Source organism: Malania oleifera, chromosome 6 (genome assembly GCF_029873635.1).
Source record: "Malania oleifera isolate guangnan ecotype guangnan chromosome 6, ASM2987363v1, whole genome shotgun sequence".
NCBI classification, from domain to species: Eukaryota; Viridiplantae; Streptophyta; class Magnoliopsida; order Santalales; family Ximeniaceae; genus Malania; species Malania oleifera.
Genome location: NC_080422.1, coordinates 101301493 through 101373581, shown reverse-complemented (window position 1 = coordinate 101373581; position 72089 = coordinate 101301493). Strand labels below are relative to the sequence as shown.

The 72089-nt window shown below is 36.3% G+C and overlaps 2 protein-coding genes across 2 annotated transcripts in view; one reads left to right on the top strand and one right to left on the bottom strand.

Annotated features, from left to right (window-relative positions):
* The window catches only part of LOC131157825 (probable receptor-like protein kinase At5g20050), a 1977-nt gene extending 999 nt beyond the window's left edge, over positions 1–978 (bottom strand). Inside the window, exon 1 of the mRNA XM_058112225.1 lies at positions 1–978. This exon is cut by the window's left edge and continues 999 nt beyond it. Within this exon, the coding sequence (XP_057968208.1) occupies positions 1–545 (545 nt within the window). The 5' untranslated portion in view covers positions 546–978.
* A 41631-nt stretch (positions 979–42609) lies between these two features.
* Positions 42610–55969, top strand: LOC131157824 (protein arginine N-methyltransferase PRMT10). Its single transcript, XM_058112224.1, has 8 exons — positions 42610–42900; positions 43149–43341; positions 43454–43559; positions 51126–51315; positions 53606–53791; positions 53956–54039; positions 54930–55148; positions 55563–55969. Exons 1-7 carry the CDS (start codon positions 42697–42699, stop codon positions 55104–55106), a joined length of 1140 nt encoding a protein of 379 aa, XP_057968207.1. The 5' UTR covers positions 42610–42696; the 3' UTR covers positions 55107–55148; positions 55563–55969.
* Positions 55970–72089: the final 16120 nt, after the last annotated feature.

Sequence of the window (72089 nt, the reverse complement as noted above, 5' to 3'; positions counted from 1 at the left end):
GGGATAAACTCGTAAACAAGGAAGCGAGTCCCCCCGGTCGGGGGGCAACAATAGCCTAGAAGATGTACAAGGTTTACATGTTGGACACTAGCAATAGCTGCAACTTCTGATCTGAATTCCTTCTCTCCATGCTCCTCTCCCCCGATTCGTTTCACGGCGATATAAGTACCATCCTTTAGGACTCCTTTGAAAACCGAGCCTGATGATCCTTGGCCTAGCAGTAATTTGAAATTTTCCGTTGCTTCTTCAAGCTCCTTGTATTGAAATTTTGTTGGAACTCCGGCTACTTTCCTGAGGAAACTGTACTCTATTCGAAGTTCTCGGCCTTCCAAGATCCTTTGCCTCTCTAACAATTGCCTTCGCCTATCACCACGCCTTCGGATTATGACATATGCGAAAACAACAATAATTGCTGCAATATCGGCACCAACAATCAAGTAGAAAGTCCTGGAGGAGAGTCCAAGAGAGACACGGGCAACGATGAGCAAAATGATGAGGACTAGTATCGATAAAGCAGCTATTATGTTTGATTTCTTTTCCTCCATCGAACCTTCATTTCTAAATTCAATTAAGTAGGAAGAAGAAGAAGAAGAAGAAGAAGAAAAAGAAGAGGAGGAGGAAGAAGAATTTTCTTCTTGTGATTTCCATATTCCTTTTGTGAAAGAGGAGACTTTGTGATTCTTGTTTATGCCGCTGCAGTAGAGGTGGGTGTCACCGTGTCACATCCAATTGAAATATTTAGTTTCCATACAAACGCGGAAGACCCGTTAACTTGCATCTATGAATCTGCAAAATGCGGATTTTGGGTATAGCATTATGTTTCTTTATAAGAAGACTTCAAGCAAGAAGTTTCCAGGGTCTTCTTCTCGCATTTTCCTTTTCATAATATTTATTAGCTTTGAAATTTTGTCATGTTGGTGTGTATATTTAAAAACTTGTTTATATATATAGTCAATGATTTGGTTTGGGTTTTGCAGAATAAAACCAATCTTCAGATGAATGAGACATCTGAGCTAATACCCCCAAATTTTTTACTGCTGATTCTCGCGGCACCAATAGACATTGGTGAAATTTCTTAAGCTTTTATTCTTCGATCTAACTCTTAATGGTAGTACTGTAATAGAGTAATGAGGGAACAGACGAGAGAGAGAGAGAGAGAGAGAGAGAGAGAGAGAGAGAGAGAGAGAGAGAGAGAGAGAGAGAGCAGAAGAATCTTCTCATTAATCTGAATTTACAATCTGATATTCTCTGTATATATAACCAGAGAATGGAAGAAAAGAGAAGAACAGAAAAAATAGAAACCATGAACTGAACAACAGACTTAACTAAAAATAAAGAACAAACTAACTAAACTAATTATAAGCTATAATAGTCCCCCTCAAGATGAATAGTCATCAACATATAACAACAAGAGAACAAAAGAGGTACCTTCTTTCTTAGTAAACAATGAATAGTTAGCATTGGATTGTGAAAAACCCATGGCAAACAGCACAGAGATAAATTTCGAATTCCATTGTCTTAAAGCTTGCTTCAAGCCATATAAAGACCTTTGCAATTTACATATTCTTGTGTCCCCCTTACTAAGATAACCTGGAGAAGGTTTCATATAGACTTCTTCGTCCAATTCTCTATACAAGAAAGCATTGTTAACATCAAGATGAACAATATGCCAATTGTATATGGCAACAAGTGACAAGACACACCTCACAGTAACCATCTTTGCAACACGTGAAAAAGTCTCAAAAAAATCTAAGCCTTCCATTTGAGTATACCCTTTGGCAACAAGTCTTGCCTTGTGTCTCTCTATGGAACCATCAAAGTTGTATTTAATCTTATAGACCCACTTACAACCTATAGGAATTTTATGAGGTGGTAATGAAGTAAGGATCCAAGTATCATTCTTTTCTAATGCAGATAATTCTGCAGACATAACAGCTCTCCAATGAGCATGCTTGACAGCTTGATGATAAAAGGAAAGTTCTAAATCAGAAGAAATAGCAGCTGAGAAAGCTTTATGTGATTCAGATAATTTGGAATAAGAAAGAACATCAGATATGCTATATTTTGTACCTGAATTAAGAATAGGATCCCTATTAGATGATTGAGAAGCAGAAGCTGCTAAGTTGCAATGATAATGTTGCAGATAACCAGGCTTCTTATACCGTCGAGTTGATTTTCTCAAAGAAGGAAATTGATTGGTATCATGTAATGATAAATCTGAAGAAGGTTCAGTTTGTAATGGTACAAAATAGCTAACATTTTCAGTGGAATCTGAGACTGATTTAGGAAGAATTGCACTAGAATTTTCTGAAATGGAATTTTATTAAGATGAATTATCAGTCATAGAATATGAATTCAAAGAGAATGAGAAAGGAAATATGGATTCATGAAATGTGACATCTCTGAAGATAAAAAAAAAAAAAATTATGTTCCAAATCATAAAGCCTATAACCATTTATACCAAAAGGATATCCTACAAACATGCATTTTCTTGCTCTTGGGGAAAATTTGGATCTATTTTTGGCAAGAGTAGATGCATAACATAAACACCCAAAGACCTTTAAATGACGATATGTGGGGACTAAATTATACAAAACTTCATATGGAGATTTGTTACTAAAAATTAAAGATGGAATTCTATTGATAAGGTATGTTGTAGCAAGTATGCATTCTCCCCAAAAAATCAAAGGTATGTTGGATTGAAATCTTAAGGCTCATGCTACATTTAAAAGATGTTGGTGTTTTCTTTCAACTATAGAATTTTGTTGAGGTTTCTCTACGTACGACACTTAATGTAAAATTCCTTTTGAATGAAAAAAATTTGTCATTTTGAATTCTAAACCACTGTCAGATCTCAGGCATTTTATTTTTGCATGTGCCAAATTGTGTCTCAACCAAATTATAAAAGGTAATGAAAATATTTTTGACTTCAGACTTTGTTTTCATTAAGTCCAAGTAAATGATCATCCACCAATGTTAGAAAGTAGCTAGAACCATTATGAGTTGAAACAGAAAAAGGTCCCCATATATCAGTATAAATAAGACTGAAAGAAAAACAATTATTGTAAGAATGAGTCTCAAAAGGAAGCCTTTTTAATTTGGCAAGAGGACAAATTGTACAATGACTATCAGGTTTGTCTGAAAAATTTATATCTGGTACATTCTGTGAAAGAAAATATAATTGAGATATGGAAGGATGGCCTAATCTGCTATGCTAGATTTTGGAAGTTGTGATAGAATTCACAGTGGTTGATGTTGGTGGAGACTCAACAGCATAGGCACCTAATTGTTGCAAATGTATAGCCCAGCAGTCTTTCTAACAATCCCAATCATCCTCCATGGGGTAAATTCCTGAATAAAACAAACATTAGGTAAGAATATGAAAGTGCATTGCTGAGATGAAGTAAGTTTGCTAACTGAAAGCAAATTGTATGAAAAAGATGGTACACAAAGTACATCTTGAAAGCAAATTGTATGAAAAAGATGGTACACAAAGTACATCTTTAAGAATTAATCTTTCAGATAATTTTACTGTTCCAAGATGAGTAATTGGTACATTATTGCCATTGGGAAGCATAATAGAGGTGTTTAAGGATTTTGTTATGGAAGTAAAAAAAATCAATGGAATGAATTATATGGTCTGTAGCACCAGTATCTTTAATCCAATTATTCTGAGATATTGAAGATGATGAATGGCTCGAAGGAAAGCTGGAAAGAATTATACCTTGAGTATTTTGTGAAGGAATGCTAAAAACAATATTGGCTGCTTGGTGAGTGATGCCTTCATGTGGTGTTCACTTTTTAAGTCCTATCTTGTTTTTGATAATGACAAATACAATATATTTAATGTTTGATGAGTTTGTATGCAGGATCACATTCACAAAATCATATGGCAGCACATAGTGGCTTGAAGAAAAAGAAGACCCAAAGTGTCAAATTTCTTTGTAATTCATATTCAATTTATTGGGTCTGTATTAATTAATTATCGATTTGTAATAATCTGCACATTATGCATGTAAGAACCTATAAGTTCAAGACCATAGAGTGACCTTAGGGATCACCCTTCGGTCGACCAATGCCGGATTTTTGGGACTACCTCAAAAGACCTTAGAATGACCCTAGGTCTTTGCACTTACACATAAGATTGTCCCCAAAATCACATAATATTAGGGGAATCAATTGAATTAAAACATGACTTAAAGGGCTAAAAGAATACCGTTGAAAGGTCAAATAGTTGACCTAACTTCGGTCGACCGAACCAAAAAGGACTTCACCGTCCTCGGTCAACCGAACTCGTACGCTCACCTTTTCCACCAACTCGACAGCCCGAACTTCATGTTCGAAATACCCTCGGGTGACCAAATGTTCAAGTTCGGCATACTGAACTTGAGACTAGGTGACCGAACCTCGAGCATTTGGAAAATCGCCTTGGTTCAGCAAACCGACCCTTTCCTCGGGCACCTGAACGTGAAAAATAACTTTTTTACTTGTGTCTATTCGGGCGACCGAAACTCTCGGGTTGCTTAATTTTTACCGTGGGTAACTGAGATTAATTAAGGGTAAATTGATTTTAAAATTCATTAAACAAATTAAAGAATACCCTTTGTGTCTTAAAGGTCATGTTTTTGTTGAAGGCTATACATATACCTTCATTTGAAAAAATTAGAGAGTGATTAGAGATTAGGTTAAATTTGTTTTTCTCTTTAAAATTCCTCGAGTATACAAGCCTATATACTCCACCCTTTTTCATTCCTTTGAAAAATAAACCTTTGTGAGAGTATCTTGAGTTATTCCATATAGTTCCTACGTGCTTATACTCTCATATAAGTGTATTGATTTTTCATTTTAGTGAGAGTAAGCCTAGAGGTCTTCTCTAGTGATTTAATTCATAAACTCATTTGTGGGGAAACCTTCTTAAGCTTGTGAGTCTTTGCATTCTCATTGCAAGACTCAAAAGTTTGTCTTGTGTTGTGAAGAAAAATATTTTTGACAAGCTTGTTTCTACAAATATCTCTTATGCTTAATATTTTCAAAAAAAGATTTTGAAATATTTGATCATTCTATTGGAAATCTTTGAAACCATATTTGTGATTGAGATATATTTATATGTATATATTGTTTCAAAGATCGATTGATAATACACTCTTGCACTTGATTGCTTAGTGACATTAACTTGAGTGTTATTACACACGTACTTGCACTAAGCTTATAGTTCTTATATTATTGATGTACATTGATTATACTATGTTGAATTGTTGTACAAATCTACTTATATTAGAAGCACTTTTCATTGTACGAAAAAGTTTATCTGATTGTATTTCATGCATGGCCTAAGGGGGTTTGATCCAACCCGTAAGGATCAGGTTGGGGTCAGCCCTGTGAATTTGACTTAGGATCTTCTCCGCCCCGCAAGGAAAGTTTGTAAAGGTTGAGGTCAATCCTACTTTAATTTGACCTGATTATAATCAGTGCTCTCCACCCGTTAAGTGAGCTATAGTGATAATCCTCGGGCTTGCAAGCTGAGGTGGGGACGTAGGCACAGTTGGCCGAACCCCGATAACATATCGTGTGTGCCCTGTTTTATATTTTTGAAATTTATATTCCTGCACATGTATGATATTGTGTGAATGCTGCGCATAATTTAATTTCCACATCTTTCATTTATCTATGCATTTGGGTTTATGAGTATATAGATAGACCCTAGGTTGAGTATTACTACTGGATAGTTTAACTTAGGAGATAAATTTTTAAATACCTAATTCTCCCCCCTCTTGGGAATACACCAATTCCAACAGATTGTGAGTGGATTAAAGCTAACAACTTCTGACAATCCTCATGAAAGAAAGGTAATTGATTAATAGACTCAAAGGGTATATCAAGAGGTTGGCTTGTAACTAGATTTGCTGATGAAGACTTTCTTTTCTGTCGAGAGTTGTTAAACTTGAATCCTGGAGGATAGCCATGTATTTTATAGCATTTGTCAATCATATGATTATGATTATTTAATCCGCAATGACTACAAACCAATTATGTTTTCCTTTGTTGTTGATTTCTAGAAGTAAATTTTTGGCCTGAAGAATTTGAGTCTCGCATTTTACTCAAAAAATCCAGTGTCAATTGCTCCAGTTCTGCCAATTTCCCTATGCTTTTCTTCTTGAACAATTAAAGAAAATACTTTGTTGAACTCTGGTAAAGGTTCCATCATCATAATCTGACCTCTACCATGAGAAAAATATTTATTCAATCCCATCAAGAATTGAATAACATGTTGTTTATCTTAATATTTCAAGAACTGCCAAATGGCATCACATGTGCAAGTTCTTAAAATTCCACAAGAACATGTGGGAATCTGATTGTAATCAGCCAATTCATCCCACAAAGATTTGAATTTCGTATAGTAATCCCTTACCAACATATGCTCTTGAACCAGCATTGATAAATCTTTCTGAAGTTGAAAAATTCTAGGCCCATTTCCTTGTGTAAACCTGTTCTTAAGGTCTTGCCACATGTCTTTCGCAATGTGTGAGCAGATGATACTTGCTCCAATTTCTCTTGACACAAAACTAATAATCCAAGAACATACCATGCTGTTGCATCTTTCCCATAAAGCAATCAAAGGATCTGTTGAAGTTGGTTGAACAATTGATCCATCTACAAAACCAATTTTGTTTTTCGCCTTCAAGGCCATCATCATGGACCTGCTCCGTGTATAATAATTTTCACCGGTGAATACATTGGTCACCTATATTGCTCCTAGTGAATCACCATTCTGTAAATGGTATGTGTTGACCCTATGGGTCACACCCTTGTTTTGATCGTGACAAATACTCCTGTATTTAATGGTTGTCAAGTTTGTGTGTAGGTTCTTATTAGTAAGTTCATATAATGGCATGCGGCAACCTTAAGAGAAGTAAAGACCTAGCATATTTATTGTTGTATTTTTTATCATTGGGTTTGTAATAATATCAGTTTAAATGGGTTTGTAATAATCTCTGGATGTCATGCATATGGGAAGTAAGCTCAGCAAATGATCATACACAGACCATACAAAGACCTTAGGGATCGATCGACCGACGCTGGATTTTTGAACTTTGTTTAAAAACTCAAAAATGACTTTAGAAATACCCTAAGTCCGAGCACTCACACTAAGGAAAGTCCCCATTATCACTTGCACTATTAGGGGATTGAATTGAAATGAATTGGAATAAAATAGGCAAATATGTGAGAGGTTGGGCGACCGAACCCATTGTGTTCAAAACACTTTGGGTGCCCGAACGGCTAAGAAGTCAGCGGGTTGACTTGATTTCGGGCGACCAAACCAAATATGACCACACCGTCCACGGGCGATCGAACCGCTGAGGCGACCATTCTCACCAACTCAACCAACCGAACTTTACGTTCAAAATGACCTCGGGCGACCGAACACTTGAGTTTGGTTAACCGAATGAGAGACCAGGCGACCAAAATGCGAACAAAATGAAATTGCCTTTTTCAGCCACCCGAACATTCATTCGGGCTACCGAACAATGAAAACGTGTGTTTTTCATTGTGTCTGTTCGGGCGACCGAATCATAAGTTCGGTCGACCAAAACTCTCGGGTTGGTGAATTTTTACCCGAGAAAATTAAGGGAAATTGTGGAATTAATTTTTTAAGCCTGATTAGAACAATTTTAAAAAGACAAGCATGTCCTTCAACGTTTATTTTTTCCTTTCCTCTATATATATCCATTCATTTGGGAAAATTAAATATTGATTAGCAAATAGGATTAAGCTAAAATTCTCTCTATTTTTCAAAACCCTATTTTGCTCATACTACTCAAAATACTCTCATACATCCATTCCTTTGATTCATCCTAGTTTTGTGAGAGTTCTTAGTGTACTATTGCTATATTATTGATTGTTTAATACTCTCAACATTATGCTTGATTATTTGTTGATTTTTGGGAGTTAAGCAAAGAGTTATCCTATAGATTTTATTTGATAAATCTAGTGTTGGAAAAAACTCATTAGCTTAAGGATCTTTGCATTATCATTGCAAGATTCCTTTAACTATACTTTTGGTGTGCAAACATTTTAGAAGCTATATTATTTTTTAAACAACTCTTGAGCCTATTTCATTGAAGAAAATATTTTTTGAGTTGATTTGAATATTATTGAAGCATCTTTGAAACCCGATTTATTATTTAAATTTAAATATCTTGTTTCAAAGAAATAGCTTGTTTATACACTCTTGAGCATACTTGTGATTATATCTTGTTGAGTGTTGCTTACACAAAAATCACATCACAGAGCTTACAATTTCCTATATTATTGATGTGCATTGATTATATTGTGCGTAGTGGTACATTTCTGCTTATGTAAGAAGCATTTCCTTATACGTCAAATTTATATTGAATTTGTTGTATTCCAGACGTGGGCCTGAAGATGAAAACTAGCCCTGTTGAATAGTCCTAGATTGGCTTGGATCCAGTTAGGAAAGTTAGGCGCACTATCCTAATAAGGTGTAGGTTGAGGTCAGCCCCGTGAATTAACTTGGTTGTAATCGGTGTCACTCTATCCGTTAAGTGAGCATATAGTGTAATCCTTGTGCATGTGTGCCAAGGCGAGGACGTAGGGAGTTTACCGAACCTCGATAACATTTTTGGTGTCGTCTCCTTTTACAGCTTTATTGTGCATGCCTAGTTAAATCACTTGTATTGTTTAATTTCCGCTGAATATATATACTAATTTATTTTATACGCATCAGATTGACCTTAGACTTGTGTAATACTGTTGCCAGTGGATTGACCTAGGGGATAAATTTTTTAAATCTCCAATTTACCCCTACTCTTGGGATTATATCAAAGCCAACAATATAGACTACTCGTTTCTTTTTCTAATTCTTACTTTGAGCACATGATTTGCTTATCCGGTGCTTTAGATAATATTATTTGACCAAGTCATTAGTCCATATACAAACTGACCAATCACCATAAATTTTGATGTTCCGAATCATTCAATTCCCTCACTGATTTATTTAACTTTTTTGGGTAATCAAATTGGATTATTGTTCAATTAAAAAGGGGAGTTGGTGCTTCTAATTCTCGGCTTTGTTATTATATTAACTTAATTATCGACATAATTTCAACCATCGTTCAAAGACCATGAGTAAGATTCATTCGCACAAACCAAGACCAAGTCTACTGCATAGTGTTTTGACATTCAACAAAGATGAAGAAACTAATTTAGTTTTAATGTTCACATAAACAGGCGCTGTTCCAAGTATTTAAGCTCTGTATGGATCAAGACTTTGTTTGAGAAAAGAAAGACAAGAAAAATTCAGAGATGATTAGTATGCACTGTGGCTAATGATAACTTCTTCTTCTTTTTTGGAAGATCCAGAGAAGATGGTATACTGTTCTCAGCAATTCCATCCATCTCTGTCTGTCTATGACTATCTATTTCTCCTAACATATAAATACTTAGCCTCGGTTGGAATTTCAAACTTCAAAAAAGTGCCATGAATTGACAATCATTGATCCAAACTTTTTTAATGTGTTGAGAGGTCTGACTCATACAATTCACCTAGCTAAACTTGGCGCTACATATTTCAAAATACTATTTCACTGCATTTAGGGACATGAATTTTTGAACTTTTTATACTTAAATTTTAGTGAGTTTGTATAAATTTCAATACAATTTTATATTACATCTTATTCAAATTCAATACAAATCTAAATCTAAGTCTCTCTAAACATAAGTTTATGCTTTTGTTTGTTGCAGAAGCAAGGAAACACAGAGCAACCCAAGAAAACCAAACTTATGGAAGCTCAATGTTTTAAAAATTTTGCGCCCTCTGGCTTCCTATCAGCTGCCATATGAAATGATAACCTATTTTGTTTTTATTTTATGTTTGATTCCTTTCGTATAAGTTGGGTTCTTGACTTTGAATGCTAAATGTTAACAAATTTACAAGTCAATGATATGCAAAAAAGAAAAAAAAAACAAAGTTCCTTTTAAAAATTAAAACTAAGGTGATCAATAAAAATTATTAGGTTAAATTATCCAATCACGTCATATTTTAAACAATCAACGGCATCTTTATATTTGAAATGATATGAATATTTTGAGTGTTTTTAATTTGAGTAAATTTGGACGTATTTTAATATAATTTTATAATATATTTTATCTCAATCGAATCAAACATGAGAGGAGAAAAGATTGAATTTAAACAATAGTTTTTAACTCAGAATTATTCAAAATAGGAGAATATGTACGGCTAATTAATCTTTTCGTCCAACAAAATTGACCTAATTCACGTAAAATTTAATAGTGCAGCCCACAACTGGGCCTACTGGCCCATGTGGTAGGAAGGCCTAGCTTTCGGCTCCCACCACTATTTGTGTATTTTAAATGGGCCCCTACCGGCCACCCCACCCAGAGGACCACCGCCTTTTCCCTCAGGCTGTCAGGCACGACCGGTTGGCTTGGAGCTAACCCATTTATACTCATTGTTACCCACGGATTGCAACATAGATTTTGGCTCATTGATTTAAATTTGTTGAGTTTTGGTATAATTTTATATTATATTTGTAATTGAAATTTATAATTTAAAATTTAAATTTGTGTACATTAATGTAAAATATGATACAAAATTATATTAAATTTTATTAAAATTTACTTAAATTCAAGTTTAAGATAAGAAAATCCATAGTCGATAGCCTAATTTTTTCTTATTTAAATTTGTGCCAACTTGAATGGAAGTAGGTATAATTTTATATTATAATTTTAAAACAGAAAATTATAAAATTATGAAGTTTAAAATTTAATTCTAAATTCTTAAATACATAATTGAAGTGTTATTATTAATTAACAATGAAATTAGCTCTCAAATAAATTATAAAGTGAATTTCAAATTCCTGAATGCATGATTGAAGTGTTAACATTGTTCAATCAAACCTTCTGTTGTAGTGTAGTGATCCTGAAAAAAAAAAAAAGAATTGATTAATTAATTAATTAAAATAATATAATGTAATATATATATTGAAATTAGGAATAACTTCCCAAGAAGGGGGGTGAATTGGCTTTTAAAAATTTCTTTTAATTCCTTTGTAGAATTCTTAAACTAAGCTGTTTAATTTGTTAAGCACTCAAGAACTTAGTTTCTTTATTTAATTCTTAACCATACAAGCATCTAATCATTCAATCAAATCAATCAACTATGATTAGAAAGCAAACAATCAAACCAATACACAGCACTTATGTAATATAAAAACTCAAAATGATTGTTTGTTGATATTAGCCAAATTTGAACCAAGCCCTGTAGTGAATGAAAATTTATGCTTGCAGATGTAAAACCCTGTATAGATGAATCCAATCACTCTTTCCAAATTTTTAGAACTCAAATAAACTCTTGGTAAATTTATCTTTGGGATGTTAACCAAGTAACGTACTCCCGTATGGTTTCCGCAAGATATGGTGTAACCAACGTACTTCCTTTCGGTTTCCGCAACCCAAATCAAAATTAAACCTTAAGTTTGTTTGATTTCCAAATTTACGTAGTTTATATGATTTTCACATTTAAACCATCCACGCAATTTAAATATGCACTGAAAATAAAGAATAGTGAAAGACTGAGTGAGACGGGGATTTTTACGAGGTTCGACTTATAGCCAACTTACGTCTTCGTCTTTAGCAAACCACCAAAGGATTCACTAAATCTATTCTGTTGACGGGTGGAACAAAACCTTTACAAACGATACCCCACACTCAAACACTCCTTCACTAGGCTAGAGCCCGCCTCTCCAAACGATGTCCCCTCGTTTGGTCACTCCTTTAGGCTAGAGTCCGCCTCTCTAAGCAATATCCCCTTGCTTAGCCAACGATCCAAACAATCCTTGGAATATCAAAGAACTACAAGAAACACAAGATAAGATTTGCGTACAAGTATACTCTCTCAAAGAGCAAGTTAGTACAATTTCAGCATTATATACTTGAATGTAAAATATCAATATGAAATAGAATGAAGCTCAAGTGTAGAATTCACCAATATCCCTTTTAGATGAAGATTAGCAGTAGGAATTCAGAGGAAGAAGGATTAGCACTCATAATATCTAAACAAAAGAGATTTGCAATGAGTGAGCAAGAAAACTTTGGATGAACAAGAATGCTTTCAGCTTCTCAAAACAGATTTTTCAATTCTTGGTGTGTTTTAATTTGCAAAACCATGTTTTTATAGGCTTTCAAACTTGTTTCCAAGTTACAAAAGTTTCCTTAGAGAGTTTCTCAAGTTGTTAGAAATTTTGAAGCCCAAACGGCTATTTTTAAAATATTAGATTTAAAAAAAAATTGCCCGTTGAACAGTGTTCAAATGTCTAAAGAGAGGGTTCAGACGTCTGAAGTGTTGAGTTCAGATGTCTGAAGTGCCGGGTTCAGGCGTCTGAATAGCTACTGCCTGTTTCAGTTCTGTCCCAGAAAATATTCAGGCGTCTGAGCTTATTCTTCAGACGTCTAAGGTCGTTCTATGTGCTGTTCAGACAGCTGAAGTTCCTCCCGTGAACAGTGTTCAGATGGCTGATAGCTGTGACCCTGTTCAGATTTTTTGCCATAACTTTTTCTTTATAACTCCAAATTAGGTGTTATTGGTGTCAAAAGAAAGCTAAGAGAACATCCTACAACTTTTATGTTGAATATATTTTAAAATAAGGAATTTTTTATAGATAAAAATTCACCTCAATGCGGATGTATAAAAACTAACAGCATTTGGAAAAACTCTTTTTGGTGTTTTTCATTCCAAAAATGATTCTAACTTTTTTAAAATAATTTTTGACCTTATAAAAATATTTTCCAAGTATGTTAAAAGGTATCTAGGTTAAAGAAATTAACCTAAGAGTTTCACAATATTTTAAACATTAAAGCACTTACATGAGACTTCTAAGACATTAACATTCTAGGTTCTTGAGTCTTCATGCTTTGTCCTTTGATTGAGTCCATCTTTTCTTCAAGCTTCCATATTCTTTGAGCTTTCTCACTTTGCCTTTCTTTGGCTCTTTTGACTTTAATATTCCTTGGCTTTCAACAACTCATTCATGTCCTCATAATCTTCAAGGTTTAATATATCATCTTTAAATCCATGCTTTGACTTATTTAAGCTTCATTTTATCCTTGTGAACACTTTGACCTTGCTTTCTCATATATGAGCCTTGAAATATCATTACTCACACAAATACATTAAATTTCATTTGTTTGTTAACATCAAAATAAGATAACAAGATTTTAAGCCTTGTAAGGCCAACATATATATATATATATATATATATATATATATATATATATATAATATCAGATTGAATTGAAAATTCAATCTAATCTTTGATTACACACACACACACAAAGCCAGAGAAGTCTCTCCTTCATCTCTCTCTCCTCAACCCCTCTCTCCTCGATTTTTTTGGCTAAACGTATGCCGATCGAAAAACGGGAAATACCATTGGGTTTCATTCTCCGTCACCAACATTTTAACTGGAGTGGATTTGTCGTAAGAGCGTCGTAAGTATTACTCCTGGGATAAGGTAAACTCACACTCTCTCTCTCTCTTCAATTTCTCCACAATCTTTAGTCAAACTGTTTATCAAAAACTACCATGATGATCTAGGAGCATTTCTCTACAAGTCTAGCAGAGTAGATTTTTGAACTGGACTTTCTAGGTACCACTCCAATGTTAGGGTAAGAATTAGGAAATTAAGCAAATTTGATGTTTTTGGGAGTTTAATAATTTATTTGGAGTTTGTGAGCTTAGGAAATGTTAAAATAGTATTGGGGTTGAGTTGATTAAACTAGGATTCACGAATTCAAGGTTCGTGTGAGTGCCGCAGGCACAATTTTGGGAACCCTGCAGGCGTAACTTCAAGAAATCAAGTAAGGGGAATAGATTAAGCCAATTGTTTTGTAAATTCTACCGGTTAAAATGGAAATTATATGTGTATGTAAATGATTATCATGCAAGTTCTGAAAACCAGCCATTTAAACTAAGATTTTTTAGCCTAGGGTTGTGTTAATAGCTATTATTTTCGAAAATGAACCGATTAAAGTAAAAAAAAAAAAAAAGGTTACGGAATTTAAGTAATGGATTCTCTAGATAATTTGACTAGTTGAAATGATTGGTTGGAATTGTTTTACATTTTCTTAAAATTGGTCAAGGTGAGTAAGGTTAATTATCTCCATTTTTCTTATTAACGCTTATTTTGAGTATTAGATAAATTGTGAAGATAATTTAACCCATTTTTTCAGTAAAGTAGATAATGAACATGGATTGACTTATTATTTCAGTAGTTGTATAAATATGTGTATTATTCAAATCGTGTGGCATGAAGAAAAATACTATGTTGAGTTATGAAATATGTATAATATGTTGAAATATTGAAATGCATTAGGATTATATTGTATTTAGAATTGTTTAATCAAAGAAGAATATTAATGTTAAATTGTAATGTATGGTTTAAGAACTCCGGCAGACCATAGTACGCACGGTACCGTTGCAAGAGTTATAGAGAGCTTAGTGCAACCACGCGTCTTAGAGAGAGTGTTGGTATTGAATAGTAGATTGAGCTTTGAAGGGTAGAGTTCCCCCTAGAGTCTAGACTAGCATGGGAAAGCCAATCGAACTAGCAGATTGAAGAATTGGGAATTGATTTAACTTTGGTAGGCCAAATAGGGTTAAGTACAACCTACGGGCCGCACAACCTGTCATGGGGGGAAGCATGTCGGTTTTTATCCATCTAGCAATGAGTTCTAAATTCATATCTGTAGATTTAACCAAAGTAAAATAGAATAGTGCATGTAAATACATAACAGTGTTTGTGAATATATAATATATGAAGACAGAGGATGTGAGATGTGATAACAGAGTATGTGATAGGAGAACAAAGCATGTGAAAACAAAGATTATGAAGTGTTGGGTTTTACAGAGATAACAACATACAAAGTAAAGTAACAAAGTATTAAATGTATTAAATATAGTAGTATTATATGTATTTAAGATGAAGTAAACTCTCCACCCGAGAGTCTGCTGAGAAAGGCGAGTGCCCTGATAGGTATCAGTTGTAACCATACCAGGTTGCATAACGTATTAGAGCATAGGGGAGTTACATGTATGGGTGTGTAATCTCCACTGTCCTCAGGAACTTTCACTTATAAATAATTGTGTGTGCGAGTGGGTATGGTTTGAGAATGATTTTATAACTGTGGTTAATTAACAACTAATGATATTTTGTATACGCTAAACTCATGATAACCACACACTGACATTAATCTATTCCGTCTTCTGAGATGTGTCTCACTCGTTATACAATTCATTTTTTGAAAACCTCTGCGTGATCGAGCTTAGCGAGCTCAAGATTGGGTTTGTTGGCATAGCATTTTTGTGAGAGGGTACAAATCTTGGATGTATTTTTGAGTTTATGTTTTTAGTTTTTTGAGATGTATATATATATATATATATATGGATACTGGAAGTTGGGAAATTTTTGGGATGATTATATAGAACTTTGGTATATTATTGAGGATGTTTATTTATTTTTCCGCTGCGTGATTGAGGTTATGATATCATACACGGGTGATTGGATCACATCACACTCCAGGCTCCACTTGGCGGGTTTGAGGCGTGACATGTAGTATGTGACTCACATCAAGTGGAGCATGTGTACAGATGTGACGCCCGATTTTCATATCATTTTTCTTTATAAACAATAATCAATATGTCATCTGCCACGCCACAAGCACTGATACCATATCAACAAGACCCGACCCGTAGTGGGGTACCGGGTAATCAATTCATCATATATGAACACTCCTAACAATGGAAGTCAATATTTACATACCATTCTGAATACAAATACAAGGGTACTATATATCTATACATGCACATATACGTCTCCACAACTTCACAAAATACCCTAGTGGATTTCATAAAACATACTTCCCCAACTCAAAATACTTACCCTGTCTATCAGCGTACTAGCTCCTCTCTATCTCGGAGCTCTATCTATAGGTTTGTCACGATTCCCTGAAAAGTTCAGATATTTGGATGAGACACCTCTCAGTAAGACAGAATAAATTATTAACAGTGTGTGACATATGAGTTTAGTTATATCATAATACACTCATTTCGATGATTATATCTTTTGAGAAAATATACAGATATGTACTCATAATCATATAATTATAAAACATAATTTTATAAGCTTTGATACCATATCTCATACTCATACATATACAACCAATATTTATCAGCAAAAGTACCCAAGGATATGGGAGATTACATGCCCATACATGTAACGCACCTCTGCCCTGATATCGTTTGTAACCTTCCCCGATTAATTCGGATGCGGCTACAACTGATACTTCCTAGGGAACTCACCTTACTCAATAAGCCCTCGCGCGAAGAGTTTTACTTCGCCCTAATTATTTTTGCCAGTAAATTTACACTCTTTCATTTCTCATTTCATTTCATAATCTAACTCATGCGTGTCCACTAGTAACAAAAGCACATTCTATCTATAACTCATGGCTACCCTGAGGATATTCGCATCGTCATGCTTCCCCCCATGACCGAGTTGTGAGGCCTGAAGGCTAGACCTAACCGCGGTTGGCCTACCCGGTTAGATCAAAACAAGGAATCTGCCTGTCTGTAGTACGATTGACCTACCCACTTCTGATCCAGATGCTAGGTGGCAACACTACCCTTCTCACTGGATCAATCGACTGCCACGCCACACTCTCCACAAAACCGTGTGGTTGCACTATCATCTCATTAGCAACGATACCTTGCTTTCTATCCAACTCCAGTCCATCAGGGTCCCCATTTCATATTTCAGTATTCACATTTCAATATCCACATTTCAGTATTCTCATTTCAATATGTTGGTTCATCTCATCGCATCAGTAATATTCTCATCATTTTCTGTTTCATTTTCATCATGTCAGTACACATTCCATCTCATAATAGTACATATCTCATTTCACGTATTTCAACATTTCTCAATAAAACATATCGATATTTCTTATTTCCTCATTTATCATAGAAAACATTATATATATATATATATATATATCATATTCCATCACTTTCCAGTAAAATATACATTGGTATATCACAATTCATCGTTCTCAATAAAACAATTATGTATTCCACTTTTCATCATTTCCCATAGTTCAAATATCATATCATCATAATTCAATATACCCAAAATTATGCAAGGATATACACTCAGACAATCAATACTAGCATCATTATCTGTCAACCAGTCCATACCCAGAATTATATCAAATCATTGCATATCTAATATCACCAAATCAAGTAGCAATATCTTTCCCTAAATAGTTATTGGAAATCTTCTTAGTACCCTTCTACATCTCACCACTGACCTAGTCGGCGTGGCTACAGCCAACCCAATATCTTGCAACTTGGCCTCATACCCCGTTAACTTAGCATACACCGCAGAAACAAAAAAGTGGGTGGCACCTGTATCAAATAAAACAACAACTATAAATGAGAAAGCAGTAAGGGTACCTGTAACTATGTCTCTAGTTGCATTGGCGTCACCCGGCGTCAACGCGTACACTCTCGCTGGTGTCGTATTCCTTTTCTGTCCTCTACGGGGTGCCTGGTAACCACCCCGGTATTGTCTGGGAGCTGGTGCCTAAACTGGCAATCCATGACACTACCATGATCGATGCCCGGGCCTCCCACATCTGTAGTAGATGTCCTCACCCATCCTGTATTCACCTGGATGTCTGTGGCCACATCTAGGACAGGTAGGAGCAGCCCGTCCACCCTAAACACCACCACGGCCCGACATCCGTCCTTGACCACCTCCATATCAATCCCCTCTCCATGGCCCTCGGCTAGAGCTCGCCTGTAAATCCTGAGGTGCAGACCTCTTTCTTTGACCCTAAGCTGCAGCACCTCTCTATATGCTCAATGATAGCATCTCTATCTCAGCAAACGTCTGAGCTCGAAAGCCAATAACTTGCTCAAATAAATTTTGTCTCAGGCCTTCTTTGAACTTTCTGGCTTTCTTTTCCTCATCTGGTGCTAAATGTGGGGCGAAATGTGATAACTCAATAAATCTGGCAGCATACTGGGATATTGTCGTCTGCCCCCGAGCCAAATGCAGGAACTCGGTTGCCTTCGCGCTCCGAATGATAGTAAGGAAATATCACTCGAAGAATAACTCTTTCAACCGACTCCAAGATACTAGCACTAGATCTAGCCTATGTTCCTCAATCAATCACGCTGACCTCCACCAGCACTTTGCCTCTCTTGTTAACTTAAATGACGCAAAGGCCACTTTCTGCTCATCTGTACATGCCAATACTGCTAAAATCTCCTTGACATCCTGAACCCAATTCTCAGCCACAATCGGGTCAGGTCCTCTAGCAAAAGAAGGAGGCATCATCCGCGTAAACTGCTCGATTGTGCAGCCACGCTCTCCTTCACCCCTAGCCATCTCAGCCATCACCTGCTGGGTGACGCTGCGCAAAATGGCCTCTGTATCCCCACCTCTCATACTGGAAGGTCCTGATCTGTCACCCCCTGCATCTGTACCACTACTCCCTGGGTTCATCCTGAAAATACACAGAACATTGTTTCAGCATCCTATCTCTCGTACAAATCTAATCTACTCACACAACACCCCAATTCTTACCCCAAAATCCAATCCTGCAACCCAAACACACGACTCGTCGATAGTTTACTATGGTTTTCCTAAAATCGTCACCCTATGAAAAACATAGAACTCATAACGAAAATCTTGTATTCAGACCACAGAACACAACCTTAAATTCTTTTCCTATATTTTGGTATTGTTCTTGTTGCATTCTAAAGTCTACAGAACCTAACAACCTAGGCTCTAATACCAAACTGTAACGATCTGCTATTTATTTAAATCTTTTTTTTTCCTAAGTATAATAAATGTCATTTTTCTGAAGTACTGAAAATAACATCCCAGGCCCAAGTAGCACTGAGGAAATTTTGTCTATCATACATATTTAAGCAGCGGTACATAAAACTGGGAACTGCTAAATACAATACAAAATACCAAAAAACTATAGAACTCTGAAGTATATTTACAATACAAAATATCCAGGGGCATCACTATAATCTGAAAACTATCCCACAACACTGTTATCTCAAAAATACCTACCTTTCCCACAAAGGCAGCCCAAGTCAACCTCTACCCGCGAGCCTGATATGCTTGCCTAGCTAGATCTCCTGAAAAATGATAAGTCACTGGGATGAGACAACGCTCAGTAAGTGGAAATATGCTATTACTAGTGTGTGGCGGCTGAGTTACATATTTAAAATACCGAAATAATACTAAAATATGAGAAAACTGATAAACTGTACATAATATATCTATCTATCATGTAATCTTTAAAATATGACTGTGTATCTGAGTTTGCTATCTGAAGGTACTGCTAGTATAATAATAATATAAATTGCTGCTATGTGATATATCCGTACATAAGAACTTCTGCTATACCCTGGGATCTATATATTATGATATATCCCCTCATGATAGGGTTGTGCGGCCCGTAGGCTAGATTTACTCTGGTTGGCCTACCAGGCCAGTCAATCTATATTTGTATATCCGCCAATCTGTAATGATTAATGAAGATCCTAGCCCACTGCAATCTCTCCGGGCTGTATCAAACCTCTGTCATTGTCTAACCGGCTACCTCAACCCAGAGTACTGGGGAGACTGTAATCTCTCCTAGCATGGTTAGACGGAATCCACATGCTATCTGAGTTATGTGGTTGCACGTGTCTGAAACTAGCAACGGTACCGTGCTCTACTGTAAATATATCTGTCTGCAATTTCCACAGGGATCTGATATCGTGTAATACTGTATACATATATAAATATATACTCATCTTGCTACTTTTTACATGATTTCAAAAACAACCATAACACTATAATTCTGAACTGTATTATCTAAGATATTTGACTAAAATATATATATATATATATTATTTGTCTGTAACATCTGTGTTTTCTGTCTATACTATCTATAATATATGTATACCCTGTATATAATATCTATGTGCTCTGTATATAATATCTGTATGCTCTGTATATCTGCTGTAGCATCTTGATGCTATCACTGTATAATCTGTCCGAATAAACTGTCTGAGTGTTATGGTTTAGAAATCATGTTTTTCATTGGAAATATGGTAAGTTTCATTCATTTCTAATATTATGAAATATTTGAATATTTGTATATCTGTAACACTGTAAAATCTATATATATGGTACTATAATAAACTCATGCCACGTATTTGAATAAACGTAATCTCATGCTCAATTTATGTAATTCTGCTATAAAAATAATATTCATAATTCTCTGGAAAATAATCTGATATACATGCTTGTAAATACACTTTCATAATCTTCTATATACATATTAAAAATTGCTAACATAACATATTTCCCTTACCTTAACTCTGAAAAGTCCCTACTAAATTCTGGCCCTATACTCACAGGGTTCCTAATTCAATATCTTGGAAACAATATCCTCCAGAACAAAACATCAGTATTTTATTACCCACAACATTTCTTATAACTATAAGGAAGGCATAATCTGAATAAAATACCTTACCCTGGATTTTGGATGAATTTCAATTCAACTTTCTCCACGATCTGCTTCGGTAAACTTGCAGAGAACTTCGCCAGGAGCGTCGTGGTGACCTCAGATCTTCAATCCGATGAAAAATGGGGCCAAGATCGAAGAAAGAAGGGGAAGGGGTCGTAGGAGAGAGAGAGAGAGAGAGAGAGAGAGAGAGGGTTTTGCCCTTAAGATTTGATTAAAAATCTGAGTTTCAGCTATTTATAGGACTAGATTCGTCGACGAGACATGTCACCTCGTTGACGATTCCTGTAGAAAGTTCGTCAAAGAACCTGCACCCTCATCGATGAGTTTCAGTTTGTGTTAAACCCTCTCTCAGTATCTTCTCGTCGACGGGATTGGTCTTCGTCAACGAGATCCTGAAGAGCCCTCATTGACGAAACCCCTGTGTTCATCGACGAGTCTTGTAGGAATTTCTTAGATTATTACAATTTATGTATAGCTCTAGCCCAGTTGAGGGTATTTTGGAAAACAGTCATATATGTATATTTTGGGGAACATTTTAGCACTCAGGTATTGTGTATTTTCTTGATTGCGTTTATATGAATTCTGCTTCTCGCTGCTTAGGTTGATGGTTTGGTTTAATCTAGTAGGTATTAGAGCATTATAAATTTTACAATATATATAAAAAAAAAAGAATTGGAAAATGAATATCAGGTTGTTACATCACAGATATAGTCCGACTGCCCCATCTGGTCCATTATTTCACCAGTGGCCCCATACACTCCTACAAGTCGACTATCTCGATACCCTCACTGATTCACATGTGTGGTTGCACTATAACTCAGTCAGCAATGGAATCACGCCTCTAGCTATTTAAAGCCTCAGATAACCTGGAGTATCTTTCAACTCCTTTAGCAACAAGTTGTGGTCCCAATTAGTCATATATATAATTTACGATAAAACATAACAACCTGTGCAGTTATAGTATTTTCACAACCGTAATCATGCAATCTTTCATGCATTTTTATTTTTTGTCAGTCAGTGGTATTAATTGACACAAATGCTCTCGATTCAACCCTTTATACATTTTAAAGCTCGGTGATTAATCAATACCTGCTTTCCACATTTTCAGATTACAGAATGGAGTTTTAGTTTTCATGGTTCATTCACAAATATAATAATTCAATATGTTCCAGTTCATATAGCATGTCACGTTCGTTTCGTCAAAAACAACTTTAATCAGTGTATAATTCAAAAAATATCATTTCGACCGCAAACATGGGTATCAAGCAGTTCCTACTTTAGTTTTAAAGCAATTAAAGTAGTTTTGGAAAATTTGGAGTTCATATGCCAAAACCCTGATTTTTGTCAAAAATCGTAAAATCGTAAGAAATAACACTTATACCCGGTAAAATTTTGTAGATAAGCAATCAAAATGTGCATAAAGGCATAAGCCAACTTTCTGGCGGTTTAGTTTTCTAAAAATATTGATGTAAACAATCCCTTTACCTTAATCCTGAAAACAGAAATATGAACAAATTGGTCCAAAACAATAACCTGAGATCCTCGAAACCTAAAAATTGAAGAACATTACTTCACTATAATCACGACTACTACATATATGCCGAATCAGAAACGGAATCAGATCCTTACCTCAACTTTAGGGAGAAACCCGAAAATTCTCATATCGAAAATATGATCCGCTATAATTGTAAAGATTCTCCTCCTAATCCACGTAGTGATGTCGGATTGTTGATTCTGGCAACAGACGACACAGAATCCTAAAGGGAGAGAGTGTTGGTTCGTGTTCTAGAGAGAGAGAGAGAGTGGGATAACTTAGCATGGAAATAATGAACATTTCATTTATAATAAGGTTGACTCGGCCAGCCTCGTCGACGAGTTGGAGTTCTCGTCGATGAGCTGAAAAAGGTCGCTTATGGCCGAGAAGGTGACCTTGTCGACGAGCCTGAGATTTTAGAATCCCTAAAAATCCCTCGATATTTCCTCGTCAAAGAGCCCCTGCATCTCGTCGCCGAGCCACAAAAGAGCTTCGTCGACGATAAAAGAGCCTCGTCGACGAGCTCTACTGTTTTATCCTTTTTAATTTCCCTTCTCTTTTCTTTATTTATTTTTCGGATTTGGGTCCCTACAATCATTCACAAAGATGTAAACTTGCATGGAAATTAAATGAAAGTAGGTAAAGGAAAACATTTAAATAAAATCATATAAATGAAAGCATGTAAAGGAAAGCAGTAAAGATGGCTTTAATTGCAAACTCAAAAGTCTGTCACTAACAATTAAGAATACAATTAAGAACTAGAATAGGAATTTAAATTGAAAGCAATAAATCTAATCTACTTTGGTTCTCAATAGCTTTGTAGGTCTGTCACTAACCCAAAAGAGGCCAAAGAGGAACCCTAAGCACATATTCGAAGCTACTATTTATACCCAAAAGGGTTTACAAGGTTTGAATATCAAAAAAGGAAGGTTTGCTGGAAATCTTGCGCAGAAGATTAACGTTGTCGACTTAATAGCACTCAGAGGGTCACTTAGTCGAACCTTGCAGAAATTTTTCTTCAGTTTGAACCTATGAGTCTGCAACTTAAGACCTGGTCGCTCCTCTGCTAGCTGCTCGCACCACATGATCGAATAGGGTCATTGTCATGCCTCAAACCCGCCAAGTGGGGGCCGGAATGTGATGTGATCCAATCACCTGTGTCTGATACCATAACCTCAATCACGCAACAAAAAAAATAAATAAACATCCTCAATAATATACCAGAGTTCTATATAAACATCCAAAAAATAAAAAATTTCCCAACATCCAATATCCATATATACATCTCAGAAAACTAAAAACATAAACCCAAAAATACATCCAAGATCTGTACCCCCTCACAAAAATACCATGCCAACAAACCCAGCCCCGAGCTCGCTAAGTTTGATCACGCGGAGGTCCTGAAAAAGATAAATTATATAACGAGTGAGACACATCTCAGTAAGACGGAATAAATTAATACCAGTGTGTGGCTATCATTAGTTTAGTGTATACAAAATATCATCAGTTGTTAATTAATCACAATTATAAAACCATTCTCAAACCATACACACACACACACACACACACACACACACACAATTATTTATAAGCGAAAGTTCTCGAGGATAGGGGAGATTACACGCTCATACATGCAACTTTCTTCTACTCTAATACGTTATACAATCTGGTATGGCTACAACTGATACCTATCAGGGCACTCGCGTTTCTTAGCAAGCCCTCGAACGGAGAATTTACTTTGCCCCAAATACATATAATACTACTATACACACACATACACACAAAATTATTTATAAGCGAAAGTTTCCGAGGATATGGGAGATTACACGCCCATACATGTAGCTCCCCTCTGCTCTAATATGTTATGCAACCTGGTATGGCTACAACCGATACCTATCAAGGCACTTACATTTCTTAGCAAGCCCTTGGGCGGAGAGTTTACTTCTCCCCAAATACATATAATACTACTATATTTAATACATTTAATACTTTATTACTTTACTTTGTATGTTGTTATCTCTGTAAAACCCAACTCTTTATAATCTCTATTTTCACATGCTCTATTCTCCTATCACAGACTCGGTTATCACATTTCCCATCCTCTGTCTTCATATATTCTGTATTCACATACATTGTTCTGTATTTACATGCACTGTTCTATTATACTCTGGTTAAATCTATAAATATGAATTTAGAACTCATTTCCAAATGGATAAAAACCAACATGCTTCCCCCCATGACAGGTTGTGCGGCTCGTAGGCTGGACTTAACCCGATTGGCTCACTAGAGTTAAATCAATTTCCAACTCTTCAGTCTGCTAGTTCGATTGGCTTTCCCATACTGGTCTAAACTCTAAGGGGAACTCTACCCTTCACATCTCAATCGACTATTCAATACCAACACTCTCTCTAAGACGTGTGGTTGCACTAAGCTCTCTATAACTCTCGCAACGGTACCGTGCGTACTATGGTCCACCGGAGTTCTCAAACCTTATATTGCAATTTAACATTAATATTCTACTCTAATTAAACAATTCTAAATATAATATAATCCGAACACATGTTAGTATTTCAACATATTAAACATATTTCATAGCTCAACACAGTATTTTCATTTTTCCTCATGCCACAGGATTTGAATAATACACATATTTATATAACTATTGAAATAATAAGTCAATCCATGTTCATTATCAGCTTTACTGAAAATCTAGGTTAAATTATCTCCACAATTTATCTAATACTCAAAATAAGCGTTAATAAGAAAAACGAAGATAATTGACCCTTCTCACCTTGACCAATTTTTAGAAAATGTAAAACAATTCCAACCAATCATTTACAAATCAAATTATCTAGAGAATCCATTACTTAAATCATGTAGCCTTTTTCTTTACTTTAATCGGTTCATTTTCGAAAATAATAACTATTAACACAACCCTAGGCTAAAAAAACCTCAGTTTAAACAGTTGGCTTTCAAAACTTGCATGATAATCATATACATACACATATAATTTCCATATTAACTAGTAGAATTTACAAAACAACTGGCTTAATCCATTCCCCTTACCTGGTTTCTTGAAGCTACACCTGTAGGGATCCTAAAACTGTCCCTGCGACGCTCATACGAACCCTGAATTCATAAATCCTAGTTTAATCAACTCAACCCCAGGTAAAATATTATTTTAACATTTCCTAGGCCCACTAACTCCAAATAAATGATTAAACTCCCAAAAATACCAAATTTGCTTAATTCCCTAAATCTTACCCTAACCTTAGAGTGGTGCCTAGAAAGCCCAATTCAAAAATCTACTTCGCTGGACTGGTAGAGAAACGCTCCAAGATCATCGTGGTGATTTCCAATCATCGATTTGGCTTACAGATGAAGGAGAAATCTAGAGAGAGAGTAGGAGAGCGTGAGGAGAGAGAATGAAAGAATGGAAGCAATTCGGCCAAAGAACAATTCGACCAAAGGAAAATGTGGGGAGGGGGAGTTCTGGAAGAATGAAAAGCAATTGGATTTCAAATTAAAATCCAATCCATCAAATTGCATTTAATACAATCACATGCATATAATCTTATATTGTTTTATATTAACATTATATATATATATATACAATCACATGCATATAATCTTATATTGTTTTATATTAACATTATATATATATATATATATAATTAATTAGTTACTAATATATTTTTTTTTCTAGGTTACTACATTCTTCCCTCCTTAAAAGAATTTTGTCCTTGAAATTTGTGAATCGATAATTCTATTTAGATTCTATTATTAACGAAGCACCCCACACCACATATTTCAGTATACTCTACAACTATAAATAACTACATTAATCTAAAACCAGAAATAACTATTGCTTATCTCATAACATAAATTTATTACCTGCTCTTGGGCCACAGGCAATGTCCGCATCAGTCGGGACCATTGTGTACATACGTGCTAGATCGCCTCGGGCTAAGCAACTATTTTGAGCTTTGTGTACTCCAATTACTCCATTGGCTTCTCGTAATGCTTAAGTCCTCGATTTTAATGTGCTTTTCCTAAAACATGAGCAAACCTTGCATAACTCCGAACTATATTAACAAAGGGCGTATACAAAACAAAAGAAGACAAAACAAAGGTAAATGGAAGCTTAAAATAGTGCATTTTAGGGACTCATCAGTACGAGGCACTACAATTGGAAGAGAAAATGTACGAATAACAAAATCAACAATTTTATTCGATGGATGCCCAAGTCGTTTATGCCAAGTGTTAGATATTGTTCGTTCACAAACAAGTGCTAAAATAGAGGAGTTGGTAGCGGGAGAATCCATCGGCATTGGATAAATATCATCCTGACATTTACCGCGAAGAAGAGTCACCCCCGTTCTCTGATCCTTCACAAGAAAATAAAATGGATGAAACTCAAGATAGACATTATTGGAACTGGTGAAATTATGAACAAGGATTATGTTCTTGTGAATATTAGGAACATAAAGAGTATTAATTACTGTAAAGGACTTCGAGGAAGAGGGAAGAGTCATAGAGCCAACATGTGTGACTCACAAATCTAAGCCATGACCAATGACGACCTCTTCCATGCCATCATACTCCGAGTGAACAGATAAATTGGCGGGATCAAAGGTGATATTGTGAGAAGCAGCGGAATCTACAAGCTCCTTTTTGTTGTTAGACCCGATGGTAGTGGCACAATTCACAGACTTCACTCTGGAAGTCGAGAGACAAGTCTTGGCCAAGTGTCCCACTTTTTCACATAGTCGACAAACAATCTAGGGCTTACCAGACTGCTATTTGCAATTATAGCAACCAGAGTTGGTGCGATTTTGACCATAGGAACCGGTGTTGGAATGTTGGTTGCGGTTGAATTTGGAAGCGGTAGTGCTGCGCTCAGTGGTGTTTGTAGTGGCAACCAGGTCAAAGTTGGAAGCTTCAACACGTTTCAAGTAGCTTTCGTGACCAACCATGTGACGACTTGCTAAACTATAACGACTTGCTATTTATAAATTTAATTTTTTTCCCTTTCTATCTGAATATAATAAATGTCATCTGTCTGAAATACTAATAATAACATCCCAGGCCCAAAAGAGCACTGAGGAATCTCTGTAAATCATACACAACTAAGCAGCAGTACACAAAACTGGGAACTGCTATATACAATACCAAAAAACTAAAATGCTCTAAACTATAATTACAATACAACATACCCAATGACGACATCAAAATCTGAAACTATCCCCAAAATCACTGATATCCAAAAACACACCTACCCTTCCAAGCAGGGCAGCCTAGACAATCTCTAACCACAAGCCTGATCTGCTTGTCTAGTAGGATCTCCTGAAAAATAATAAGTCACTAGGATGAGACAACGTTTAATAAGTGGAAATATGCTATTACTAGTGTGTGGCAGCTGAGTTAATCATTTAAAATACTGAAATAATACTGATACTGTAATATGAGAAAACTGATAAACTATACAGAATATATGGAATATAATTTCAAACATAGCTGTATATCTGAGTTTGCTATCTGAAGGTACTGCTAATATAATAGTATAATCTGCTGCAATGTGATATATCTATACATAGGAACTACTGTTGTTATACCCTGGGATCTATATATCATGATATATCCCCTCATGATAGGGTTGTGCGGCCCGTAGGCTGGACTTACTCTGGTTGGCCTACCAGGTAAGTCAATCTATATCTGTACATCTGCCAATCTGTATCAATCTAGCCCACTGCAATCATTCCAGGCCATCTTTAACCTCTGTCATCATCTAACCGGCTACCTCAACCCAGCATGCTAGGGAGACTGCAATCTCTCCTCGCACGGTTAGATGGAATCTATATACTATCTAAGTCATGTGGTTGCACGTGTCTAAACTAGCAACGGTATCGTGCTCTGCTATATATCTCTGTCTGTAATATCCATAGGGGTCTGATATCGTATAATACTGTATATATATATAATCATTTTGCTGCTTTTAACATGATTTCAAAACAACCATAACACTATAATCTAAGCTGGAATATCTGAAATATCTATCTAAATTATCTGTAATATCTATTTAAAATATCTGAAATATTTGTCTGTAATAACTGTGATATCTATTTGAAATATTTGTATATCTGTCTGAAATATCTGTATATCTATATATAATATTTGTATACTTTGTATAAAATATCTGTAATCTCTGAATAATCTAATTATAACATCTTGATGCTATAACTGCATAATTTGTCTGTATAATCTGTCTAAGTGTTATGGTTTAGAAATCATGTTTTTCTAAGAAATACTGTATGTCTCATTCATTGCTAAGAATCTGAAATATCTTAATATCTATAATACTTGTAAAATCTACATACTATACTGTAATAAACTCATGCCACACATTTGAGTAAACACAATCGTATGCTCAATTTCTGTAGTTCTGCTATAAAGATAATATTCATAGTTCTCTGGAAAAATAATCTGATATGCATGCTTGTACATACACATTCATAATATTTTGTATACATATTAAAAATCACTAGCATAGCATATTTCCCTTACCTTAAATCTGAAAAGCCCCTACTAAACTCTGGCCCTATACCCGCAGGGTTCCTAACTCAACATCCTGAAAATAATATCTCCTAGAACAAAATATCAGTATTTCTTTGCATACTACATTTCTTATAAATGTGGGGAAAGCAAATACTGAATAATATGTCTTACCCTGAGTTTGAGATGAATTCCAAACCAATTTCTCCAACGATCAGCTCCGGCAAACTTGCAGAGAACTTCGCCAGGAGCATCGTGGTGGCCTCAGATCTTCAATCCGACGAGAAATGGGGTCAGGAATGAAGAAAGAAGGGGAGGAAAACGTAGAGAGAGAGAGAGAGAGAGAGAGAGGAGAGGTTTATGTGCTGGAAATTTTGATAAAAAAACGAGTTTTAGCTATTTATAGAGTCAGATTCGTCGACGAGACGCGTCATCTCGTCGACAAGTCTTGTAGAAATTTCATCAATGAACCTATACCCTCATTGACGAGTTTCAGTCTACCTTAAACCCTCTCTCGGTATCTTCTCGTCGATGAGACAGGACCTCATCGACGAGTTCTTGAAAAGCCCTCGTCGACGAAACCCTTGTGTTCGTCAACGAGTCTTGTAAGAATTTCTTGGGTTATTACAAACCAACATGTCATGAAGCTCTTCAAACGTAACAGAAGTATCATGTGCTCGAATGGGTGCTGCAATATCATGGAATTTAGGACCAAACGGGACTCTTGCTAAATGAGAGTCAACTCCTCCTTAAGCTGCATAACACGAGTACGTGAACGATTGACATACAATCGTTACAACTTGGACCAAGCATCACGAGTAGTGGCATTTGAGAGAGTAAAGAGTGGCATTACTAGTTCGGAGATAGGTGCAAGGATGGCGTAAATGATCAACTTATTTTGCCTAAGCCAACGCTAGAAGGCCATATTAGAGAAAAGCGTTGGTGACGGACATGCAATGGTATCGTCAAGATAGCCCTGGAGGTCATAGCCAATGAGCAATGAAGTCAATTGGGCACGCCATGAAGGAAAGTTAGAACGGGTCAGCTTCAGAGGAAGCTAAGAGCCGACATTGATGGCAACAAGAGGAGTGTTACCATTGCCAAGAAGCTCAAAATTGTTGACAATAATAGACTTAGGGGAAACGACCATGAGGGGAAAAAAAGCTCGTTAGAGAAATGAGCTCTAATACCATATAAAATTTGCATAATAGTTTCATTAATATAATGATGTTCTATATATAGGACTTGTAAGAGTATGTGTTGACTTTATGAGTCCAATCCGGTTTTGATAATGACAAATCACTTGGTATTTGATCTGTGCATTGAGCTTGTGAACAGGAACTATATTAAGCATGTACAGAAGGATAACGAGTTATGGAAGTCACAAAGTAAAGCTAACAAATCTTGGCAAGATCCATGGACCTCAAAGTGTACAAGAATCAACATGCAAGCGGCAAAGTTCAAGAACATCTTGGGAATGGGTATTTAGAACTCATGTACTTACATTTTCGTATGATTTAATTTGAGGCTCATCGTAACTTAGAATGATTTTAGGATTCATGCATTTCATGTACATCATTAGGGAACCTTCATAAACTTAGAAATGTTTTTGAAATCATGGAATATATGTTTTATAAAAGGCCCAAGAAAAAGAGCAAAACATTTTTTAAATTAGAAAAAGGAAATAAAAAAAGGTAGCCTGAACTCCACCTCAGTAGCCTGAAGAATTTCTTCAGGAGCCTAAAGATCAAGTTCGGTAGCCTGAAGAATTAATGGGAAAACACAGAAAGTGGTAGAGGCACTTCCGTCGCCTGACCTTGGAACCTCAGGTGCCTGAACTTGCCACTTCAGGAGCCTGAACCCCACTTCGGTTGCCTAAAGTCACGGGAAAGTTTAAAAAATCAGATTTTTATTAAAAGGACTCGCAAGCTATTTTATTGATCCAACGGCTGAGATCAATCCTAAGGATAAGATACTATATATACTGAATATCTAAACCCTAGAACAAGGCTAAGACACACAACAAGAGAAGAACACACCTTATTGCAAGATTGTAGAGAAACTTGAGCTGATTGTCTGCACTTCATTCTACTTTCATCGTCTTTGGGCAAATATATTCCGAATATCAAAAGGCATTCATTCATTCTACTGTGCTTTGATCTAGTATTGAGGTTTAATCTTTCAAATTATTATTCTTAAGAACTTCTCATCTCGTTACGTATTCTTGAACATCATTAGAAAAGTTTTGATATTGAGTGTGCATATTCGTATAAAAATTGATTTTTGAAAAGATCATTACTTGAGAAAGCTTGTTTAGTTTGGTTGATTGATTTTTGATTCAAGAGTATATTAATATACATATATATCATTCATAGAGCTTATTATTGAAAAACTTATTTTGATTAAAAGATTGATCTTGAAAGTGCCTATACATATACATAATTATTCTAAACAAGATCATTACTTGATTTAGGATGTGTGATTGATTAAAAGTTTTTGATCAAGTGTGCATTTGATAAAGGATCTATATTTTAGATATATTAACGCTTGATTAAATATCCTTGGTACTTATAACTATATATTCTATTGAGGGATAATTTATGAAAAACAATATACTCAGTTTGTGATTGAATACTTGAAAGTAAAATTTTGTGATTTTGATTGATTTAATATTCAAGACAAAGTTTTTGTTAACAAGTTCACTTCAAATATATTTGTACCTTTTTGTAAAGTGAACCAAGAACCCTAGTATACTCCAAAACATTTTAAATATATCTTTACTTGGGAGTTTTGGTTAAATAGGGATTTGTGTGTTGAAGCATATCATACATTAAAGCGATTGTATCGTTTTCATACATTCATGAGCTTCAAGTTATATCATATGTTAATGTATTAGGAAATTGAATTGTACTCACAAGCTTTTGCTAGAAGCATTGTTTTGAATGTTATTTTTTAGATTCTATTGTATACACGGTTCGGTGTATGAACCAGTGTGTGAGGAGAGAGCTGTATCTCTTGTAAGCAGCAGAGTATGAGGGAGTTGTGCCTCTTGTAAACATTGGATTGTAAGGGAAGTTCCGTCCCAATTTAAGGAGCAGGGATTTAGTGAAATCCTTGAGTGGTTGCTCAAGGCGAGGATGTAGGCCAAGTCGGCTGAACTTCGTAAAACTGTGTTTGTCTTCTCTCTTCCATTTACTTTTTATGTTTCAGCACTGCATTTAAATTGTGTAGATTGCATGTATAGGTTGGATAGCCTTACACATATATAATTGAGTAACAAGAAGTTGTTGGTAAATATATAAAAAGGGTTTAAGTGGTAAATAAATGTCAAAAAATTTTTAAATACCCAATTCACCCCACCTCTTGGGATTACACCTAATTCAACAGTATGGTTGTTACAAATTCAAAATTATTTAAATACCATAACAAGAAGATCCTAGACTATCATATATGAACAAATACTAAAATAATACAATAAGAGAATCCCAAGCTATCGTATGCTATCGGATATCAACCAATATTCAAATACAAAGATTCTCGGCTATATTAGTAATGAACAAAATCGTCGATGATTTGGTGAAACTGTCGATAGTTTCCTTCTGAAAATGTTTTTGTTTGAAACCGTCGATGGGCTATGCAATAACCATCGACGGTTTTCTAGTTAACTACATGATTTCCTTTATACTTTTCACTTGAATTTTAATTTAATGTATGCAATCATACTTTATTTATATAAAACCAATCACCCAAAAATATTTGTACATACTATCTCGTAACTTTAGGACACATTATAAATATTGTATTTTGAATAATTATATATATTGGTTCAATTGAAGTAACCATCAATTTATGAACATTAAAACAAAAACTATTGTGAAATTACGCCATAAGATTACCCACACACACACATAGCGAATACGAAAATTAGAGAACATAAAAAAAAAAAAAAAAACACACGCACACACACACACATTTAAGTGGTTTGGCATTGTGCTTATATCCTTTGAGTCCCTACACAATTTCCAATATTAATGAAAAAATGCCTTAGGGTTTCAACCCTCAGCTACAATGTATATATATATAAGTCTATATGAAAATCTCAAAATATTCTTATATGACATACATTTACATTATGCCCGGCGGGCTCTGAACTCTCTAATTTGTAACAACCTTCAAGTATATACCTTTTGAATATGAGTACCAACCCAATAAAAAAATGTGAAAAAGATGAACCAAAACTAAACCCAATATATTGGTTAATTGTTAGATTTTTAGATTTTCTAATTGATTAAATTTTCAAATATTTTTTAAGAGCCCAAATTCTTATTGTCTTTTAACAAAGAGTAAATTTAAAATTGTGGGACATACATTGTGGTGTTCGGAATTAGTATACACTTTAATGTCCATTTTTTGTGTTCTTAAAATATAGCTCTAAAAGTATTAGTTAAATTATAAAAAATAAAAAATAAGAAACACCAATATTGAAATGAGATACAAATACAACAACATACTTATTCAATGATTTTGAAAAAAATCGAGGAGACAACGCAACAAATATATGTTAATTTATTAATATGAATTATACATGTATTTAGCCATTTTTAAAAATGGTAAATGTTATAATAATTTTAATTTTAATTAAAATATAAGCATTATTCATGCACAATTATTGATTGCACACAAACTATAATTATACAATTATCAACTACGTTCATATTTTAAAACATTATCCAACAAATAAATATCAAGGGAGTGGTTCACAGTAGGTAATGGATATAGCTTATCATTTTTTTTAATGTGCCCCTTTCTTCCATTCTGGAAACTCTAGTTTAATGGACCCCTTTTTACCGGACTTAAAACACCAGATATCCTTTTTCTTCTTAGATTGAGATTAGGATTTTTGACTTGATCTATTTCTGAATTTTCCTCTCCCACGATCATGGTTACCCTTCACCACAAGCCCTACCCTGTGTGAAATTTCATCATAGACTTTCATTCTCTGATGAAACCCCAACAACGCACTTGTCACTTCTTCCAAATTCAGGGTCTCTTTCCCCTATGTGAGAGTCATAACCAAGTTCTCATACTTGTAAGACACTGGCAGGGGATTCAGTAGCATCAATGTCATATCATCTTCTTCGAATTTTACATCAACCCGCATTAAATCATTTATGATTTCATTAAATGCGATGATGTGTTGGTTCAAATCAGAAACCTCCACCATCTTAAGCCAATAAAGTATTTGCTTAAGAAAGAGTTTATTCGTAAGAGATTTAGACATGTACCGAATTTCAAGCTTTTGCCAAACAGCCGTAGGAGAATCTTTGTCCATGACGTGATATAGCACTTCATCGGCCATACACAATCTTATTGTAGCAACAACCTTTGCCACTAATTCCTTCCAATTAGCCTCAACCATGCATTCCGATAGAACACCATATATCCCTTGCTGTACAAGCAAATCTTTCACCCTTTTCTGCCATAAACCAAAGTTACCGGTCCATCAAATTTGATAACGTCCAATTTTGTAGACTAAGAACCCAAAGCCATAACAACAACTGCTTTCATACCAATTTGTTATATAAAACTCGGATTTGCATAGCGGAAGTCAAACACAACAATTAATAAAATAGCAAATACATGACACAACAAAAAGCAAACAAATGATAGCAAGAACAATACAAGGAATTACGTGGTTCGACAATGTCTACATCCACGAGAGCAATTGACAAAGAAATATTACTATCTTGTGTCAAAGACACTTCCAATGTTATAGATACATCACAATGGACATATTTATAAATACCACGAAGGTTTTCCCTCCAAATTCCCAACCAACTTAATGTTCACATTGATTTTGTTCTTAAGAGGGGGTTTTAATTCAGTAAAGCTTCTTTTGGATTGCCTTGGTAACTTTACTCAGTGTTCAGGGTTGATTGCTAACTGTCTTAAATCCAACTTGTTTTTAGCTGGTGTGAAAAGTGAAGACTTGGATGGGATTAAAAGAATTACAGAGTTCAAGGAAGGGGAATTTCCTTATCGTTACTAGGGGATACCCCTGGCAGCTTCAAGATTGAATTCCATGCATTATTCACCTTTGATTAACAGGATCACTAGCTTGCTTAGTGGTTGGCAAAGACACACAATCTTTTATATAGGTAAGCTGGAACTAATTAAATTTATTATTTAAGGTGTGGAGTGTTTTTGGTTGGCTATTTTCCCTATCCCAAATTCTGTGATGGATCATGTTGTAAAACTTTGTAGAGCTTTTCTGTGGGGTGGAAGGAAGAGGCCCCTTGTGGCCTGGAAGGAGATTTGCCTCCCTAAAGCTGGAGGAGGCCTGGGAATTTTTTATATTAAAACTTGGAACAAAGCCCTTCTCACTAAAGCCTTATGGAACATCCAAGAAGAAAAAGACTCTTTATGGTCAAAAAAGGTTCACCAGATTTACTTGAAGGATGCTAATTTTTGGGATGCTTCTTCAAAACATGAAGACTACCCTTAATTCAAGTGGTTGATCAAGACTCAAAATCAGATCTTGCAGAGATGTGGGGGTCATGTGGCTGCAGACAACTTGTTTAATCAATGGGTTGTAGATGGTCACCATATTTACCTAAAGGGTGCTAATTTTTGGGATGCTTCTTCAAAACATGAAGACTCCCCTTAATTCATGAGGTTGATTGAGATTCAAAATCGGATCTTGCAGAGATGTGGGGGTCATGTGGCTATAGACAACTTGTTTAATTAGTGGGTTGTAGATGGTCATATTTGTTCTTCAGAAATTTACAATTGCTGGAGGAACAAAGGAAACAAAGTCACGTGGCACAAAGAGGTTTGGAAATGTGGTAGCTTGCCTAAACATGCTTTCATATTGCGGCTAGGAGTAAAAAGGGAAACTTTTTACAAGTGATAAACTGCTTGTTGAAGGAGTTGACTAGAACTGTGTATTTTGCAGAACTAATACTAGGACTATTGACCATATCTTTTTTAGATGTAAATTTTCTAAAATTATATGGGATCGTGTTCGTCACTGGATGGGGCTCACTAGAGTTATGTCTTCCCTGAATGCTGCTCTGAAGTGGTTGCATAAGAAGGCAAAGGGCACAAGAATTAAATTTATTGGAAAAAAGATTTACTTGGCTGTTACTGTGTACTTCCTCTGGCATTTCAGAAACAAATGGAAGTTTGAAGGCAAATCAATTGAACAAGATGGGCTGTTTAAGGTGATTTAGAGTCACACTTATAGAGCTATTTATGATAAATTTAAATTGTACTCCTTTGATTGAGCTTTGGTGTGTTTGTTTTTGCTTTTGGTTTTTCTGTTTCATTTAGCCTCTTGGCCCCTGGGTATGCCCAGGTTGATTTGTATTTAGCTATTGTTTGGTTTTTATTTGATTTTCTGATTGGGAGCTTGGCTTCCCTTGCCTGGGTATGCTCAATGTATATTGTACATATCCATTTTGATTAATACTATTTGCCATTAACTGATAAAAAAAAACTTAATGTTCACATTCAAAATTCAAAGTCAGCATTGCTGGTCAGAACGAAACCGTCGACAATTTTAGTAAGCCATTGACAATTTGAGATGCCGAGAGCAAATCGTCTCAACAACATTAAGACAAACATCAATGGACAAAAGTCGAGAGCAAAATATTATGGAATTCAGTCAAACTGTTGACGGTAAGAGCAAAGCATTGACGGTAAGGGCAAACTGTTGACGGTTTCCCCTAGCATGCTGATTTAATTATGCTTTCCTCATTGTGTATGTCATCCACTCAAAGCTATGAGCCACAAAACACAACATAATTTAAATTAATCAACATTTTAGCGACATATAACCAAAAAAAAAAAAGAAATATTATGTATTGTTGATGATATCTAAGCTATGTGTAAGGATTTGATAAAGAAGAAAAAATTATTTAAATTAATCAATAGTTTTACAGAACATAGTAAAAAAATAACAATAATAACAAAAAAATACAGTGTACCATGCATGACATTTGAGTAAATTAAGAATTAAAATTATGTTTGATTTATTGAATATTTATTCTCAATAATATATTAGTTTTAGTTTGCTAATTTGTGAAAGAAATTATACTGTTAGCATAAAATAAATAATAATATAAAATATTTCATCAGTCCATAATAAGGAATATACAAAAAATAACTATTCTCAAATTTAATCATAAAAAAGTCTATTATTTTCTTATTATATGTAAATTAAAATAATTAAAAATATATAAAAAACTGTTTTATTTTAAGAGACAACTATAAAACCTAACTAAATAAGTTGACCTCGTTTGGAACCCGCAGGATCAAATCTTGTGCAACTTCAGAGGACCTAAGAAAACATGTAACTTTTGGAATGCATAAAAGAGTGGGGAGTTTTTTCTTGTTTTATTATTAAAAAGAAATAAAATATTAAATAATACTCTTATTGGGAAGATATTTCCTAAACTTATGCTCACGTAATCTCGCAGCACCAAGTTGCAAGATTTAAAGGCCCAGCGAGTGAGAAGCTGACGCGTGGCACTGTAGCAGAGAAAATCTCGCAACATGAAGTTGTGAGATTTAAAGGCTTAGCCCAACAGGGTGGTGACGCGTGGCACTGAGCAAATCTCGCGAGACTAACCTGCGAGATTTACCGACTATATATATACATATGTATAAATTAAAATTTAAAATGCTTGTAACCAATTAAAAAAACAGAATATTTTAATTCGAAGTTAATAAAGCAAAATGTGTTTTAATTGTAAAAAAATTATAAAATATTTTTTCCAAGGAAGGCTTTTGAACGTACTCAATTTTTTTGACAATTGAATTAATAATTATTTGAAAAAAAATTCAAAAAAATAAGTATTTAAAAAAAATAAATATACTAAAATAGATAAAATTATTTTTAGATAAATAGTTTTCTAGATAAGTATTTTTTGTAAAAAATTCTTTTCATTGGAGCATAAATTATTTAAATCTCAAGGAGTTAAATTTTTAAAATAGTCCTATTCAATTTAGAAAATTTAAATTTTTAGAATTATTTATTCATAATGACAAACTATTATCGTAAATTAGAGTATTAATCAAAAGAACGTGATATTTACAAATATTTAAAAAAAAATAAATTAGAAGATATTGATAGATAATCACGAATCTAATTTTACTTACTAAATTGGCCCTAGTTAAATAAAAATGAAAAAAATTTATTTCGACTTATCTGAGTGGGTAAAATCCTTAAAAATCATACTTCACTCAATCTAATATATATAGCTCATACTCCTATTATTTTGAAAATAATTTTTTATCTATTATTTGTCATAAACTCATAAAGAATCACATTATTATTTGTTTTATATTGTCAAGATAAATTAAAACCGAATTTATAATTAGTCTACAAACCAATCAATAAGTAGTAATTAAGTGATCTAAATACACTAAGCAAAATAATAGGTTGGTACCGATTCTATGAAATTAAAGTGATTATTATGATCTCCAGTAATTTCAAACACTTGTAGATGTTGCGATACTATTCAAACTTAAAATAACAAAAAATTGTTATCCATTGTCATTTTGGGTGAAGGTTTCCGTACTTTGTATGTTGCAACATATATATAACTGTTATGTGTCACTTTTTATATTTGACAGTATTTAATTCTTTGGAGCAAAGGTCGAATCTTTCACTGTTTAGTTAAATAAAAGTTATTTTATTCATCTCAATTTAATTTGAACAAATATATAAATAAACTTCAAGAGTATGAAGTGTGCACAAGACACGTGACTATACAAATGAAATGAAAATAATCAAATGTTATACAAGTGAAATGAAAATAATCAATGATATATACAAAAGAAATAAAAATAATCAATACTATACAAATGAAATCAAAATAATCAATGATATACATACAAAATAAATGCAATGAAAATAATGCTAAACTACTCTGTGCCGTAGCGAGGTCGTCTCCGGGGTCGTGGTGGCTGCCGTATGGGTCTGCCCCCTCCCTGCTGGTCATTTGCATCAGGTGTCCTGTCCTATCATCCTGGATGTGGATCATCTCCGCCAAGAGGTACTCCATAATCATCATCCATGCAAAGCGCATGCGGTGAGAACTGATATGATGTCTCGGGATGAGAACGAGGCGGCATAGTGGGTGCATCGACCTCCTCCCCATCGAAAAGGTCGTCCAATAAAAATGACATCGATGGGGTAGCTGCAGAGTCGGATGGGACTAGCCGGTCTACTTGACGGTCCGGCAATATCAGCTGCAGTGGAAGGCGCATACGGTGCTGATGGACCGAACATGTACTCCGCCTGTACAACTGGAGGCGAGAAGATGGGACTCACTGGACGACTAGAGGAGGCATGTTGTCCTCCTCGTACTGGAGCTGGTCGACCTGCTCGTGTTGGTACATCAGGTCGACCTCCTCGTGCTGAGATCCGTCGACCGTCCTCATGGACGAGGTCCAGTGCAGCACTCATCAATCGGTGGATCGCAGGATCGGACGAGATCTAGTCTGCCTCAATGATTATGTCAGCCTGCAGGATATGAAAATATTTGGTTAACGCATGCAAATCGTAACGTATACATAACAAAATGAATTGGGGTTAAAATTTTCTTACGAGGCTCAAATATACAGTAGTGGTCCTGTCGACAAAGTGGCGTATGATGGACTTATACCAAGTGAAGTATGGGTCATCTAGACGCATCAGACCATCCTCCGCCACTCCTGGTACGATGTAGTCTCGTCGATGCTCCCATGCAGTGACAAATATCGCGTGTGTAGTCGACCAGTCTGTGACCCCTCGACGACGCCCATCCATGCCGTGGAGGTCATCCCCAACTATATTTACCCCCGAAGTTAGAAATCGATCGGGAATGCCCTGTCGATACCCGAACTGTTGCATGATTTGGTCGGGGAGATACCACTTGATAATATGAAAGCATATGAGTGGCACTCGGGCTACCCATAGGTCACTCCCAACTGCATAGTCAGGAGGCAGGTCGGCTAGAATCTCAACCGTGTAAGGCATCTATAGGAACTGCACTTAGATATAAATAAAAGTTAAGTGAATAATACCGTCACCGGAGTACTGCTTGAACTTTTTGCCATTTGGATCGACGCTCAGGAAAGATAAAAGACCTACGCAAAACAAGAATTATATGTATAAGTGATATGCTAAGTCAATAGTAATCAAGAATTAATTTCACTATGTTCATGCGCATGCAATATTCCCTAAATGTTTCACTCGTCACTTCAAAACTATTTTTGCATGCATTTATGACTTTTCTGAGAAAAGTCCTACCGAAATTTCGGCAGCATGCCATCTATAATTTGAACGTTTATCAATTTTTACAATGATCCTGAAACATTTGCAAGCAATGTAATAACATAATTTGAGCATGCAAGAACTTATAATATCTACCAGCATGCAATTCACATCACCGCATCAACCATGCAGAAGATATTCAGATTAATATGTCACTCAAATTTATTATAAATTTTTTGTTCAATTAAGAATTAATTAAGTTATATTAAAAATAAGTTGCTTGATTTTTAATTTTTAAATGAAAGCTCTAAACTAAATAAATAATTTTCACCCCTTCACTTTATCACCTAAGTACCAACAATCTTGATACGTAACATAAATAGATGAAAAATGGAATCTTGACAAATTTATGGAACTTCTTCTAATAAAATCATGACATTAACATGAAGATAATCAGTTCAAACAGGCATGATTCATATTCTATTTATAATTTGTCATGAAACTAGCTATTCTTTCAAACACATGTATAAAATATAATTAAGAAGAATATGATTGAATTTGCTATTTATTTTCACATGTTTATATATTTATTACATATAAATACAATATAATTTAAAAAAATTAAACTTACATTACCACGTACTTCTATGTATTCTTCATTAAAGTATGAACAGTTTTGTAAGTTTTTATAAAGCTTATTTTTAAATTCTTCAAAAATTCTTATTAACTACAATTTGAGAAGTTTTAAGTCATTTATATGAACTCATTTCGAAAAATATAATTCAATTAACACTTTATCACTTTATACAGAATATGACCTAGAATTATGAAAAATTATTATCTCAATGCATGCTTCTTAATTTGTCCTATCCCCCCCACAGGCACCATATTTTTATATAATTTATTACTACCATTATGCACAATATGACCTAGAATTGTGAATAAATAAAATATATATTTTTTTTAGAAAATTAAAAACATATATTATGAAAATATCCAGCATATGATTTCAAGTGCTAAGTTAGGAAGTAAATTATAACAAAATTCAAATAATATTTAAGGGATAAATGGAACAACTAAATCTTCAGTTTCAAAACTTGAAGTGAAATGAAATTTAGATAGGTTGACTAATTTGAAGAGTACAAAAGATCATAAGGCAAAAGTTATACGGGCAGCTATTGTCTATAATATATGAAAAGTGATGAAATTGGTTGTGATCAAAGGAGACACTAAAAATATGAAACATAAGATCAAACAAGCTATTCAAGAAACAAAAATCCATTGGAAATGGAATTCCTATAGTATGTATATACATATACACAAGATATGACAATCACAGTATGTAAATTCATACATATAAAATATGATAATCACATGTTATATATATACATCAAGAATAAGATTATTTTTTATTACATAATAATATATTTATTATTATCATTTCATAAAAACATTTTAATGTTAGTTAAAATAATAAGAACATAATTATCAATTAAAATTTTAATTAAAAATATTTTTAATTTTAGTGTAAAATATATTAGAAACTAATCATATATTTTAACATATTAATTAGTGATGCAATATAATTCAATTTAAAATTAAGAAAAAATCATCTATTAATTATTGGATCTAAAATTATCAATATATCATCTCATGATTGTTATATATATATATATATATATATATATATATATATATATAAATTTCCAATACACTTATAATAAAAATTGTAATAGAAAAATTAAATGAAAACCGAACAAAATTAAAATACATACCTCAAATTTAGGAGTTTGAAATAAAAACCTTCAATCAACAATTTGAAGGTAATTCGGACTAAATAATGCACACTAACAAATCAACCAATCAATAAAAGAATATGTATTTTCCTCTAAAAAAATAATGAGCTTAGGGTTTCAAAGGCCTTACCCCATCTCCTCATTTTATAATCTACCTCCTCAAGCAACTCCTGCTCGCATCGTTCACGAGCAGCAACGGTAACTTAGCAACGTTCATTCGCCAACGGTAACTTGCAACGCGAAGAAAATTGTCCGACCTCTGCTCTATGCTTTGCAACGTGAAGAAAATTGAAGCAGGAAGGGGCAGAAGAATGGGCAAAGTAAATATCGCAGGACCAACTTGCGAGATTTGCCACGCGTCAGTTCACTAAACTTCTGCACAGCAACTCTTGCAGGTTGGTCCTACGAGATTTGTAGAGTCCCGTGCCATGCGTCACCTTTCCGCTCACTGGAGCTTTAAACCTCGCAGCTTGATGCTACGAGATTTGCTCAGTCCCGTACCACGCGTTACTTTCCCACTCGCCCATCAGTTTTAAATTTCGCAGTATTAAGCTGCGAGATTACGTAAGCATTAGTTTAAAAAATTGTTTCCAAAATATTATTTAATATTTTATTTTATTTTATTTTAATAATAAAACGATAAAAACTCAAAGAGTGGGACCTGCAAAAATTGTGGATTAAAAATGTCAATAAAACAAGTTTTGCAAATCATCGTCCGTTTATGGGAGCTTTGATTGAATCGCACGGCTAGGATCAAATTTAAAATATGCGGATCAACCAATCGCCATGAGGCGCACAGAAAAGTGCCCAACCAGCTACACACCCGAACCATTCCGCACCTATAAAACCTTGCCCTAAATCGAACTCCCTCTCCCTCCCTCTTTCGTCTCTTTCAAGCCTCCAGAGCAGAAAGCGAGATGGGCAGCTCAGCCAACGGCGTCGCCGGCGACCGCGCGGCCAGCAGTCACGGCGGCGCCGTCGTCGATAAGGGCGTCGACTTTGCGAACTATTTCTGCACGTATGGTTTTCTCTATCATCAGAAGGAGATGCTCTGCGACAGGGTTCGCATGGACGCTTACTACAGCGCCGTTTTTGAGAACAAACACCACTTCCTTGGAAAGGTTTGTCCCTCAAGAATATGTTTCCGTAATGTGTGAATTTAATAACTTTTTTGGTTGCTTATTTTGTTTGTTTTCTGGGAAAAAGTAAGAGTGAAAGGAAAATGGTTTCTTCAAATTTTTTTGGAAGCTGAAATCATGTGATTAAAAAAAAAAAAAATTTTGCACCCTTTTTCGTTTCCTTTGCTTTATTTGGAACATATCAAAGGGTTTGTTGCCTCATTGTCTAATTGGGTGAATCCGCGGAGAAGACCGTGTTGGATGTAGGAACGGGGAGTGGCATTCTGGCAATCTGGTCTGCACAAGCTGGTGCGAGGAAGGTTTATGCGGTGGAAGCAACTAAGATGTCATTACATGCCCGCGAACTCGCTAAAGCAAATAATGTCGAAGACGTGGTTGAAGTGATTGAGGGTTCTATTGAGGATGTTTTACTGCCCGAAAAAGGTTAGTTCCAATGAATTGCAGGGGCCATGCATGCTATTATACGCTACTTCAAATTTGAGTTTTTACTTCCCGTTGTGTTTGTGATTAACTCTAGAAGTTGGTTATTATGCAGTTGATGTTATCATCTCAGAGTGGATGGGATATTTTCTTTTACGCGAGTCTATGTTTGATTCTGTGATCTGTGCGCGTGATCGCTGGCTCAAGCCACATGGAGTTATGTAAGTGCTTTTATTACTTGCTGTTTTGAGCATCTTCTCTAACATTTTAGAGCTGAGCAGAGCTTCCTTATTTGCGTGTGATGATTATAATTGCTACTGTTGTTGTTAATGAAATTCTGAGGCCCTTCTTTGTGGGTTTTCAAACTTCAGATTTTGCGCAAAGAGATTCTCTTTTTCTATGGGATGAATCAGACAGGAAGTTAGGAGAGAAAATAGTAATTAAAACGTAGAAGATAATGTTAATTTTTCAAATAAACCCCACTAGCCCACTTCTCTTTCCAAAATTCAAATACTCAAATTCACTCAAATTCAAATTCTCCTACATATAAATTGTCAAATACTCAAATTCACTTTGAACAAATTTTGTTGAGTTGCTAGTTTTCTGTCTGCTTGACTTAGAGCATATAAATATAAATTATATAATAAATCCATATTCCTAGTTCAAGCATTGTCAGCATAAATCCATAAAATTCTCTCGACTCTCAAGGGTCTAGAGTCCATATTGTGCTCGACTCTTGAGGGTCCAGAGTCCATATTGTGCTTGACTCTTGAGAGTTCAAAGTCCCTACTATTATATTACAAACCAAACATGAAATTTAAATTGGTTGTGCAAAATTAAAACAAAAAATGACATGAAATCTAATCTGTTTGTGCAAAATTAAAAGTAAATCTGGAAGAAAAATTGAAATGGCTTTATCCATCAGCTATCACTTCATGGCTTCTTATCTCACAAACTTCCACTCCTCAGTTCCTGTGCTGTAAATATTTGAAAATAACATACTATTAAAATTCCAAGTTTTCAACAATAAGCCAAAATAATAAATTATATGTTGTCAATAATGATAATTTATAGGATGTAATCTCTATGGCAAAACTCTTAAGCATAATCTCAATGTGAAACTAGCCCTATGTCTTTCTTTGATTGACTTATTCACCAATTGTGGACTTCAATGCAACCTTTGACAACTCTAAAAAATTGTATAGAAGCACTTGTAAGTTATAATAACTAATCATTCAATGAACAAATGAAAATTTTTGACAATATATATATATATATATATATATTACCTTTTTCTAAATTTTCAAGGTCATCTAAGTCTTCTTCAACCTTAATTGGACTAGATGAACCCCGGATCCTGTCTTACGTATATATAAGAGCTTGCACAATTTTAGGAGTCAAAAAACTCCTGGAGGCATCAAGAACATGTCCTCCGGTGCTGAAAGCAGACCGAAGCAATTGTGAAGATGGGTGTTGCTAAGATGTCACGAGCCATATGCGAAAAGACGGGAAACTTTGGACTATTTAACTTCCACCACTCCAAAATATTAAAGCCCTCCACGTCCTTCTCATAATTCTCACTCAAATAGCTATCCAAGTTTGATTTGTTATCTCCACCTCCAATTTGAGTCTTGAATTTTTGATACAAAACTTTGAACTTTTGTTGTGCTTCCTCTTGACCAGTGGAGCTTGAAGTTTTATTTATGCTTGATTCTTCATTTTTATATTGTGACAACTTCCTATACTCAATAAACTATTCAAAATGTGGTATCCTTAACCTTTTTTCCCATCAATAAACCTTTGTCATCTTCATACATCATAGAAAAAGCATATTGCACAAATTCTAACTTACGTCGAGGGTCAAGAACGGATGCAATAAAAATCAACACATTCATTTTCTCAATGTTTCTGCAGTACTTGTTGTATTTTTCCTTCATTTTCATACTCATTAAACTCAATTCCAAGTCATTGCTACTTTCCCACTCTTTTAGAAGACAATCAATCCCACTAATTTCATTAACAAAGGTATTATTTGTTACATACAAAGCATTTGAAACTTGTAAAGTGAGGCCATAGAAGTGTTCCAAAAACATCACAAACTTTCTAACTTTTTCCCAATCAATCGGTTCAAACCTACTTGGTGTCATCCCTAGCCTCAAGCTTAGTTCTAAAAAAAGGATCTTCATCCCTAAACCTATCAAAAGCTATTTCATATTTTATGTTGTGTCTAACATCATATAAGTAGAATTCCATCGAGTGCCAACATCTAGCCATAACATCGTTTTGCATTCTACTTTTTCTATTTTTGCTCAACTTTTGAAATTTTTCAATGTAGTTGGTGAATGCGTGACATATCTGACTGCGTCCCTAACATGAGCAACTGAATCCCTTATTTTTTTCAAACCATCTTGCATAACTAGGTTAATTATATGCGTAGTGCATCTCATGTGAATGAATTTATCCCTTAGAATGTCCTTTTTCCAATTTGAAAATTTTCTTTTTTATATAGGCAACTGCACTGTCATTTGAATTTGCGTTATCTACTATCAGAGTAAACACATTGTCAACTCCCTAGGCAACTGCACTGCCATTTGATATGCTTCCTGAACTCATCCATAACTACACAAAGAAGGGAAGAATTTAAAACAAACCCTTGATGTACTGGAAATTCTCTAGATTATCACAATTCACGACCCTCTTCTTTGTCATTAGAGTTTGTGCAGCTACTAAACAACAACCAACGTTCACACGAATCATACAGAAGTCAAAACACTACTAAAATGTACTTGAAAATTTTCATTGAACCAAGATAACAAATATGAAAGCATCTAGAAACAAAAGATCAGCACGAGATTCACAAATCACAACTAGAAGTTCTTAGGTTATCCATATGCAACAAAGATTAATTTTACAAAATGCATAAATGGCATAAATCTCAAATCTAATGACTTAGTAACAATGTGAGACTTTGAGAGGTGACAACCATGGTGAGGATCTGGGCAACGATCATGACAAGGGCTAGGGCAACGACATGGCAAGGGCTAGGGCAACAGCAAGGTGCCAAGGGCGAGGCGACTCAAACTCTCGAAGTCTCTACTATTGATCTCGAAGCCGATTAGTCGAATGGTGGGATGGAAGCTTGGATTTGGAGTAGGGGTGAGCACAACAGATTGACGAAATGTGCATTGCGAATTGCAATGTGCGAATCTGTTACCTAGCCCTGGAGGGCGGAGGTTGGCTGGTCGGCGATTGGTGTGGAGACTTGCTGGAGCTGGATGGTTGGATGCTAGAGGGTGGAGGGCCTGGAGGCTCGAAGTCTCGATGGACGAGAGGGCAGAAACCTGGAATGGGAACCTTGATTCCTAAAATCCCAAAGGCGAAGTGTGGAAGAGATTCCGAGTAGGCGGTAATCTGTTAAGTTGATCGGGTTAAAGTGTTAAACAACATATATAATTTATATTTAATTATTTATATCGGTTAACTGAAATTTAATATGCCCATAGCCGAACCGAAAATCAAATAATCAATTTAACCCAAAATTAAAACCGAACTAACCGAGTTTGGTCGGTTATTTCGAATAATTCGGTTTTCACCGAATTGTGCATGCCCCTAGTAGTGTTTACAATGTACATGATCATTTCAAAAGTTATTTCTGAAGGTTTAAATGAGGTTTGGGGGATACTGGAAATACCTTGCAGGGTGATTTATTTGAAGGCAGATAAATTATTGATGCTGTTTTGGTGGCTAGTAAGGTTGTAGGTGGTTCTAGAAGAAGTAATTGAGAAGGGGTTGTCTTCAAATTGGATTTTGAGAGAGCTTATGATCTAGTGTGAATCGTGTGATTTTAATGGGAAATATTTTGGTTCTATTGGAGAGATGGAGTAATGGGTGGTTGTTTGTCTTTTGCTGCATTTTCTATTATTACTAATGGGCAGTGTACTTAGCTTGTTTCCAATTTTTAGAGGGTGCTGCATTAATGGCATATGTTTTGAGTAGGTTGGTGGATAGGATTGCTGGTAGAGGTGTTGTTCATGGCCTTCCTATTGGTAGGGATGATGTTATGGATTCTCATTTAGATACCATTTTCTTGTCATATGATGCTATTTTGAATGGCCTTGTAGGTTTTTAAGAGGATCTTGGGGATGAGAACTAATATGCAGAAGAGTGGAATAGCTGAAGTTAATTTGGTTCCTGGGTAAGTCTTGATTTTTCTTCTTTAGCAAGCTTGTTGTGTCCAGCATTGGCCATTGACTTATTTTAAGGTTTTTAGGGAGTAATTTTTGTGTGGGTGCCTTTTGGGATTTTGTGGTTGCTAAGGTTTCTTAATGTCTTGAATCTTGATAGGAAGGGCACAGCTATTTCTTTATTTATGTCATTTTGATTTAGGTGTCTTTATTCTCTTTTCCACTTTGAGTCTAGGTAATTTGGTGTGAAAGTACTCTAGTGAGGAAGTGATTGGGATTTTTGGTATGAGATGATTGCAACCTAGAAGTAATAACAGATCGGTTGTTTATATCTGTATCAGTATAGCCCATGAGAGCCGTGGAAGTTCAGTTTGCATACTTCTTTATTCTTTTCCTTTTGTCAAATATAAAGTGGTTGGTGGCTCTCAGGTTAGGTTTTGGCGATTGGGGATAGACTATACTCCTATTTCTTTCTTGCATTTTTCACCTTTCAAAATCTTCATAATGCACCCACTTTTTTCTTGGTTTGTGAAGAGGATCTAGTCTCTTGGAGTTCTCATTTTTGTGGGACTCTTGTCAGCAGATAGGCTGTGGGGCTCACTAAATTACTTGATTGGTTGGATTTTTTTTTTCCAAAATTCTTCTAGAAGGGACACTAGAGTTTGCACTTTGGATAGTGTTGGTGTCAATTCTTTGGAACTCCTATTCTCATTTTGCTTTACTCCTTTTGCTTTCGGCTGCCTCTGTTTTGGTGGCTTGGCTTGCTTGGCCATGCTAAGAAGTAAGAACCCTTAGTCAATGCTTGGTGCAACAAGGGTGTGGGGTACGACTGGTTGAGAGGGAGGGCAACATTGTATGAGACTGGCTGGTCCACTCCCACAACCAGACTAAGTAATAAAAGGACTAGATTGCTCCTTGTTTATTTTTTTTCCTTGTTATATTGTTCTTTTCTATTCTTTTCTTCTTTTTTTTTTTATGGGTATTTTGGTTTTTTAAGTGAATATTGTATCCTTTATGTATAGGATTCTAGACATGGGGCAGGAAAACCATCACATACTCATAGCTAGTCAAACCTCGCCACCAGAACAGAACAGTTGCATTTGAGAGTTAAGATTCCATCCAAGTTTAAGGCATTTTTTGGTTAACCGTCTTCAACGAAGTTGAAGTTGGCAATTTGTTGATGACTAGGAGACTTCTCATGGTAATATCTCCTGTTGTAAGTGAGTGTTTTGGAAGTGGTAAATCACATTCTGATATTTTCTCGCATATTCCTGCTGCATGGAAGTTGTGGAGTAAGTTATTCGTTTGTTTTGGGAATGTTGAGTGTGTTCAGAATTTTGGTGGCTTTCATGCTTGTTTCTTTAGAGATTTTGGAGGGGAAGAATGCTAAAAAATTGTGGAATTCTGTAGTTTTTGCAGTGCTTTGGAGCATCTATTTGGAGCGAAATTCTTAGGGCCCATTTAGTTGTTGAAAATAGTTTTCATTTTCTATTTTATTTTTCCAAATGATTACAAAAACTTTAGTTAATTTCATTTTTGCAACATTTGTATGAAATAAATGAACAATAAACATTTTTAACACCATTTGTTTGTGGAAATTATTTCATTTTTGATTTCTATTTTCTCAAATAATTACGAAAATGCCATCTTGTTTTTCCCAATTTTCCAAATTTATATTGAAAATTTGGAAAACATCTTTTTTGTTATTTTATAGATTTCTAACTCTTATTTTACGTATGTGAGCTTAAAATTTAGATCTTGGACTTGTATAGATTTACTCCTAAATCCATGCAAATCCAAATTCAAGTTCCAAAATCTATGATTCCAAATATTTACCTTATATAATTTTTGGGAAATTGGAAAACAAGTTGCCTTTTTTGTAATTATTTTGAAATTTCTAGATAAAAAATGAGAAATTTTTGTGCACATTTAAATACACTCTTTAATTTTCTGCCTTTTTAATACAAATGTTGAAAACCTAAAAAATAAGTTCAAATTTTATATTTCTTTGAAAAGCTAAAAACTGGAAAATTGGAAAATGTTTCCCACAACTAAACAGGCCCTTAAATTTTTAATGGCTGCTCTGTCTCTGCATTTTGGCTTGGGATAGAATAGATTTTCTTGCTTCTTATGTTCATATGGTTATTTTAATGGAGTCCTTTTTACAGACATTTTGTTGGATTCGCTGCCTCTCTAGGGTAGTGAAGTTGATGTTCATTGCTTTTTTCATTTTTTAATTTTGTCTGTTCTTCTTCTCCTTTTTCTTCTTCTTCTTCCTGTAAAATACTAGCTTATCCTTCTCTTTGTATCTTTTTTTAATAACATCCCTTCTCTAAAAAGATGTCTTCTACTTGAAACTTATTTGCCATTCCATTTTTATCCTTTCTTTGACCATGGTTATTGGGTGTTCTTGTTACTTTCTTATCAAGTTTTTTTAACAAATATCCCAATATAGTTGAAGTTTTAAATTGTATTTAACCCTACATGATATAAGAAATTATTTTGGTTACCTTGTTGTGGAATTTGTTGGTTGCAAGATCCACTAGTAGGACATTTTCTGATCTGTTCGTTGTTTGTTCAATCCAAAGTTAAATCTTTGTCCCTTGGGCTTCCCTTTAGAACTATTTGTCTAGGTTTGAGGTGACTTTGAATTTGAAATAAACCCTCAATTAGAAGCCAAATTGTCTACAATGGGGTAAGCAGAAGTCCACAAATTTTAGCAATGAGAGTTGTCTCTGTATTTCCATGTGAGATGTGTTTCATGGGAGATGGTGGATAAGCTAATACTCATGGTCGACTCTGGGAAATAAAGAACAAAGAAACTAAAACCTGCATCCCCACCTACCCCATTGACATTTGGGGGTGGGGAGGAGACATGAACCCCAAGCCTAAACTTGTTTATAAATGGTTTCCATGTTTTCTATTCTCTTCTATAAAATATCTTCTTTTTATATAAATGTTTCAATGTTTTAAAAATCCAATCCAATGATGCTCATTTGGCAATATGTTTTTAGGTGCTCAAACATGTTTTCTTTATTTGTCTTTTTAGAAATATTTTACAATAGTAGTGCCTTAAAGTTAACACAAACAGTATACAACACAAACTAAATTGTGAGAAATAGAAACAACAGAAATTTAACTTTCCCAATGCAGTCCCATCCATCACACCCTCCCCCATAAAAAAGTGATCATTTTTGTACTAAAGAAAATATTTCTAAGGATATGTTGTTTTATCATCTGAATGATTATAAATTTATTGGATTTTCCTTCAACTTACTCTTGGTCTTTCTACCTAAGCACAAACTCAAATATTATTAATTATATATATACCTGGAAGAGGATATTGTTTTGACCTCACGAGGGAGAGAGATTGGCACATTGTATTATGGAGTGCCCTTTTTGTTATAGTTGTCTTCTTTAATTACTATATATCGAAGACTGCAAATTTTTATAATAGAATTGTAAACTGGTGAATGTGCAGGAGATTTATGTTTTTTGAGCTTGCTACTGAGATTAAGTCATTCGCGTCAAAATATTTTAGTTTTTAGGTGAAGGAAAACAAACATCATAGATTGACTGAACAAGCTTTGATGAACTAAATAGGTATCCTAGCCATGCTCGCATGTGGGTGGCACCTATCAGGTCTGGATTGGTAGAGCAAAAAATGAGGGACTATAAAGCATCTATGGATGATTGGCATTATTTTCTTGATGAGACAAAAACATACTATGGTGTTGATATGGACACACTAACAAAACCTTTCTCCGAAGAGCAGAGAAAATACTATCTACAGGTGAATGTTATATTTTAGTGGTGCTTTTAAGTTTAATTATGAGATCATCAAAAACTGTCAACTGTTTCTTTTTCAGTTTTTCTTTCCTGTGGATTTTGAAATGAGGATGGGTATATATATATATATACATACATACATACATATACTTTCTTCATCAGATTCCTATCTGCTAGGGGCATGTGGCTAAGTGCTATAATGCTAGTTTGATAAATCTACATTTTCCCAGGAAATTGTACACCCCTTAGTGAAACCTTCTACTATATTCGTATCATGTTTAGCTGTTTTACCAAAAGGTGGACCATATTATCATGGTAGCTAAAATCGGGATCTGACTTTGGATTGCTAGGGCGGTTGGCAGGATCTGATTAAAGATCATAAGATTCTACCAACTGTATAAAATAAGTATGAAAAGCGCATTTATATATTGTTTTGTTTTTTCTCCCACCTTTCCATGGTTCATAATGCCTAAATTCCTTCTTTTACGTTAGTAGCTGGTAATTCTATTTCTTGAGATTTTTATTTCAGAAGGAACCTTAATGATTGTGAGGTTGAGGAGCATGCAGCATCACTTTATTGGATTTTGGATGTCTGCCAGTCTTCTAATAGGATGGTTGTTTGGGTGTGCATTTTGGATGCTTCGAGGGAGTTCTCTTGCAATTTATTTTTTCTGATAATTTGATTTTTTTCTTCCAGGACTTCCCCTCTTTGTTGTAGTGTTTGTAGAGCAAAAAATTCCTCTTCATTTAATCTTGTGCTGAGTTAAGAAAAAAGAAGAAGAAGAATTCAATCTTTAACATCTTTCCAGGCTTTTTCTTTGACTGATTGAATTGACGTGACTTGTTTTTCTTTCTTTTGTTATTTTAATTTGTTTTCTCATTGGAGGATTTCTTATCATCAGCTTTGTATATTCTTTTCTTATTTAATGATTTTTTTTTTTCATAAAAAATTAAGTGATCTATACCTAGGTAATTGCAAGTGTCCAATACTAATAAAATCATGGTTGAAGCAGCTTAAATGGTAGGAATAGGATCTTCACATAACCTATGATCAAAGTACAAGTTGTTACATTTTAACCCCATTTGATCCACTTGTAATGGAAATGGAGTGAGTGCGCAAAATTAAAAATATATTGAACAGCTAAAACATGAATACTCAAAATTAAAAATATGTTCTTACAAACAAATAACAAAATCCAAACTGTCATGCTAGCTCCTCAACATTAATGTCATCATTCAAGCCAGTATCTGCTTCATTAATTTCATTGAGATCATCATCAATTTCACTATCATCATCATTATTATCTGCAAATGAGCTAGTGTACTAAGATATGTCTGATACTAGCATTAATTTGAAACACCTATTGAGCAACAAAAAAAAATTTAAATAGCGGTGAGCATAATTTGGGGAAACTCGAATTAACCGAATTAAATTGGTCGGTTCAGTTCGGTTAAGAACACAGGATCGGTCGGTTCAGTTATAGTTTTACAAAGTTAGGTTAATCGGTTAGGTTAAGAGGAATGTTAATTCGGTTAACTGAAATGACTGATTTGATAATTAATTAAAATTTAAATATAAATTAGTATATATTAATTTGTTAATATGTTAATTAGTATTTGCTAATTTGTTAATATGTTAATTAGTATATGTTAATTTGTTAATATGTTAATTAGTATTTGGTAAAAATCTACAATTATATTATGTTTTTATTAATTAATTTCAAATTAATTCGGTTAAATTTTGGTTATCCGAATTACCTGAAAAGATAATTCGGTCGGGTTCGGTTTGGTCCCTCTATTCGGTTGGTTCGGTTAACAGTTCTCATTAACCAAAAATTTCGGTTAATTCGATTAATTAATAGAATTTGGCCGAACCAACCGTTTGCTCATCCCTAATTATAGAGTCTTACAGTCCTATTGTGATCATACCACTCATACTACTGATTTCAGTAGAGTGATCATACAAATTTGGTGACTCTATGTGGGATTAGGATCAATGGATTGTTCGATCCTACAATCTGGATCCCAATTTTAAAAACCATGGATAACATTGAAGTGTTGTGCCTCATTAGTAATTGGGATTTGGTTCATATCTTATCATTAATATTGGATTAAAGACATTTTGGGAGGGCTTGACTTCATATATATTGCATTGTGAATCATTGATAAACTTTGGTTTACTTTAATCCCTTGGGACTTTTGCATACCAAATTTTGCTCTTATGTGCATATGACATTGTTGCCTGCTCCAGTACCTTCTATATCTTACTAAAATGTGCAATATAACTTTTGTAGACATCATTGTGGAGCAATCTTCATCCACATCAAATTATAGGGACGGCTGCTGTTATCAAGGAGGTTGATTGTTCTAAGGCAACTGTGAATGACATCCAAATGGTCAGATCAAACTTTTTGTCTTCAGTCACTATGGAGAATACAAGATTCTGTGGTTTTGCTGGCTGGTTTGATGTCCACTTTCAAGTAAGTTGGCTGACAGTATCCCTTAAAGGGTTTTTATTTTTATTTTTTCCTTTTTTTTTTTGGGAAGTTTTAGTTTAATTTTAAAGGAATTTGTGCTTGATATCCACTGTCTGCATGGTAAACAGTGGATGTACTCATAACCATTTTCCTCTTTGGTGTCACAGGGAAGCTTGGATAATCCTGCTGAAAAAGTGATTGAGTTGACAACTGCTCCTAGCATAGATAACGGCACTCATTGGGGCCAACAGGTCTGTATCTCTGTACAGAAGGTTGCATTTGGTAATGTCAGTATGGCTCCTTGGATTTGGAATTGTGTGGAACTGGACAAAATTTTGTGTTAAGAGTTTTGTGCAGCTCCACTCAATCCCAAGTTTGGTCAACAAGTTTGTCTCTAAATGTGGTGGTGATGATTTTCAACCTTGTGATGAAATCATGTAGTTAGTCCACTTAGGAGGAGATTTTGAGTTAGCAAGTGAGGCCTAATACAAAAATGCCTGATCCTGAACATCTGCCAGCTCAATATTTTCACTTATGGATACCCAATTAATGAAGAGTTTACAAATAGTTTCTGGGTGAACTCCTAATATTATTAACTGCCCCCAAGAATCTGAATGGGTAGTAATTCCATACAGTTATGCATGTGTTAGCAATGTTGGGCTTTGGGCATGATTTCTTTGTGAAATTCCATGGAAATTGGTAGACATTTGTCTATTTCACAATGATCCCTAAATTTTAATTGGTGTTTTGAATGATGGAAAATGTTTCTGGTTAGCAGAAACATTACATAATTGAGGGTAAAACTTCCAACTTTTCATATATTCTTTTATTATTATTTCCTAGAAGCAGCAGTTCTGATGTAACTGTTTGTTTTTTTCTCTTTCTCGCATTCTTTTGCAGAGGATATCTTAACCCCCTTCCATTGTAATTAGTTCTTCTCATTAATAGATATGTTCTGTTACCAAATTATTATTATTTTTATCTTAAAGAGTAGGGGATTCCTTTGGCCTGTTATCTATGCACACATATCATGCATCTAATCTGGTGTTATGCAGCATTTGTTTGCTTTGTAATTGATGATTCGTGCTTGTTTGTTTATATTATTACTGTCTGTTTTCCTTATTTTCTTTTGTTTTGACAGGTGTTCCTCTTTCATCCCCCCATCCATGTTACTGAAGGGGACCAAATGAGTGCATCTTTCTCAATGAATCGATCAAAAGAAAATCACCGATTGTTGGAGGTTGAGTTTGGCTGTGAGATTAGGCAGCCTTCTGGCAAGACGCTTCTCCCATTTAACAAGAAATTTTACATAGAGTGAAGGGGGAAATGGATTACATATTTTGATTCAGCACTAACACAGGTACATCTGGAAGATCCTTAAATATAGTAATAGAGATAAAATTTAAAAGCTTAAGAATGTGATAGTTGTTCATTTTGTTTAAGTTGGGAGTCTTTTTCTTTTCCTCCACAAATCCTGATCTACCAAGCCCTACTATGGCATGACAGCTCTTCAAATGCATGCGCAATACTTGACAATGGATTGACTTTGTGATGCTGGCTGGAAAATTCCCCTTGAACCCTTCTGATATATTAGTTGATGCGTTTTGTATGCGCACCAGTGTTTTCTTACATCTTGATGCGCTTGAGGGTTTTGTGCTTTATATGGTGCATATGCCCGTACCACATTCTTGTTGGATTTTACCTATAGGTTTGCTTACTTTTGATGGAAAAGTGAATATACGTCTTAACATAACCATACATTTTATTTTTCCAGTGCATTACAGAGACTTGTGAGACGGGATCGGAGGGGCTGCTGTCTCAGACACGGTCAATTTCAAGCGTATGGTAGTGATTTGCAATCATGAAAATCACCTAAGGTGCAATGTGTTGATGCCACTTCGATGAATCATATTGACTCTTGTCTCTGGAGATCTTCAGCTATTTTCCCCCTTGGAGTGAAGCTGTGCTGTTGTGTTTTGATGTTTTATTTGCTGTGATTAATTTCAAGTCGGCAAGAAATTTGCTTTAACACTTAGTGCTGTTTTATTGAAGTAAGATTTTTTGTTTTTTGTTTTTTCATGGCTTCAAATGCATTGCATTCTGTATCTAATCCAGACCCTAAACTCCACCCCACAAAAAAAGAAAGCAAGAGGAAGAAGTGCTGCATGCAGATGGTACAAATATTTGCAGTGTCTGCCAACGCCAGTGTCATAGTAATATAAATATTCACATCTGCTCCTTGGTATTTTTTTTTTTCGGTTTTTTTTTTGTTTTTGTTTTTTTTAAATAAATATTTTTGAAGTTTTAGAAAATAATTTTATTTTTTTTCTATGCACCTTTTGTTGATTCTGTTTTCGTTTATATTATTTATTTAAAAAGAAGTCAAGATCAATTGTAGAATGAAAAATTATTTTGTATTTATAATATATAAAAATGACACTATGCTTGCTTAAAAATTATTTCTTGAAATGGGAAATTAACTTCCTTTTCAAAGAGAAGAAATTGACTTCTCTACCATCTGTCTGTATGTGCTTAGCAGCTTCTGGTGATTTTGTTTTGGTAATTAAGTGAGAAGAGTTATTTATAAATGCCAATTTATTAATCTATGGTGTCAAAATTTTATGTTCACCACGGATATGTGAAAGACTTTGAGTGTTTTTGAAAACTAATTAAAAGAAAATACGAGTGGAATTCCGTGGTCATTTGCAGTTTTTGAATCATGATTTGAGTTCATCAGATATTTTCCATCTTGTTGGGACAAAAAGATAAACTGTAACAAGACAAAAAGATAAACTGATTGGATTGGTGCCTAGACAAATATAGGCTTAATCAATTTCGTATTTGATAATTGTTTCCTGCTGTTGGTTGGCATTTCTTTATTTATACTCTCTAACTCTTGAAGCTGCTTTCTAGCCATTCAACTTCAACTTCACCATGTTGCAAATCTTTATCATACCCAATGTTTTATTTATTTATTTATTTTATAATTTTCAGTTCTCAATCCCAAAAATATTAAATCTCTCTCTCTCTCTGACAGCACTCTTCGTAAGCAGTCAATTGTAAGCACTTTGTTATTTAAACCTGCTATAAAACTCTTTGGTACCCCATCCTCTGTTTTCCCCTGTTGTTGCCTCTCTCTTTTGCTTCCTTCTCCCCGACAATGCAAAGGCCGACAATTAGTTCTGGATTCTCTGATGCGTTCTCGCCGGCGGCTAAGGGTTTGCCACCTGATCAAAAAATTTTAGCTTCTGGGGAGGACTTGCCTATGTGGCTATTGGAGATGAATTCAGCGCAGCACACAACACACGGCACAACTGAAGATTGACGTCTGCCAATTCTGTTTTCATATTTCCTTATGATTCCATTAGTTAGTTGCTCATTTTCTTTGTCCAGCTGTATATAAAGGGTAGTAATGTATTTCCTTACTTAGTTACAATATTCTTTGGTAATTGTATATATAAACACACGTTTGTAAGCTTGCTGAAATAAGAAGAAATACAGACAGCATTTTTTTCTTCTTTTTTCTCTGAAGTCTTCTTCTGCGATTCTTCCTCTATTTCTATTTCTAACATGGTATCAAAGCAGGATTCAAAGATACCTAATGTTGAAGATGATGATGCTTCTAAACTCTCCGAACTTTTATGACCGATACCTGAACTTTTTTGACCCTTTTAACCCATTCTGAATTGAGAATGGTAATAACCTTGCTGCTGCATTGGTCTCTAACCACCTTACTACTGATAATTATGTCAGTTGGTTGCGTGCTGTTAGCTGAGCTCTTCGTGCAAAGAAAAAACTTGGATTCATCAATGGCACGCTTCTTAAACTTTCTGCTTCTTCAGATTCTCTTCTTGAAGCCTGGAAGAGGTGCAATGACCTGGTTGTGTCTTGACTGTAGATTCTGTAAGTGCTTTTGTGAAATCAAGTCTGGCTTTAGTTGATGATTCCAGAATGCTGTGGGTGGAACTTAGGGATCATTTTACTCAACAAAATGGTCCTCATGTCTTTCAACTTAAACATGATTTAGCTACTTTATCACAAAGTCAGGATTCTGTCACTATCTATTTTGGTCGTCTCAAAGGTTTGTGGGATGAGCTTGCTGTGTATGACCCTCTTTCCAATTGTGACTGTGGAAAATTGAAGGTTCTTCATGATCGTTATAATCGTGATTGTGTCATTCTATTCCTCATGGGATTGTTCGACTCTTACTCAAACACAAGAGACCAGATTATGCTCCTTGATCCCTTACCACATCTTAACCGAGTGTTCTCTATGGTTCAACAATAAGAACGACAACACCAAATCATTCCCACCTCTGCCCCTTCTGACCCTATGGCTATGATGGCTAGACCTACCTACAATTCCACTAAATATCCTCCCAAGTCCTCCAACTCAAATACCCAGAAAAACAGCCAACCATATTGCTCCCACTGTAAGATTCCAAGCCACTCTCTTGATAATTGTTTTAAGATTGGTAATGCTGAACCTCCTTTGTGTACACATTGTCACATGATTGGCCACATTGTTCTAAATGTTACAAACTACACGGCTATCCCCCTAGACACAAGCTCCATGGGAAACCTAGAAGTTTTGCAGCCATTGCCACCCACTTCAGTGCTCTTCTAAAGGCTAATCATGAGGTTGTTCCAACTGAGTCTATGACATTTACCAAGAGCCAATATCAGCAACTTCTTGCACTTTTGCATCCCAAGGAACCCAACTCACCTTTGTTGCTTAGCCCTCTCCATCTCCATCTTCCAGTCATGTTAGCACCTCTCGAGTTTCTGGTATGGCCATTTGTTTAGCCGAACACACACACACACACACACACACACACACACACACACACACACACACACAGAAATTTCATAGCTCACACACCTCACCTTGGATAATTGACACAAGAGCAATTGATCATATGATTTGTTCCTCTCTTTTCACATCCATAACCGTTGTTGTTTGTTACCAAGTCAAGTTACCTAATGGAGAAGCAGTCTCTGTTACCCACACTGGTGTTGTGAGAATCTCTGAGCATTTAGTGCTAAATCATGTCTTGTGTGTGCCTTCCTTTCATTTTAATTTACTTTCTGCCAAACAACTTGCTTAACATGCTTCCTATTGCCTAATTTTTTTGTATGATTCTTGCTTTCTTCAGGACTTAGCTTCTTGGACAACGATTGGGATGGGTGAAGTTAGAGGTGACCTTTATCATCTACTTATCTCACCGGTGTCACCTTCTGCTCTAGTTGATGCTTGGCCTACTTTCCTACATAAAGACCACTCCAGTTCTGCTTGTGCTACTTAGACAACCTCTTTTTTAGATTTATGGCACTATAGACTTGGCTACATCTCTCCTTCTAGATTATTTTTAATTACTTACCCCATTGTAACTAGCAATCTGAAACTTCATAATCAAATGCCATGTTATGTTTGTCCTTTAGCGAAACAACATCGTTTTCCTTTTCCACGCTCTGAGCATTCATCTTTACATGCTTTTGATATTGTCCATGGGGTCCCAAGTCCACCATTGCCGCTGATGGATCCCGTTTCTTTCTCACACTTGTCGATGACTTCTCTAGAACAACTTAGGTTTATATGCTTCAAAATAAATCTGATACTCGTACTTGTATTGTCACCTTTTGCAATCTAATTGAAACACAATTTCAGACAAAAAATTAAGATACTTAGGAGTGACAATGGGTTTGAATTCCAAATGAAAGATTTCTATCAAACCAAAGGCATCATACACCAAAGGAGTTGTGTGGAAACACCCCCCAAAAAATGGGGTCGTGGAGAGAAAACATCAACATATCATGAATGTGGCTCGCGCATTACGATTCCCATCACGTCTCCCTCCCAAGTTTTGGACTGACTGTGTGCTAACAACAGTCTACGTCATTAATAGAACCCCCACCCCCTCCTTCATAATAAAACCCCTTGTGAAACCCTCTTCCATATCCCACCCTGTTACCAACACTTAAGAGTCTTCGGGTGCCTTGTTTATGCCTCTACATTATCTCATGGGAGGAAGAAATTTGACCCTCGTGGTAGAGCGTGTGTTTTTTTAGGATACCCTTTCGGCATTAAAGCATATAAATTACTTGATTTACAAACTGAGCAAGTTTTTCTATCCCTAGATGTCCACTTCCATGAAACAATTTTTCCCTTCCATTCCCTACTTCCTAACACAACATCTCCTTCTCTTTCTTCTCCTTCTCCTCACCTTAGCACTACGCCACACCCTATCATTTCCTCTAATTCCCACCAGCTTCCTTCCCCTCCTCTCATCACTCCATCATTACCTACTACTATCCTTCCCGAGGAACTCCACCTCCTTTCCCAAACCTCTCCTTCCTCTTCCCTTGCTTCTTCCCCACCATCCATCTCTCCTATCCTCCCTCGTAGGTCAACTAGAACCAGAAGTGCACCCAGCTATTTGCAGGATTTCCACTTCCAACAAACTACCCTTACTGCTCCCATCCCAGAGTTCAACAAGCAGCTTTTGTCTTCCTCAGGTACATCTTTTCCTCTACATCATACTCTTTCTTATCAAACTTTTTTCACATCCATATAAATCCTTTTCCACCATTATTTCCACTCACATTGAATCACAAACTTTTAAACAAACCATTAAGGACCCTGATTGGTGTCACACTATGGATAATAAGCTGGCTACCTTGGAAGCAAATCACACTTGGGAACTCACTACTTTACCACCTGGAAAAGTACCTATTGGCTGTAAATATGTCTACAAAATTAAATATAATTCTGATGGCAGTGTTGAAAGGTTGAAGGCCAAATTAGTAGCTAAAGTCTACACTCAACTTGAAGGGGTCGATTACCAAGAGACATTCTCTCTAGTTGCAAAACTAGTCAATGTGAGATGTCTTTTAGCTGTTGCATCGATTAAGGGTTGGCATTTACATCAATTTGGTGTCAATAATGCCTTCTTACATGGGGATTTACATGAAGACATTTACATGACCAAGCCTCCCGGCTACAAGAAAGATTCTCCCAACCAAGTTTGCAAGTTACTCAAAAGTTTGTATGGCCTCAAACAAGCATCGAGACAATGGTATTCTAAACTCTCCAATGCTTTACTTGAATATGGTTTCTCTCAATCCAAGGTTGATTATAGCCTTTTCACCCACGACACAAATGGCATCTTTGTTATTTTACTCATTTATGTTGATGACATACTTGTCGCAAGCAATGATCTCAATGTTGTGAATGACTTAAAGGCTTTTCTACACAACAAGTTTCAAATAAAGGACCTCGGCACATTGCGATACTTTCTTGGCATAGAAATTGCAAGGTCATCTAAAGGGATACATTTATGTCAAAGGAAGTATACACTGAACATTTTGGCAAATTCTAGGACCTTGGGCAGCACTCCTACTAAGGTTCCTATGGAACAAAACCTCAAACTCACTAAGTCCACAAGTACTCCTTTATCAGACCCAGTGTTTACAGAAGACTAATTGGTCGCCTGCTGTACCTTACTATCTCTCGACTAGACATATGTTTTAGTGTTCAAACTTTAAGCCAATTCATAGCCAACCCCATTGATACCCACCTCCTGGCAGCTCAGAAAGTTCTTCGATACCTCAAGGGTGCCCTTGGCCAAGGTCTCCTTCTCCTTAGTTCTTCTTCCTTTCAAATTGAGGCCTATTGTGACTCAAATTGGGCCTCTTGTCCTGACACCAGAAGATCCATAGGGGGCTATTGCATCTTTCTTGGTTCTTCCCTAATCTCTTGGAAGTCTAAGAAACAATCGGTTGTTTCACGCTCATTGGCAGAGGCAGAGTATAGATAAATGACTACTACCTGTTCTGAGTTAACATGTCTATGATTCATCTTATCTACTTTTCAAGTTCCTTATCCTCAAGCAGCTTTACTTCACTGTGATAACCAAGTTGCCCTACACATCGCTGCGAACCTTGTTTTCTACGAAAGAACCAAACATATCGAGCTCAATTGCCACTTAATTCATGACAAAATCAAAGATGGAAGCCTCTGCACTCGTTATGTCCCTAAATTTTGTCATGCCCCGAACCCGCAGGTGGGTCCCAGGTGTGAATATACTAACCTAACCTGTCTCTGTATCAATTCAAACATACATGATACGATAAAATAAAAGGGTCCGACCCCGTGGGGTACACGGAAGCCCTATACACATACACATAGAAATCCATACTCATCAGATACGCAGCGGAATAAGGTCTTTCTATACATATATAGTATCATACCAAAGTTTATACAAAGCTAGGATATACATTCCCATAATACAAAACATACTCCAGGTGTCTACATAACCATTTCGACCACCCGGTTACCAAAACTCGTACCTAACAGGCACTAGCAGTAGCTAACGACATCCCCGCTTCCAGATGCTAGGATGCTAGTTATGGCTACTTGAAGGACCTGAAAACATTGTACGTACATTCGGGGTGAGACACCTCTCAGTAAGGAAGAAAGCATGTTATATCAGTGTGTGGCATACCAGTGTTATTTTACGCAAAATATAACACTATACAATACGATACAGTTCAAAAACATCCCCATACAGTTCCAGTATTTTCACAAATAAATTCTAGTACATACGGTCAGTTTCAAGCGATTACATTGCCAATACGATGTAGCTTACACTAATACGCAACTACTCCATGAGCCTGAAGTTTCACAGCGATTACATTGCCAACACGCAACTACTCCATGAAACCAGAAACATCATGGTGATTACATTGCCATACAGTGTAGCTCACACCCCTCGGTGACCAGCCGGGATACGTAGTGATATTTCACACCCTCGGATATAGAGTCGGACACTCTCGCCCACGGTTTTCACACCGGTACATGGCACAGCGTACGATAATTAGTTGCTACATAGCTGTTTTGGCGTACGATAATTAGCCGCCCTAGCCGATTTCACAAAACCTGGAATCATTTTGGAGCTTACACCCGTATACATATTAGTGTACGGTAATTAGCCGCCACATAGCTGTTTTACAAAATACCTGAAACAATTACATACAACCATACATACCACACTTATTTGGTTTACGGCAAATCATATCGTTTTCCAGATTCAAGTATATAGTTTATGCAAATATGGATAATAATCATCTCAATAATACAGTTTAAACAGAACGAACGATTTTCCAAACAAAGTAGAGATGATACCCGAAATTCCCAAATTTTTCCAAAGATTGTAACCCAAAAATACCGTATTTTACTCGATAGATTTCCCCAAATAAGATACCAAAACATACATACGATCGTAGCCTACAAGCTTACCGATCCTGATTTCGAAAATAAACTGATATAAATTGAATCTCCTTACCTCAACCCGAATTCAAACTAGGAGCTCTATGGTCACCAAAACTACAAACCGAGACTCCAAAACCTACAAATCACAATAAAATACATGCTTACAATTTGTACTACTACACATATTCTGAATCAGAAACGAAAATCGAACCTTACCTCGATTTTATCCTGAAACCCGAAAACGCTCAAAACGAGATTCTGATCCGCTAGAAACGTAGAGAATCCTTCCTTGATCCTAGCAGTAACGTTGGATTTACGAATTAGGTGACGAATGGCAAAGAAAACTAGAGAGAGAGAGAGAGAGAGAGAGGGAGAGAGAGAGAGCTTCGAGTTCTAGAGAGAGAGAGAGAGAGAGGATTTAAGATTACTTAGCTTAGAAGCAATGGAACTGATATTTATAGCCCTTGACTCGAGTGGATTTGTCGAAGAATTGGCGTCCTCGTCGATGAGTCCACCATTACCTTCGTTAATGAGATGGTGGCCTCGTCGACGAGCCGGATATTTCCAATTTTTCTAAACCTCTCGACATTCCCTCATCGACGAGCTCCTGAATTTCATCGAGGTGGAGCCTTCAACCTTCGTCGACGAATGATGGCCTCTTCGACGAAGTCTATACAATTACCTTTTTACCCTTCTTTCAATATTAAACCCACATACTACGGTTCGGGTTCTTACAACCTCCCCTCCTTACAAAAATTTTGTCCTCGAAATTTGCAATCTCTCATTACGAACACATTCATACTACTAATACATACACACTCTAAGGTGAAATGGCGGCCATTTATACGCAACCCCTCTACGATACTTACATACTCTACAGAAAACGACTGCCATTTATACGCAGCCCTGCAATGATACATACATACATACTCTAGAGAAAACGGCGACTATTTATACGCAGCCCTGCAATGATACATACATACATACTCTAGAGAAAACGGTAGCCATTTATACGCAGCTCCGCAATGATACATATATACATACTTTAGAAAAAAAGGCGGCCATTTATATGCAGCCCCGATACAATACATACATACATACATTCCATCACTTATGGCGGAGGAATACCGTGGTTACATACATATGTGGCCTCGGGAGCTTACATTACAGCAGGACTCTCCTAGAGACTAACCACTCAATACTAATACGGTAACAGAGTATTATATACATACATACAAACTCATACCGACTCTGCTATCCAACTACTACTCAGAACAACTGCGGATACTTCCTGGGTATTTCCGTTTCCAGTTCCCAAGAAACTTCCTCAACTGCGTGATCCCGCCATAATACCTTTACTAATGGTATCTTTTTGGTGCGAAGCTTCTGAACTTTACGGTCCAGAACCTGAACAAGTATTTCCTCATACGCTAAAGTATCCTCAATTTCCAATTTATCATAACTGATAACATGAGATGGATCCAACACATATATTCTCAGCATGGATACGTGAAACACATCGTGGACCCTCGAGAGTGCTGGGGGTAGTGTAACTATGTAGGCTACCGGACCCACTCACTCAATAACCTCGAATGGTACGATATATCTCGGGCTCAACTTGTCCTTCCTTTCAAATCTCATCACTCCCTTCATCGGAGCGATTCTAAGGAATACTTTACCCCTACCTCGAACTCCAACTCATGGCGGCGAACATTCGCGTAACTCTTCTGCCGACTCTGAGCCGATCTAATCTTCTCCCGGATCAAACCTACCTTCTCAGATGCCTATTGCATGAGTTCAGGTCCTAAAACCTGACGTTCACCGACCTCATCCCAATACAAAGGAGATCGACACCTCCGACCATACAAAGCCTCGAATGGTGCCATCCCTATTCTAGCCTGGAAGCTATTGTTATAGGCAAACTCTACTAGTGGCAGAAACTGAATCCAACTACCACCAAAGTCTAATACACAAGCCCGTAACATATCCTCCAAGATCTGTATGGTCCTCTTCGACTGTCCATCAGTCTGGGGGTGGAACGCTGTACTGAAAGTCAACTTCGTCCCCAATGCTTCTTGCAAGCTCTTCCAAAATCGAGAAGTAAATCTCGGATCCTGATCCGAAACAATGGACACCGGTACTCCGTGCATTCTTACTATCTCAAGCACATACAGGTCCGCTAGCCTACTCAAAGGGTAACTAACCTTCGTTGGTACAAAGTGAGCAGATTTCGTCAACCTGTCCATGATTACCCAAATAGCATTCTGTCCGTGAAGCGTTAGCGGTAATCTGGTAACAAAGTCCATGAAAATGTGCTCCCATTTCCACATCGGAATAGGCAAAGGCTGCAACGGCCCTGCTGACCTCTAATGTTCAGCTTTCACCTGCTGACACGTCAGACCTGCTCCACGAATCAGACAATATCCCTCTTCATACCATTCCACCAAAAGGACTCGCGCAAATCCCGATACATCTTCGTACTACCCAGATGTATCATATACAAAGAACGATGCGCTTCCTCCAGAATCGTCCTTCTGATCTCATAGTCATTTGGAACACACAGCTTGGTCCCAAACCTCAACACACCCCTATCAGAGATGTTAAAATCCGCGGCCAAATCCTGCTGCACTTTTCCTACAATCTCAGCTAACTCCGCATCACTAGCCTGTGCGAGTTTAATACGCTCAACCAAGATCGGCTAGATCACCAAGCTAGCAATGAAAGCCTGATGATCACCAGAAACCAACTCCACGCCTAGGCTTTCTAGATCCCGCCAAACATGATGCTGAGTTACAACCGCAGATACTGCTGCATGTTCTGACTTTCGACTCAACGCATCCGCTACCATATTAGCTTTCCTCGGGTGATAGCTGATCGTGCAATCGTAGTTCTTGATTAACTTTAGCCACCGCCTTTGCCTCATATTTAGCTCCTTCTGCGTAAAAAAGTACTTGAGGCTTTTATGGTCAGTGAAAATCTCACACTGAACACCGTACAGGTAGTGTTGCCAGATCTTTAGGGCATGGACTACAGCAGCCAATTCCAGATCATGCGTAGGGTAATTCTTCTCATACTCCTTAAGTTGCCAAGAAGCATACGTTACAACCTTACCCTGTTGCATAAGCACACATCCCAAACCCTTCAGGGACGTGTCGCTATAGATTACAAATCCCCCATCCCCCGAAGGAATGGTCAATATTAGAGCAGTAACCTGCCGGTGCTTTAACTCAAGAAAGCATCGCTTGCAATCACTAGTCCAGTCAAACTTCACTCCCTTCTTAGTCAATCGTGTTAGAGGTCCAGACAATTTAGAAAAACCCTCTACGAACCGACAATAGTAACCCACCAATCCTAGAAAACTTTGAACCTCTTGCACACTCTTCGGTCTTGCCCAGTCGGCTACAGCTTCAACCTTGCTAGGATCAACAGAGATACCGCCCCTAGATACCACATGGCCTAAGAACGCGACCTGATTCAACCAGAACTCACACTTCTTCAGCTTAGCATACAACTTCCTCTCTCGCAGAATCTGAAGCACAAACCTCAGATGATTCTCATGCTCTTCCGAACTCTTCGAGTAAACCAAAATGTCATCGATGAACACCACTACGAACTGATCCAGGTACTCATGAAACACCTTGTTCATGAGATCCATGAACACTGCCGGCGCATTGGTCAACCCAAACGGCATAACCAAGAACTCATAGTGGTCGTATATGGTTTAGAAAGCAGTCTTCGCTACATCTTTAGATCTAACCCTCACCTGATGATACTTTGATCGTAGGTCGATCTTCGAAAAGACCTGCGTTCCCTGCAACTGGTCAAAGAGATCATCTATACGAGGCAAAGGGTAACAGTTCTTCACCGTCACTTTGTTGTTCTCACGGTAATCAATACCCATACGCATCGACTTGTCCTTTTTCTTCACAAACAACACTGGAACTCCCCAGGGAGAAACACTCAGTTGAATAAAACCCTGGTCCATTAGTTCCTGCAACTGTTCCTTCAACTCTCAAAGTTCTGCTGGAGCCATCCGGTACAGAGCTTTAGAGATCGGTGCCTTGCCAGGAAGCAACTCTATCGCAAACTCTACCTCATGATCCGGAGGTAAGCTGGGCAAATCATCAGGAAACAAATCCAGAAACTCATTGACTACTCGAATATCCTCGAGTCTCAACTCATCCCGTGGTGGTTCCTTCACAAAGCTAGGTACCCCTGACACCCGTCCAAGAGTAGCCTCCTCGCCTGTAACGCAGATAGAACCTGTGGCGTCGAATGCACACACGATCCTAAAAACTCGTATTCTTGCTTTCTAGGAGGTCTGAACACTACTACCTTCCTACGACAATCAATCACCGCAAAACTGGAGAATAGCCAATCCATCCCCAGTATGACATCAAAACCATACATGTCGTATATTACAAGGTTCGCTGGTAGCAGTCTCCCTTGGATTTCCACTGAGCAGTTTCCTAACATCTTACTACAAATCGTTACACTCCTAGTCGGCGTAGTTACTGACAACATCTCATTCGTCACACAGGTTTCAGCATCACACAACTTCACAAAACTAGTAGATATGAACGAATGAGTTGCCCCCAAATCAAATAAAATAACAACTCCATTCGAAAGCAATAACATGGTACTTGTCACCATGTTCCCAGCGTGTTCCGCATCTGCTGGAATCAGTGAATATACCCTCGCCGGAGCCGTGGTTACCTAGCAATTTCCTCGAGGCATCTGATTACTCCCACGGTTCTGGCTCTATGCAGACGTATCTTTCCTCGGTGCCTGACAGCTCCGTGACATGTGGCCCGGTTTGCCACAGTTGTAGCAGTTTCCCCAGAACGGCTGACATTCGCCATCATGCCTTTTACGGCACTTGGCGCACGACGCAGGGGATGGATTCCCTGATAACTCTGTCGCTCGGTGTTCTGCCGATAACTGGAACTATAGGTCTTCTTCTTCTTCTTCCACGGTCTCTACCGAGGACCACTATGAGGACCAGAAGATACTGGCCTCTTCCCCTGATCCTGCACTACCTTATCTCCCCGAAGGTTGGTCTCAACTATGGTGGCTTTATCCATCAAGACAGAGAACTCGCGGATTTGTAGCATCCCCACAAGACAGTAGATGTCTTTCCTCAAACCCCTATCAAACCTCCAAGACTTCTCGTGCTCATTCAAAACCAAGTACGGTGCAAATCGAGACAACTCGATAAACCTAGAGGTGTACTTCTGCACTGTTAGAGTTCCCTGCGTTAGGCCCGAGAACTCATCGGCCTTCGCATCCCGAGTGGAAACCGAAAAGTATCTCTCGAAAAATACCTCTTTAAAGCGGCCCTACGTCATACTAGATGGACCAGCTCTTTACCTTTCAAACAGACTCACCTCCGTCCACCAACGCCTTGCTTCCCCAGTTAGCTGGAAGGTAGCATACAAGACCTTCTGCTTCTCAGTGCAGTGGAAGACTTCCAAAATCCTCTCGGTCTTCTCAACCCAATCCTCCACCACTATCGGATCAGGTCCTCCCGTAAATGTTGAAGGGTACATGCATGTGAACCTCTCAATGGTACACCCCGCATCAGTAGGGGAGCTCTCGCGTCTCCTAACACTCCGCCCAATCTCTCGGATCACTTGTCTTGCCAAACCATGAGACACAGAAGGAGACTCATCACTTGCGGTTTCCTCGGAGCCACTTTTCAAGTTATTATCCTTGGGTTCCATTCTGAAAACAGAATAGGAATCGGGTTAGAATTCCTATATCGTATGCAGTTAACACAATCATAGATCTAATCATGTCAACCATTACTCTCACAGGTCTAAGCCTGCCCCGTCACACCGACACGAATCCATCAATGGTTTGCCCTGCCTTTACTGGAATCGTCATCCCAGGAAAAACACGGAATATCGCTGACAAATCCCGATCTAGCAACAGAACAATCCTTGACCAACACTACCCATTTCCTACATCCAATACTATGGTATGTACACATTAATACTCCTAACCAAGTCTACAAGACCTAGTAACCTGGTTAGCTCTGATACCAAGCTGTCATGCCCCGAACTCGCAGGTGGGTCCCAGGTGTGAATATAGTAACCTAACCTGTCTATGTATCAATTCAATCATACATGATACGATAAAATAATAGGGTCCGGCCCCGTGGGGTACACGGAAGCCCTACACACATACACATACAAATCCATACTCATCAGATATGCAGTGGAATAAGGTCTTTCTATACATATACAGTACCATACCAAAGTCTATACAAAGCTAGGATATACATTCCCATAATACAAAACATACTCCAGGTGTCTACATAACCATTTCGACCACCCGGTTACCAAAACTCGTACCTAACAGGCACTAGTAGTAGCTAACGACACCCCCGCTTCCAGACGCTAGGATGCTAATTATGGCTACCTGAAGGACCTGAAAACATTGTACGTACATTCGGGGTGAGACACCTCTCAAAAAGGAAGAAAACAGGTTATATCAGTGTGTGACATACCAGTGTTATTTTACGTAAAATATAACACTATACAATACGATACAGTTCGAAAACATTTCCATACAGTTCCAGTATTTTCACAAATGCATTCCAGTACATACGATACCCAAAACATACGGTTTGTGTCGTCATACTAATATGCAACTACGCTATGAAACCCGAAGCTTCAAGCGATTACATTGCCAATACGATGTAGTTCACACTAATACGCAATTACTCCATGAGCCCAAAGTTTCACAGTGATTACATTGCCAACACGTAACTACTCCATGAAACCAGAAATGTCATGGTGATTACATTGCTATACAGTGTAGCTCACACCCCTCGGTGACCATCCGGGATACGTAGTGATATTTCACACCCTCAGATATAGAGTCGGACACTCTCGCCTACGGTTTTCACACCGGTACATGACGCAGCGTACGGTAATTAGCTACCACATAGCTGTTTCGGTGTACGGTAATTTGCCGTCCCTAGCCGATTTCACAAAACCTAAAATCATTTTGGAGTTCACACTCCTATACATATTAGCGTACGGTAATTAGCCGCCATATAGCTATTTTATAAAATACCTGGAATAATTACATACAACCATACATACCACACTTATTTGGTTTACGACAAATCATATCGTTTTCCAGATTCAAGTATACAGTTTATGCAAATATGGATAACAGTCATCTCAATAATACAATCTAAACAGAACGAACGATTTTCCAAACAAAGTAGAGATGATACCTGAAATTCCCAAATTTTTCCGAAGACTGTAACCCAAAAATCCCGTATTTTACTCGATAAATTTCCCTAAATAAGTTTCCAAAACATACATGCGATCGTAACCTACAAGTTTACCAATCTTGATTTCGAAAATAAATTGATATAAACTGAATCCCCTTTCCTCAACCCGAATTCCAACTAGGAGCTCTACGGTCACCAAAACTACGAACCGAGACTCCAAAACCTACAAATCACAGTACAATACATGCTTACAATTCATACTACTACACATATTCTGAATCAGAAACAAAAATCGAGCTTTACCTCGATTTTAGCCCAAAACCCAAAAACGCTCAAAACGAGATTCCGATCCACTATAAACGTAGAGAATCCTTCCCTGATCCTCGCAGTAACGTTGGATTTACGAATCATGCGACAAATGACGAAGACAACTACAGAGAGAGAGAGAGAGAGAGAGAGAGAGAGAGAGAGAGAGAGAGAGAGAGCTTCGAGTTCTAGAGAGAGGGGGAGAAGATATTTAAGATTACTTAGCTTAGAAGCAATGGAACTGATATTTATAGCCCTTGACTCGGGTGGATTCGTCGACAAATTGGCATCCTTGTCGACGAGTCCGCCATTACCTTTGTCGAAAAAAAGGTGGCCTCGTCGACGAGCCAGATATTTCCAATTTTTTCGAACCTCTTGGCATTCCCTCGTCAATGAGTCCCTGAATTTCGTCGACGAGGAGCCTTCAACCTTCGTTAACGAATGATGGCCTCGTCGACGAAGTCTGTACAATTACCTTTCTACCCTTCTTTCAATATTAAACCCACATACTACGGTTCGGGTTCTTACAACTTTGCTCAAATTGCCGACACCATGACAAAGGCTTTGTCTTCAAAATTTCTTTCTTCTCACTTATCCAAGATGGGAGTCGTAAATCTTTACGCTCCATCTTCCTGGGGGGGGGGTATTGGAGATGGATTCAGCACAGCACATAGCACATGGCACAATTGAAGATTGACTTCTACCAATTTCGTTTTCATATTCCCTTATGATTCCATTAGTTAGTTACTCCTTTTCTTTGTCCAGCTGTATATAAAGGGTAGCAATGTATTTCCTTAGTTAGTTACAATATTCTTTGGTAATTGTATATAAACACACGTTTGCAAGCATGCTGAAATAAGAAGAAATACAGAGAGCATCCTTTTCTTCTCTTTTCTCTGAAGTCTTCTTCTGTGATTCTCCCTGCATTTCTATTTCTAACAGTGGCTGTGTATGGTCTCATTTCTGATGTCACCAAGAAGGAAACTGCCCTGCTCCATCCTAAGTTGTCCCCAGAAGAGAGTATTGCTCTCTACCTTATCCCACTTGTTCTCATTCTTTGTGCTTTTGTTCATTGGATTTTCTCTCATCAACCCACTTGGTAAAATGTAGATATTCAATATATCTCATTTCTCTGTGTATCAATTATTATTATTATTATTATTATTATTATTGTTGTTGTTGTTGTTGTTTTATTCTATGATCTTATGGTGAAACATAAAATTTGGACAATTTGGTGATTGATGTATTTGTTACTTTATCAATAAGATGGTCATGTTTTTGGATGAAGTTGAGAGATATTTTGGACTTTGGGCTTAAGATTTGGATGATTTTTTTTTTTTCCCAAGGTACAATTAATTTTTTAAAAAAGTATGGTATATATGACATATAATAATATCCAATATGGATTTTAGAATATAAAAAGTAGTTTAACTTCCTTATTATTTTAGTTTTCTAAGTTATTAAAAAAATTAGGTT

Excerpts from the sequence above, each read along its gene's own strand:
- LOC131157824 (XM_058112224.1), top strand. The coding sequence starts at position 42,697 with ATGGGCAGCTCAGCCAACGGCGTCGCCGGCGACCGCGCGGCCAGCAGT. Across the intron at positions 42,901-43,148 it reads AACACCACTTCCTTGGAAAG|ACCGTGTTGGATGTAGGAAC; the intron begins GTTTGTCCCTCA and ends TCCGCGGAGAAG. Across the intron at positions 54,040-54,929 it reads GCACTCATTGGGGCCAACAG|GTGTTCCTCTTTCATCCCCC; the intron begins GTCTGTATCTCT and ends TTGTTTTGACAG.